Consider the following 72089-nt stretch of genomic DNA (forward strand, 5'->3'; position numbering starts at 1 on the left):
TGAGTAGGCACATGCGCTAGTTTAACCATATGGCTAGTAAGCTCAGCTATTGCCTGCCCTTCGTCATCTATTTGAAGACAGCAATTGCTCAGGTTAAACTTCCCACATACACCTCCCTCTACTGCCAAAAGGTAATCCAAGGCTAATCTATTTTGGTAGACTGCTGTCCTCATCCTGGTGTTATGCTTCGCTAGAAGATTGAGCGCTTGTGATGTTTCGTTAGTGATAATCTCAACCACCGCCTGTAATCTTATAATTCGGTTGAGCATATAAATAGGGGTTCTGTAACCAAAGGTACCGTCCTCAGCCCACGTGGCTGGCCCATAATAATCTATGATACGCTGGGGAGGCCATTCATCATCTTCCCAGGCGCCTATCTCTATGGGTCCCCTTTTCTTCCTATGATTCACATCATACACTTTAACACCTAAAGTCTCACCTGTTTCAATTGGTAACAAGAAGAAGGATGGTTTGAGCATACCCAACACACATGCCCCTTCCCAGTCCTGTGGCAACTCCGAATAGGCTTTCTTACCACAGATCCAGTACAAATTTGCTGGGGCTCTCCAGGTAGATGTGATGGATAAATCAAACCACACATCCTTTAAATTGGCGTATCTAGCAAACGGGTTAGATGGTTCTGAGACATTTGAAGCCGACCACCAAGTTGTATTCTTTGTATCATCATCATAAGCTTTTTGCCCTAGACAAGTTAATTCTCCTACAGAAGTATTATACATTATTCCTTTCCTTGCTATGCAAACATAACCTATGATGGAGGTCTTTAATCTCCACTCAGATTTACCTCTAACACTCATATGATAATCGGCTTGTGTAGATATTAGTTGGTCAACTGCCTCAGAACCGGACATTACCTCCTTTGCTTCCCAAGGCCATTGGTCTCCCATGTTAGTACCTCCACACACATAGCAGTTGGTAACATTAAGACTACCGGCAATACTTTCGGCTAAATCGATAAACAGGTTTTTAGCATTATGGGGGATCTTATTATCTATACTCATCTCTTCATAAAAGGAATGGTATACTTGATGAGTTTGGGAGGATACCGTATCAGTCTCTATCCCTATAAACAATAATGTCCCAGGATCTAAACCCGTCCCGTATATCTGAAACCCAAATAAATTGCCATATTTGTCTAAGAACTTATCGGGGTTATTTATAAGTATATGGATGGGATTACATTCCATAGACTTACAATATGGGCTAGTTGGCAACTTAGTCACTATCATGTCTTTATCTACTGTCTGTCCCCAAGTCGCCCACCCCACACAAGACCAATATGGGCAAAAGTTATAGTCTTTATTTGGGCATCTAGGACTCACATATTTATTTTTACTACTGGGACAAATATATTTATCATTAGACCCATACGTCCTCTCCCATCTAAGATCCCCACATACATTCCACGGCTTTCTACCACTCGATATCGCTTTACACGCATCAAATAACAGAACACCCGAAGAATGTACGGATTCTAACACCGTCTTATTAATTAGGGTCCCCTAAGGATCTCCATTCCTGAGAGTCAACCAAATTGTACGAGGTTGATACTCCGGACTGAAGCACCTAGGTTCTCCTACTCCTAAATGGCACACACTATAGTCTATATTTAAGTATCTACATCTCGATACATCTCCTTTACACTCGTATTGTGAATGCCAGATTAGGGTTTGGGAAATATGGTTACCTGTTCTCGTAGTCTTAATGCATACCTCACAGCTAGGAGTGTCGGTACCTCTACCTTCCTGAATATAAAAACACATATAAATAAACACTATCAAAAACACATCTTTCGCCGTCATCCTCAGTCTTCGTCCGTGCGAAGGCACCTCAGCTTCCAGGATGTAAGGGCTGCAGGGAATGGAGTCCTGCTCGTCTTCACAGGTGTCCCTTCGAGACTTTCCTGGCTTATATACTATGTGTTGGTAAGCGGACAGGCTTTATTATGGCCTTCTCACTCACGCACCAAATCCCTGTAACAATAAAATTTGTAATCCACACGATTCCTCGTTACTCCGACTGAGTAGTGCGTTTTAACCGGATCTTGCAGGGATTCTCTGGATCTGCTGTAACTTGCCAAGAATCGACTGCTGCTGGTTTAACCCTGGAGTGATGTATCCACGGAGTCACTTCGGCTACTTTTATCGCTGTAGGGGTAGACAAAAGAACAACATAAGGACCTCTCCACTTGGGCCCTAACGGTACATTATTCCACTCTTTAATCCACACTTGATCTCCTGGATGATAACTATGAACAGGGGGATAAATATTCACAGGTAATCTATCTTGTACCCATTTCTGTACCTCCTCCATAGTCTTACCCAACTCTACAACCTGCTGCCGGGTAATTCCTTCTCCCAACTGACTCAAATCCCCCCTTAAGTTACCAAGTACGGGAGGTGGTCGCCCATACATAATTTCAAAAGGAGAGAGGCCCATCCTTCTGGTAGGAGTACTGCGGATTCGCAATAGAGCTATGGGTAAGAGAACGTTCCACTTAAGTTGGGTTTCCTGACACATTTTAGCCAACTGGTTCTTTATAGTTCTATTCATTCTCTCTACCTTACCAGAACTCTGGGGTCTATATGCAGTATGAAGCCTCCACTTTATACCAAGCATATGAGTCAGTTGTTGTAGGCACTGATGAACAAAAGCTGGACCATTGTCCGATCCTATAGAACAGGGTAGTCCATATCGGGGTATTATTTCTCGTAGCAGGAATCTTACAACTTCTCCTGCTTTCTCTGTACGAGTAGGACATGCTTCTACCCAGCCTGAATAGGTGCACACAATTACCAGCAGGTAACGATGTCCACCCGATTTAGGCATCACTGTAAAGTCTATTTGTAGATCGGACATGGGGAGTCCCCCCATAAACTGGACTCCTGGTGGCTTTACTGGTCCTTGTCTTGCATTATTTTTAGCACACGTTACACATCTTCGTACAATGGCCTGAGTCAAGTTGGACAATCTTGGTATGTAGAAATGCTTTCTGAGAGATTCTTCAGTACTGTCTCTCCCAGAATGTGTCCCGTTGTGATAATTTTGGACAATTTCTACCGCTAGTGATGCTGGTATGACTATTCTTCCATCTTCTAGCTGATACCACTTGTTCTCCAAATACTTTCCTGGTTCAGTCTTTAACCACTCCTCTTCTTGAGCTGTATAAACTGGAGTCCATTGGGACAGTGGAGTTGGTATAAGAGCAGCTATATGCCCCACATACTCCTGTCTTCCTGATTCAGCAGCACGCTTAGCTGCACTATCTGCCATCCGATTTCCCTTGGTTACATCACCATCTCCTCTCAGATGCGCTCGACAATGTATGATACCGACTTCTTTCGGCTCCCACACTGCTTCCAATAGTTGTAGGATTTCAGCTGCGTATTTGATTTCTTTGCCTTCTGAATTCAGTAGTCCTCTTTCTTTATACAAAGCTCCGTGGGCATGAGTGGTTAAAAACGCATATTTGGAGTCCGTATAGATGTTCACTCTTAAACCTTCAGCCAATTGTAACGCTCGTGTTAGTGCTATTAATTCTGCCTTTTGTGCTGATGTTCCTTTCGCCAGTGGCCGAGCTTCTATCACCTTGTCTATTGTTGTTACTGCATATCCTGCATAGCGGATCCCTTCTTTCACATAACTACTGCCGTCGGTATAATATTGAACATCGGGGTTCTGGATGGGAAAATCACGAAGATCTGGTCTACTTGAGAATACTTCATCCATTACTTCCAAACAATCATGTTGACTTTCAGTAGGTTGTGGCAAAAGGGTAGCTGGATTTAAGGTGTTTACAGTCTCTAAATGCACTCTTGGGTTTTCACACAACATTGCTTGATACTTGGTCATACGGCTGTTACTAAACCAATGATTTCCTTTGTAATCCAACAACGTCTGTACTGCATGTGGGACTCGTACATAAAGTTCTTGACCCAGAGTGAGTTTATCGGCTTCAGCTACTAGCAGGGCGGCTGCAGCTACGGCTCTTAGACAAGGTGGAAGTCCGCTGGCCACTGCATCCAATTGCTTAGACATGTAGGCAACAGGTCTTTGCCATGATCCCAAGTACTGTGTCAATACTCCCACAGCCATTCTTCTTTGCTCATGTACATATAAGTAGAATGGTCGTGTGTGATCAGGTAGACCTAATGCTGGGGCACTCATCAAAGCCTTCTTCACATCTTCAAATGCCGTTTGCTGTTCTTGGGTCCATAAGAAGGGGTCGTGCTCTGTACCTTTGATAGCTGCGTACAGAGGTTTTGCCAGTATCGCATAGCTGGGGATCCATATCCTACAGAAGCCTGCTGCCCCCAAGAATTCTCGCACTTGTCTTCTATTCTTGGGTATTGGTATTTGGCAGACAGCTTCTTTTCTCTCTGGCCCCATAATTCTTTGACCTTCAGAGATATGGAATCCCAGATATTTGACAGTTGGCAAACACAACTGAGCCTTCTTTCTAGACACCTTGTATCCTGCCTTCCAGAGAATGTGTAGTAGATCGTGCGTTGCTTGCTGACAGATTTCTTTTGTAACTGCTGCTATCAACAAGTCATCTACATATTGTAACAATACACACTCTCCTGGGATGGACTCGAAATCCAATAGATCTTGACTTAGGGCTGAACCAAATAGGGTAGGTGAATTTTTAAACCCTTGGGGCAGTCTTGTCCAAGTCATTTGGCGTTTTGAGCCCGTTACAGCGTTCTCCCATTGAAAAGCGAAAATACATTGACTTTCTGCGGCAATTCGGAGGCAAAAGAAGGCATCTTTGAGGTCTAAGACTGTAAAGTAAGTAGCCCCGCCCGGAATTAAAGCAAGCAGGTTATATGGATTGGGTACAACTGGATGTATACTAACAACCGCATCATTGACTGCTCTCAAGTCCTGCACAGGTCGATACTCATCTGTACCGGGCTTTTGAACAGGCAGCAATGGGGTGTTCCAGGGGGAAGTACAGAATTTTAGGATACCATACCGTATGAACTTATCCAGATAGGATTGGATGTTCTTCTTAGCCTTCTGCGGGATGTGGTATTGTCTTAGGCTCACTGGATAAACCCCAAGTTTTAGTTCAATTTTTATAGGTGGAATATTGCGGGCCAGTCCTGGTGGGTTGTTCTCTGCCCAAACTCCTGGTATATTAAATAATGTCTCATCACTCCTAGGGTTTTGGCTAGTCAACACTGTATAAAGTCGCCACTCTTCTTCCTTTGGTACGGATAATGTCATGATACCTGAAGGTCCATTAAACTTTAAGGATGTTGTTCCATTTGGTAGGAACGTAATCTGCGCTTGTAATTTTGATAGCATATCACGTCCCAGCAATTGGACTGGACATTCAGGCATATAAAGGAATTGATGTTTTACTACGTGGCCTCCCAATGTACAGAGTCGACTTTTAAGAACCGGTTTTTCAGCACTTCTTCCAGTTGCTCCTATCACAGTAATAGTCCTTCCAGATGGAGGAGCAACTAGGTTAGTCACCACTGAATGTTCAGCACCAGTGTCGATCATGAACGCACTCCTTTTTCCCCCTATTGATACCTCGACCATAGGCTCCGCTCGACCAAGGGGGATGGAGCCCGGTCGGTATCAATAGTCCTCCATGACCGTGTCAGCCAATCCTACGAAGTCCCTACCTTCTCTATCGCGGGACCTTTGCGCTGCTGGGATATATCTATCTTCCCTAACACTTCCTCTGTTCCCATTACTCCCTCTATTACCATTACTCCCTCCGGGGCCTCCTCTACCTCTCGCTCTGCCTCTAAAGTTTCCATAACCTATCCTAGGTCTGTCTTTCTCACACTGTTCTCTTCGAGGACACTCATTTCTCCAATGCCCTTCTTCCCTACAGTATGCGCACTGATTTCTACTTAGTGGTTCCTCATTCCATCTACTATCGCCTCTATCTGGGCCCCGTCTATCTACGCCTGCGATCGCTACCGCTAGCATATCAGCCTTTTTACGCATCTTGCGCTCTTCCTCTTTCTTACTTTCTGTTTACCTATTCATATAAACCTTATTCGCTACCTCCATTAGTTGGGTGATTGACATACCTGCAAACCCTTCTAACTTTTGTAGCTTGCGCTTAATATCTCCGTAAGCTTGGCTGACAAAGGCGGAGTTCACCATTCGGGAATTATCTGCATCTTCCGGATTAAAGGGGGTATACAAGCGGTATGCCTCCAATAATCGGTCATAAAAGACACTGGGCGCTTCATCGCTTTTCTGAATCACCTCAACTGTCTTCGACATGTTAATGGCTTTCTTTCCTCCGGCTTTCATGCCAGCAATTATAGCGTCTCTATAGGCTCTGAGTTGGACCATATCAGCACCATTTACGTTCCAATCGGGATCGGTGTTGGGATAATGTGTTGCGGCCCATGCTGCTGGATTAGCTTGGTTCAAAGCACGGGCTCTATCCTCTAGTGCTTTAATGGCTGCTTGGTTAATTCTTGTCCTTTCCTCATTGTTAAACAAAGTCATTAATAACTGCTGGCAATCAGCCCATGTCGGATTATGTGTCTGTACTATTGAGGTGAACAGATCAGTCATAGCTTGTGGTTTCTCAGTATACGAGGAATTGTGGGTCTTCCAATTTAAAAGATCGGTTGTCGTGAATGGGACATATACAAAGACTGGGTCAGCATGTGCCATTTGGCCTGCGGCATCGATATAAGCTGACCCAGGATTCAGACGAAGAGGCATCTGATAGTGTCTTAATTGTTGGGCAGCGGTCAACTGTCGGGTCTGTATGGGGCTACGTGGAGGGGCGTCAGTCATAGGTTCCAGTCGGGGAGAAATAGGGTATGGGGATGTGGGAGCTTGGTTTTGGGAAAAGGTTGTAAATAAAACACTTCGAGCCGAGCTAGATGAAGCTTGACCGGAAGTCTGAAGTGGCGCCAAATCAGGATATTCGTTTTTAATGGGGGTTGGTTCTGATTCCGGAAGGGGAGATTTAGTACGAGGGGGGGTGGATCCTGTACTGGAGGAGGAAGCGGAAGTGGATGGGGGTAATGAGGGGAGGGTTGCAGGACTTCCTGCATTTGCGTCACTTCCTCTTAACGGAAAGTAAGGGGGCGGCAAAGGGATCTCGGACTCAGGGGGCGTGTCCAAAATGGGCCTAACACCAGTCCTAGTGGACGAACAAGTCCTAGCTACCATGAGGCGACATTGCTCCTCGTGGCATGTCCGGAGCCATTTTGGCGAGTCATTTACGGCCTGTCTCCAACAATCAATATAAGGAAACTGGCCGTAAAGTTCAGGCCTACCTGATACAGCCACGTGTAAGCGCTGTACCAGAGTTGGATCCAAACTGCCACGTGGCGGCCATGCCGCAACCAAAGTAGGCCACTCCCTAGTACACAAAGTGACCAAACGTACAGGAGACATTTTAACCCCAAAATCACAAGTTTACTATTCAACAGTCACACCCGTTTCCTCTGGCAACAGCACCACGTGGTACGGTTACCAAGTGAAACGTACACAATAACAATAAACACTCAGGGAATTCCCGTACACACACAGCTGTTACACCAGTCACTAGATAATCAATATTATGCCCTTTGGCGTAACTATACGAATTACCCGTCTATAACACACCCCAGTAACATCGTCTTTTACAAATAGCGGTTACAGTACGGTTAGCATAGATCAAAGCACAAGTTAAGGTCACAATACAATTATTAGTGGTTATGGTGTTAAACATGCAATGGACGACAATGATTAGTACTTATATACAGTGTCAGTAAATATACAGGGTTATGGTACCGTGCACTATAATACAGCAACACACTATTAACACTCTCGCTAGACGGCTGAGCTCGCGCTATCTAACAAGATATACACTTTACTAAACAATCTTTAACACATTTACAATTCCCAACTAAACTATTGGCCAGTACCTTGAATGGACTACCTAAAAACAATCTACATACGTTTTGGTTAGCCACACTGCCCAATCACCACATATATAGCGAGCTAGAGGACCGAATTTACACAGACGCCTCTTAGTCGCACTATCAAAAGTCTAGTGGGTTCCAAATTTACACGCCTTCCCACTTAGCCCAGATAGGATGAGAGCTAGTGAACCGAATTTACACAGACGCCGCTTAGTCTCCCGGTCCCTCCGACCTAGCGAACAAAATATACACCCTAGAACGCTAGTCTAGACAAGACACCGGTGTCCGGCTAGGGCTATTTACACCAGAGCCCCGCCTGACTAACAAAATCAAACGGTCTGACTAAAGAGCGTTCGATCGAGCGGTGCGCCTTCGCTCCTTCCCTCCGACAGAGGGGGCAGATACACAGATTCAAAACCCCTTTGGGCCTACCGCACAATCGGTATACCCCTAGAGGGTCCTGCCGTCTAAAACAGCAGTTGTCTTACCTCCTCGTTCCTGAACCTGAGTTCACACTCATCGACGGGGACACCCCAGCACTTCTCACGTAGAGGCCGATGATCTCCTGGACAAAAGACCAGTGGCGCCGAGACGAAGGGAGGTCCACGCAGAAGTTCAGGGGTGCAGCCGTAGAGAACGTGGGCAAAGATAGACCGTCTCACGCCTCTGCCTCTCAGCTACCGTTGAACGATGAGCTTCCCGGCCAATGCACCAAATGATACCGGAGAAACTGACGGAAGCCAAGCACAGAGAGATGGACACAGGTTTCTTCAGGAAGGAAGAGATTCTTTATTGGATCACCGATCGGGACTCAGAGGGACTAACGTCACCAAAATACCACAAGTTCTGAGCCCCGGACAATAGTGCAGGCTCCTTATATAGGCACATAACTCCTCCCATATTAAGCTCCACCCGCACATTCTCTTAACCAATCAACACAAATAAGAATTAACTTCCTGTTTGACCGCATGGCTTGTCCAGCACAATGGAGGAGGGGGAATACTACATCCTGTATTCTTGCACATGCTCCGTACACTACTGATCGTATCTTGCCTCGTGCAACCAACTGATCGATACGTCAGCATATGCACGTACACATGCCACGTGGTAATCTCGGCCTACTAAATTTATTTTTACCGAGATTCCACCACACTATGGTCTGTCACTCCATGTGTGTCTGCTATGGTCTGTCACTCCATGTGTGTCTGCTATGGTCTGTCTCTCCATGTGTGCCTGTTACGGCCTGTCACTCCATGTGTGTCTGGTATGGTCTGTCACTCCATGTGTGTCTGCTATGGTCTGTCACTCCATGTGTGTCTGGTATGGTCTGTCACTCCATGTGTGTCTGCTATGGTCTGTCTCTCCATGTGTGTCTGTTATGGTCTGTCACTCCATGTGTGTCTGCTATGGTCTGTCACTCCATGTGTGTCTGTTATGGTCTGTCACTCCATGTGTGTCTGCTATGGTCTGTCACTCCATGTGTGTCTGTAATGGTATGTTACTCCATGTGTGTCTGCTATGGTCTGTCACTCCATGTGTGTCTGCTATGGTCTGTCACTCCATGTGTGTCTGGTATGGTCTGTCACTCCATGTGTGTCTGGTATGGTCTGTCTCTCCATGTGTGTCTGGTATGGTCTGTCACTCCATGTGTGTCTGTTATGGTCTGTCACTCCATGTGTGTCTGCTATGGTCTGTCTCTCCATGTGTGTCTGTTATGGTCTGTCACTCCATGTGTGTCTGCTATGGTCTGTCACTCCATGTGTGTCTGTTATGGTCTGTCACTCCATGTGTGTCTGTAATGGTATGTTACTCCATGTGTGTCTGCTATGGTCTGTCACTCCATGTGTGTCTGCTATGGTCTGTCACTCCATGTGTGTCTGGTATGGTCTGTCTCTCCATGTGTGTCTGGTATGGTCTGTCTCTCCATGTGTGTCTGGTATGGTCTGTCACTCCATGTGTGTTTGTAATGGTATGTTACTCCATGTGTGTCTGCTATGGTCTGTCACTCCATGTGTGTCTGCTATGGTCTGTCACTCCATGTGTGTCTGGTATGGTCTGTCTCTCCATGTGTGTCTGGTATGGTCTGTCACTCCATGTGTGTCTGCTATGGTCTGTCTCTCCATGTGTGTCTGCTATGGTCTGTCACTCCATGTGTGTCTGCTATGGTCTGTCACTCCATGTGTGTCTGCTATGGTCTGTCACTCCATGTGTGTCTGGTATGGTCTGTCTCTCCATGTGTGTCTGGTATGGTCTGTCTCTCCATGTGTGTCTGGTATGGTCTGTCACTCCATGTGTGTCTGTTATGGTCTGTCACTCCATGTGTGTCGGCTATGGTCTGTCTCTCCATGTGTGTCTGTTATGGTCTGTCTCTCCATGTGTGTCTGGTATGGTCTGTCTCTCCATGTGTGTCTGCTATGGTCTGTCACTCCATGTGTGTCTGGTATGGTCTGTTTCTCCATGTGTGTCTGGTATGGTCTGTCACTCCATGTGTGTCTGGTATGGTATGTCTCTCCATGTGTGTCTGCTATGGTCTGTCACTCCATGTGTGTCTGCTATGGTCTGTCACTCCATGTGTGTCTGTTATGGTCTGTCACTCCATGTGTGTCTGTTATGGTCTGTCACTCCATGTGTGTCTGCTATGGTCTGTCACTCCATGTGTGTCTGCTATGGTCTGTCACTCCATGTGTGTCTGCTATGGTCTGTCACTCCATGTGTGTCTGCTATGGTCTGTCACTCCATGTGTGTCTGCTATGGTCTGTCACTCCATGTGTGTCTGCTATGGTCTGTCTCTCCATGTGTGCCTGTTACGGCCTGTCACTCCATGTGTGTCTGGTATGGTCTGTCACTCCATGTGTGTCTGCTATGGTCTGTCACTCCATGTGTGTCTGGTATGGTCTGTCACTCCATGTGTGTCTGCTATGGTCTGTCTCTCCATGTGTGTCTGTTATGGTCTGTCACTCCATGTGTGTCTGCTATGGTCTGTCACTCCATGTGTGTCTGTTATGGTCTGTCACTCCATGTGTGTCTGCTATGGTCTGTCACTCCATGTGTGTCTGTAATGGTATGTTACTCCATGTGTGTCTGCTATGGTCTGTCACTCCATGTGTGTCTGCTATGGTCTGTCACTCCATGTGTGTCTGGTATGGTCTGTCACTCCATGTGTGTCTGGTATGGTCTGTCTCTCCATGTGTGTCTGGTATGGTCTGTCACTCCATGTGTGTCTGTTATGGTCTGTCACTCCATGTGTGTCTGCTATGGTCTGTCTCTCCATGTGTGTCTGTTATGGTCTGTCACTCCATGTGTGTCTGCTATGGTCTGTCACTCCATGTGTGTCTGTTATGGTCTGTCACTCCATGTGTGTCTGTAATGGTATGTTACTCCATGTGTGTCTGCTATGGTCTGTCACTCCATGTGTGTCTGCTATGGTCTGTCACTCCATGTGTGTCTGGTATGGTCTGTCTCTCCATGTGTGTCTGGTATGGTCTGTCTCTCCATGTGTGTCTGGTATGGTCTGTCACTCCATGTGTATCTGTAATGGTATGTTACTCCATGTGTGTCTGCTATGGTCTGTCACTCCATGTGTGTCTGCTATGGTCTGTCACTCCATGTGTGTCTGGTATGGTCTGTCTCTCCATGTGTGTCTGGTATGGTCTGTCACTCCATGTGTGTCTGCTATGGTCTGTCTCTCCATGTGTGTCTGCTATGGTCTGTCACTCCATGTGTGTCTGCTATGGTCTGTCACTCCATGTGTGTCTGTTATGGTCTGTCTCTCCATGTGTGTCTGGTATGGTCTGTCTCTCCATGTGTGTCTGCTATGGTCTGTCTCTCCATGTGTGTCTGTTATGGTATGTCTCTCCATGTGTGTCTGCTATGGTCTGTCTCTCCATGTGTGTCTGGTATGGTCTGTCACTCCATGTGTGTCTGTTATGGTCTGTCTCTCCATGTGTGTCTGGTATGGTCTGTCTCTCCATGTGTGTCTGCTATGGTCTGTCACTCCATGTGTGTCTGGTATGGTCTGTCTCTCCATGTGTGTCTGGTATGGTCTGTCTCTCCATGTGTGTCTGGTATGGTCTGTCTCTCCATGTGTGTCTGGTATGGTCTGTCACTCCATGTGTGTCTGTTATGGTCTGTCACTCCATGTGTGTCTGCTATGGTCTGTCTCTCCATGTGTGTCTGTTATGGTCTGTCTCTCCATGTGTGTCTGGTATGGTCTGTCTCTCCATGTGTGTCTGCTATGGTCTGTCTCTCCATGTGTGTCTGTTATGGTCTGTCTCTCCATGTGTGTCTGGTATGGTCTGTCTCTCCATGTGTGTCTGCTATGGTCTGTCTCTCCATGTGTGTCTGTTATGGTATGTCTCTCCATGTGTGTCTGCTATGGTCTGTCTCTCCATGTGTGTCTGGTATGGTCTGTCACTCCATGTGTGTCTGCTATGGTCTGTCTCTCCATGTGTGTCTGCTATGGTCTGTCACTCCATGTGTGTCTGGTATGGTCTGTCTCTCCATGTGTGTCTGCTATGGTCTGTCATTCCATGTGTGTCTGCTATGGTCTGTCACTCCATGTGTGTCTGCTATGGTCTGTCACTCCATGTGTGTCTGCTATGGTCTGTCTCTCCATGTGTGTCTGCTATGGTCTGTCTCTCCATGTGTGTCTGCTATGGTATGTCTCTCCATGTGTGTCTGCTATGGTCTGTCTCTCCATGTGTGTCTGCTATGGTCTGTCATTCCATGTGTGTCTGCTATGGTCTGTCACTCCATGTGTGTCTGCTATGGTCTGTCACTCCATGTGTGTCTGCTATGGTCTGTCTCTCCATGTGTGTCTGCTATGGTCTGTCATTCCATGTGTGTCTGCTATGGTCTGTCTCTCCATGTGTGTCTGCTATGGTCTGTCACTCCATGTGTGTCTGCTATGGTCTGTCTCTCCATGTGTGTCTGCTATGGTCTGTCATTCCATGTGTGTCTGCTATGGTCTGTCTCTCCATGTTTGTCTGCTATGGTCTGTCACTCCATGTGTGTCTGTTATGGTCTGTCATTCCATGTGTGTCTGCTATGGTCTGTCACTCCATGTGTGTCTGTTATGGTATGTCTCTCCATGTGTGTCTGCTATGGTCTGTCACTCCATGTGTGTCTGGTATGGTCTGTCTCTCCATGTGTGTCTGCTATGGTCTGTCTCTCCATGTGTGCCTGCTATGGTCTGTCATTCCATGTGTGTCTGCTATGGTCTGTCTCTCCATGTGTGTCTGCTATGGTCTGTCTCTCCATGTGTGTCTGCTATGGTCTGTCTCTCCATGTGTGTCTGCTATGGTCTGTCTCTCCATGTGTGTCTGCTATGGTCTGTCACTCCATGTGTGTCTGCTATGGTCTGTCTCTCCATGTGTGTCTGCTATGGTCTGTCATTCCATGTGTGTCTGCTATGGTCTGTCTCTCCATGTGTGTCTGCTATGGTCTGTCTCTCCATGTGTGTCTGCTATGGTCTGTCTCTCCATGTGTGTCTGCTATGGTCTGTCTCTCCATGTGTGTCTGCTATGGTCTGTCATTCCATGTGTGTCTGCTATGGTCTGTCTCTCCATGTGTGTCTGCTATGGTCTGTCTCTCCATGTGTGTCTGCTATGGTCTGTCTCTCCATGTGTGTCTGTCTCTCCATGTGTGTCTGCTATGGTCTGTCTCTCCATGTGTGTCTGCTATGGTCTGTCACTCCATGTGTGTCTGCTATGGTCTGTCTCTCCATGTGTGTCTGCTATGGTCTGTCACTCCATGTGTGTCTGCTATGGTCTGTCTCTCCATGTGTGTCTGCTATGGTCTGTCTCTCCATGTGTGTCTGCTATGGTCTGTCTCTCCATGTGTGTCTGCTATGGTCTGTCACTCCATGTGTGTCTGCTATGGTCTGTCTCTCCATGTGTGTCTGCTATGGTCTGTCACTCCATGTGTGTCTGCTATGGTCTGTCTCTCCATGTGTGTCTGCTATGGTCTGTCACTCCATGTGTGTCTGCTATGGTCTGTCTCTCCGTGTGTGTCTGTTATGGTCTGTCTCTCCATGTGTGTCTGACACTAACATTGAAACTATTTTTGAAAGTATTTTATAATATCTTCATAGTTTTAACAGAGCTGACTTAATATTTAATTAATTAGAAATAATAATTAAATACATGTTTGGTGATTGAGCGTCTCAGATTAGCAATCAGTGCTTTACTGCACTCACTAGGAAATGTATTGAATTCATTTATTTTTCTCATATACTTTGCTCTGTATAGGATCCCATTCAGCAGTGTAGTAAATTAGTTTAGAACCTTTAGACCATTCAAGCAAATAATCTACACGTTTTTACACGTTTTCTACACGTGCTAATCTCCCCATCCAGTTATTATTACTTTTTACATTTCCCAAATGTCATTATTCAGAATAACTAGTTGTTGGTATCAGGACATGCATAGTATAATTCATGGTGCAACAGCTCCCCCTGCTGATGAAACAAGTGAAGTATTTCAGATTTATAGAGCTGTCTACCAAAGTGCTTTTATTGAAGGAATACTCCAAACACATAAAAACACATAGTAGCTTAATTTATGTTTAAAGAGTGTGTGTCTTTAAAGGTAATGCATGGGCTTATGCAAAAGTCAAAGTTCAAACATTTCAACAGTACATCGTTTGTAGATAAAGGGTTGTTGTCTGGTGGTGCAACTTTAGTTTCTTTCTATGCAGTTCTGTTCTGTCAAGTTTTTATACAATTAAACAAAGCTAAACAAGTTTGAATGCAACTGTAGGTAGCATTGGAACAGCAAAAGAAGCAGAAATTGAAGGTTTAAAATAAAATAAAATAATATAATAATACAAAATTAAATGATGAATAACCTTGTGGGTGAAGTGTGGTAGAGAGGCTCTGTCTGTTGGAGTCTTCAATAGGATTGTAGGGGGGGGTATAGGGGTGAATAGGCATCCCTGACCTTTGTGGTGTGCGGCCTTTTGGTGTTGTGCATGTTTCCACGCTTCTTTCATAATTATGATTATGATTATGGTCCCCATGGGCTATGTGTGTTTATGTGTCTTTTTTCGTGGTTGGTTACCTGTCTAATAATTCTACTGTCGATTCGATCCTTCCTTTTTATTGGGTTAATAGGGTTGGGTTCAGGTTGGGATTTTTTTGGGGGGGAGGGGGGAGGGTGGTTTCAGTTTGATTTGTGAATCGTGGTGCTCGGCCTTGACTCTCTTGGTGTCTTAGTTTCTTAAGTGGCTGTGGTGGGTTCTATGGGCCACAGGTCCCATATTTGTTACAATGTGTTGTGGTGTCGTGAATGAGTGCAGATAAACTATCCATCGACCTAGCTTTGTTCATTTTTTTCTTTATGTCGGTGATTGACGGGACTGTGGGTGAGCCCCAGTGGGTGGCTATGGCTCTTCTAGTGGCCAAGGCTAGTTTGGCTAGCAGTTTGTTGTGAGCCCGTGGTGTGCCTTCTAGCGGTTTGGATAGTAGCCATAGCCATGGATCCCTTGGGATGGAGTTGTGTAGGACTCTTGAGGCCAAGGCCACTATGTCTGTCCAAATTTGTGTTATGTGTGGGCATTCCCACCATAGGTGGTAGTATGTCCCCTTTTGACCGCACCCTTTCCAGCATCTATCCGAAGCGGAAAGTCCCATTTGCTTGAGTTTTAACGGAGTGAGGTACCAGCGCATAAGAGTTTTGTATGCCTGCTCTTTGTGGGTCACACATATCGTTACCATTGCTGTTGCTTCCCAGATTACAGTCCAGTCTGTGGGGTCGGTGGGGGGTCCGAAGTCCCGTTCCCATGCTGAGACATACCCTAACGGTTGGGTTTTTGTAGCCCTGAGCAGTTGTGTATATGTTGTAGAGATCTGGCTTTTTTGTATTGGGGCATGGATACATGATTTTTCGAAGGCAGTGATGGGTGTAAGTCCGGCTTGTTTATATGTAGGAGTTTCCAGTAGGTTTTTGATTTGCAGATAGCGGAAGAAGTCGTGTGTGGTGAGTGGTCTGGTTTGTGGTAAGTCCGTGGACGCAATGATTTTTTGGTTCTGTAAAAATTGATATGTCCTGATTAGGTCATTGTCTTCATAGTGTGTGAAGTATTTTGGGGTCATGCCTGGTGTGAAGTGTTCGTTTCTCAAGATTGGTGTCATGGGTGAGGGGTCTGACGTGAGTGCATGTTTTATGGAGAGTTTGTTCCAGAGAGTTATAGAAGTATTGAGTGCCGGTGTGGTTTGTGGGAGTTGTGGACTTGCTCGCTTTGGTACCCAGATATAAAGGGAAGGGAAATCCTGGCCACACAAGTCATGTTCGAGGTCTGCCCATCTTTTTAACCCTATGGGGGCATGTAGTGCCTGAATCTGCGCTAGTTGTGCTGCGTGGAAGTAGTGGAGGAAGTGGGGTAGGCCAAGGTCCCCTGATCTTGTCGGGAGATAGAGGATGTCCCTCCTTATCCTAGCGCGCCTGTTCGCCCATATGAAGTGGTCAATTTGTGTTTGTAGTAGTTTAAAGTCTTTGGTTTCTACTTGAACTGGCGTAGGTATAAAACTCTCGGTAAGAGATTCATCTTTATGCATGCCACCCTTCCTAGCCAGGAGATAGAGGATTCCAATATTTTAAGGTCGGCCTTCGCTCTTTGTAGTAGGGGGGAATAGTTGAGTCGTTATGTCTGGGAGACGTCTGCTGTTAGGTCGACACCCAGATAATGTATGTGCGTGGGGTTGAAGTGAAATGGGTAGTTAGTTTTTAGTGCTTCAAGGTCCTCTTGAGGGATTTGTTCTGGCAGCGCTTCTGTTTTATCCAGGTTGAGGCAGTAGCCTGAAACCTGTGAGTATTCGTTTATGGCACGCAACAGTGGCGGGAGCGAGTTAGTTAGATCTGTAATGGTGAGGAGTAGGTCATCCGCATAACCCGCTACTTTATATTCTTCCTTTCTAACGTGTACGCCCGCTATTGTTGGGTCCATACGTAGGGCTTGAAGTAGGGGTTCCAATGAGAGGGCAAACAGGAGCGGGGAGAGGGGACAGCCCTGTCTTGTCCCATTAAAGATGAGGAATGAGGGAGGTTGGGCGTTCGGGATTAAAAGATTCGCCTCTGGTGCTGAGTATAGGGTTTTGAGCGTGTTTAGGATTGGGTCGGGGAACCGGAATTTGTGCAGGGTAGCGAAGAGAAAAGGCCATAGCAGTCGGTCAAATGGCTTTCCGGCATCTAGGGATAGGAAAAGGATGGGGATCCGTCGGTGTGAGGTCACCCACAGAAGGTCGAAGGTCCGTCTGGTGTTGTCATATGCCTGTCTGGAGGGTATGAAGCCAACTTGGTCTGGGTGTATACGTTTATGTACGTGGGGTTTTATCCTGTCTGCGAGTAGCTTCGTGAGTAACTTTATGTCTATGTTCAACATTGAAATCGGTCTATAGTGGCTCGGGTCTAGGTGGGTTTTGTTTGGCTTGGGGAGAAGGCACACATTCGCTCTTAGGATGTCGGGGGTATGGGATTTCCCTGTAGTATTGAGTTAAACAGGTTGCAGAGGTGTGGGAGGAGTGTGGCTGGGAACGTTTTGTAATATAGTCCCGTGAAGCCATCTGGTCCCGGGCTCTTATTGGGTTTAGTGTTTTTGATGGCTTTGGCGATTTCTTCGATGGTGATTGGTTCGCTTATTTTGGAGATGGCTTCCGTCTTTAGGGCCGGTAGGGGTATCTTCCGTAGGTATGTGTCTATTGATTGCCTTCAGGATGTTGTCGTGAGTTGGGGCTATGGTCATATAGCGTGGAAAAGTATTTTTGGAAGACCTCGCCGATTTTTGTTGGTATGGAGTGTTTGGTGCTGTCTGGCGCTTGTATCACGTCTATTCGTTTCTGGTCAGTCCTGCGTTGTAACGTTCGGGCTAGTAAGGTGTCGGCTTTATTAGATTTTTTGTAATAGGCCTGTTTTGTCCATTGTATGGCTTTGGCCGCATCTCTAGTCATGAAGTCTTTAATTTTGTTTCGGCATTCTGTCATTTCCATGAGAATGTCTTGTGTGGGGTTTCGTTTATGGCTTGTTTCTAGGGTCCTAAGGTTTGTGAGAGATTTCGCTAAGTCGGCTAGTTGAGTTTTTTTTTGGTGTGATGCTAGGCTTATTATTTTGCCTCTTATACAGCCTTATGGGCTGCCCACAGTATGCCCGGTGAGGGTGCCGAGGGCGTGTTAATTCAGTTTGTATTGCTTCTGTCGTCAGGGGGTTGTGTAGTAGTGTGGGGTTAAGTTTCCAGGACCACGGTCTGGCTATGTCGGGGACCTTGATTGTTATTGTGATGTCTGCGTGGTCTGACCATGTGATGTTGCCTATGTTGGCCGTTTGGATCATGTGTGTAAGGGAGGGTAAAGCCAGAAAGAGGTCAGGTGGGTGGGAATAAAATGTGTAATCCCTAGTAGTCGGGTGGAGTAGTCGCCAGATGTCTACTAGTCTCTGTCGCAGCACAAAATCTTGCAAAAGTTTGTCTATTTTGGTTGTGGGGTTTGGGAGTTTTCTTGTTCTGTGTCTGTCTATTGATGGCGACATCGTGGCGTTGCAGTCTCCGCCTATGATTTTAAGGTGGCCTGGGGTTAGGGCTAGGTGGGCTTGGAACATATCCCAGAACATTTTATCCGGGGTGTTTGGGGCGTATAGTGAAGTGATGGCATATTGGTTGTGTCCTGCCTGTCCTGTGAGTGTGATAAACCTGCCTTGTGGGTCTTTTATAACTTGTCTAGTGCTAAGTGGGCTAAGTTTTCTGCATCAAAATAGCTACTCCGTTTTGTTTAGTTGTAAGGGAGTTTGCCGTGTGACATTCCCTGTAGTGTCGGCTAATTAGAGGGAAAGGTTTGGCCTGTGTAAAATGGGTTTCTTGCAACAGAATTATATCTGCGTTTGAGCGGTTTGCCCATCTCATTAGTCAGTGTCTTTTTGCTGAGTTATTAAGGCCCTTGCAATTAATGGAAATGCATGTTCATTTGGTGCTCATATTGTCCAGTCGTGTTTCTGGGTGGGTCTGCTCTGAGGGTGTCTGTAGTGTTTAGTGGCCGAGTGTCTCGTTATGTATACGGGGGTATTGGGGGGGGAGGTTTGGGTGGGTCTGGTGTGGAAGGATTGGTTGTGTGCTAGTCAGCTGGTGGCCTATCGTGCGCTAGGGAGACTGAGCCTTTGGGTGTAGGGGGTCAGGGGTTCGCCTTTCTTGTTCTGTGCCTGTCTATTGATGGTGACATCGTAGCGTTGCAGTCTCCGCCTATGATTTTAAGGTGGCCTGGGGTTAGGGCTAGGTGGTCTGCCATAATTCTGTTTCCTATGACTAGATATGACAGATGATATAAAAATTAATTATTAGATTTATCTCCTGGAGCTGGTATTTAATCACTAAATGTGCAGCTTCTAATTTAGATATTAGACACTGATTAAATTGTAATGATAGCGTGAAACTGATATAAAGGTCCCTTTAACCCCTTAAGGACACATGACATGTGTGACATGTCATGATTCCCTTTTATTCCAGAAGTTTGGTCCTTAAGGGGTTAAATGCAAAATTACATTACAATATTATTGCTCTTACTGCAGACATCTCAAGTCCTCCGCTAGTTCTGGGAGACTCCTGCACTTTTAATGCAGCTCCCTGACACCCGTAAATCATATACAATATCCCGGAAATCACCCCTCTCCCCCCCATTATTGAAGAACCCTTTAGCAGGGTGGCCTTAGATCTTAAAGGATTGTAGTGGAGCTCCCTGTACCCCGTTTGGGTACCTCCAAAAAGACTGCTGCCTCGTAGCTATCAGGTACCCTGGAGCACTTCAGACCCAGTCGCTGAGGCTTGACTGGGATCACTAAGGGCCTTTTCTATCCTGGACCAGGCTACTGGTAGCCCTTGTAGCCCTACACACCCTTTTCATCAGCAGATTCTATCCCTTTCCCCAAACAACAGACAACAAGTGAAGGTTAAAACAGCAACTAATGGAGTGTGGCCCTACAATTTCACGATTAGCCTGGTATGTAAAATGGAAACGCTGACGAGTTAACCAAACAAACGGAACTATCAAAGTTACGGTGAGTGGTTTACCACCTCTCGGAGCCATTCATGTTGACTGGGAAAAGTCAGAATTACACCAGCAGGGTATACGTGCAACCCCCCCTCACCCCCTGCCAGAGGCCTGGGATCTACCCAGTACAACTTTCTTCAACAGTTTCCTGTTAATATAAATGTATTAATAATGTCAGAAAAATAGTGCACTTGCAGGTCTGTAATTCTCAGGTCGCAAACCTTTTGAAGACAGAGGACCAAGTCTGCTCGACATATGAACACATGATTCCAGAGAAATGCAAATTCTTTAATATTAAAAATAACACTTTAGCTATTACTCAAATAAGGTTTCCAAAGATAGAATCAATCCTGTCTGTCTGATTGTCTATCTATCTATCTATCACCTTGATTGCCATGTGTATTTTCTGTCAATAATTAACTTTAATGCATGTTGGTCTCTAGGATCCAGTATTCCCCCAAGTACGACCTATTTAAATACTGCTAAACCTGTAAGCATATCATAGCTACGCTCACAGACAAATCTGAACAACAAGGAGAAGTCCAACCTGCCAGGACATATAAATAACTGGTATACATCAAACTGGTACAGGAGATATACAGCCTGAAAGACTGGAAAAGTAGATATACGGATGGGTATACCTGGACTGGCACAATAGATATTTAGATAGGTATTTAGTCTGGAATATACAGGACTGGCACAGGAGCTGGATATACAAAGAGCTGATACACTGATATCTGACCCATCACACATGTGGATAGCACAGCAGATATACAGCCTTGTATATTTAGGATATGTTATTTTCATTACAAGGAAGGCATACTATTGTTGAAATAGATGTAAAAGTTGGTAGGTAACATAATGCACACGCACATATATTATCTACTAGTTTTACATGGCCAAAGTGAGTACTGACTTACACAGCATTGTTATTCTAGCATTGGCCAATTTCTACAGAGAAGAGGACTCAAGGCACTCTATGCTCCACTAAGTACTGGTTATGGGACCCTCAGATGGGTAGGCAATGTGCTGGTCGCTAGTAGACTCTCTCAGGATGTATGCATTCAAGTTTCCACAATGAGATTTGTAGAATAATTATACATAATTATATAAAACTTGAACTTCTGAAACATCACAGAACCCATCACCTGCACGGATCTCATATATAGGACAATGCTAACTCCAGTCATTAGCCTTTTACTTCTCCTCTCCTTACCCATCCATCTGAGGCCTGCATGTGTCCTGCCTTCACAGCAGGTCAACGGCTACATACAACATGGTGATGTTCTGTTGGGGGGACTTCTTCCACTACATCTCAGCCCAGGAACTACACCAAACTCCTTCAGAGAGACACCAAGATCACCTGCCTGCCAACAGTAAGAAACTATAAACAACAAGTTTATAAAGACGTTGCCAGAATGTGGTGGGATAGAGGATAACTAAAGAGAGGAGAGTGAGGGTTAAGGTATTTAGAGAATAAAATGAAGCAAAAAGACAGATTTACAGAGAGAGAAGTGAAAGGGTAAAAAGGGCTTTGATGGTGATAATAGATAGAAATATTGAGGTTATATGTTGGAGAAAAAGAGTGCATCAAAAATCTTGAAATGGAGGAAGCCAGGACCAGATATGGTTGCACAGAGGAATAGAAAAATAGATCAGTGATATCAGGAGACTTCCTACATACCCTAAACCCAACATAATCCCAGAGATCAAACATGTAGACCCATCTTATCCTGTTTTAGAGCAGGGATACTTTTGATTTTTAAACTTTAAACAGCTTCCTCTTGTCAAAGACTCTTGTAGAGCGTGGATTGGGTATGATAGTGACTTTTGACTAAAAAGTTGCAATTTCTTTGCTAATTCCTGCTTAATAAGATAACCTATAAAGGTCTAACCTTTAAGAGTTCAGAGAAGGGCTACTAAACTGGTTCATGGCTTACAGGATAAAACTTACAAGGAAACATTAAAGGATCTTAACATGTATAGCTTGGAGGAAAGACGAGACGGGGGGGATATGATAGAAACATTTAACCCTTTAAGGATGGCGGGATTACTATGCCATACTTGTGGACCCAGTCCTAGATGCCGATGGGCAGCATAGTACGCCCACGCCGTCCTACTCACTTACCTGATCCCAGGAAGTCCGGCTGATCCGCGTCTCCCGGGCAATATGATCTCGATGACGTCGCAATCACATGAATGGAAAAGCAATCCAAAGCAGTACCTGCAGGCAGCCTTCCAGGAATGACAGGCAATCCCCCTGATGCCTGAGAAAAAGTTTAAAACTGTTTATAAGTAAAATATATATACCAAGATCATATATATATATATGTATGTATTATATATATATGATCTAAGTGTATATATACATTTACGTACATACAAATACACTGTCTTTAGGTGTGTTTTAATATTTATGTATTTATTTTATTTATTTATACCAGGAAAGATACATTGATATTTCTCTCCTTTTTAAGTATGTCCTGAGTCCACAAAACATTGCATTGATACAATAGGGTACAATACAATACAAAAACAATATTAATGCACAATATATACAAAATGTAACATAGAACAGGTAGGAAATATATAATCAACCATGACAGGTGCATTCTGTTTTGGGGTATGTAGAGAGGGATCTCTTAAAGGGCTTTAGGCCTAGGGAAGATTTGAAAGTGTGCGGGAGGAGGTTCCATAATTGCAGCACTCTGTAGGAGAAGGAGGATCGGGCTGCTTTCTTTTTGTATTGAGGTAGACTAAATATAGTGCTGGTACTGGATCGGAGGTTATAGGAGGTGGGAATAGCCGGGGAGAGCATTCTGCTCAGGTAGGGTGGGAGCTTCTTAGAAAAGCTCTTAAACACAAGGCTGGAAAGATGAAGGGTGCATCTGGATTCCAGCGACAGCCAGTTTAGTTCTGTTAGCATGTCACAATGGTGGGTCCTGTAATTACATTGTAGCACAAAGTGGCAGAACAAGTTATACAATGTATTAAGTTTATTAAGGTCGGTTTGCGGTGCAGATGCATATACTACATCCCCATAATCAATGATTGGTATCAGCATTTGCTGTACAATCTTTTCCTTTACTAAGGATTTGTTTCTGTACAGGGCACATAGTTTTGGATAAAGTTTAGATGCAAGTTTTTCTATGTGCAGGACAAAAGATAGATTGGGGTCTAACAACATACCCAAGTATTTGAAAGAGTGGACTGTGGTCAGTGTGCTATTTGAATTTGTTTTGATGGATAGGTGGGAATTGTGTAATTTGTGTAATTTAGGTACTGTTCCAAAGATCATTGTGACAGTTTTGTCAGTGTTCAGGAAGAGTTTGTTTTTTGCGATCCACTTTTCTACCTCTGTGAACTGGAGCACAGCCTCAAGCTGCAGTAGATCGGATTTGCTTGCATAGATTACTGTGTCGTCTGCGTACATGTGTACATTTGAAGATTTGCAGACATTAGGCAGATCATTTATAAATAATGTGAATAGTAGGGGGCCGAGAATGGAACCTTGGGGAACAACACACGTGACTGGGGGAGGGAGAGAGTCGCTGTCAGAAATGGATACATATTGTGATTGATCCGGTACATACGATTGAAACCAGATTAGCGGACGATCACCAATACCTGTGTTTTTGAGTTTGTGCAGTAGAATGGCGTGGTCTACAGTGTCAATGTCCTTGGCAAAATCCAAGAAAATAGCTCCAGTTAGGTCTCCTTGTCATTGCATTGGATGTCATTGCAAACTTTTAAGAGGGCAGTTGTAGTGGAGTGATTCGGGCAAAACCCTGATTGATCAGGTGTCAGATAGTTAGATTGTTGGTAATACTCACATAGTTGAGTATGGACATATTTTTCTAAGATTTTTGACAATACTGGCAGCAATGATATTGGCAATAGTTAGAAACCAAAGTAGTGTCACCACTTTTATGGATAGGCAGTAATCTTGCAGTCTTCGAAGTTTGGGTATGTATCCAGACACCAAGGATTAGTTAATTAGGGTTGTGACAGGTTTAGCAATTGCTGGCGCAATGAGCTTTAACAGTATTGCTGGGATTTGATCAGGTCCAGACTGGTTTTTCATTTTTAGATTATTAACCCCTTAAGGACTCCAACAAATGCACACATTGTGATCAAAACAAAACGTAAACAAAAACTTTCATTTGTGCTATATGTCTGTCCAACCGTAATTCGCCTCTTTCATATTATGTGCACCCACACTTATTATATATAATTTTATTCATGGGAAACAGGGCATTCATTTAACATCATATATTTAGGTATGCAACATAATTTAATCTGAACAAAATATTTAAAAAAATGGGAAGTAATAAGAATTTTAATTTTTTTTTTAGTTCTACATGACATTTTAACTGTGAATGTCATAATACTGTTTGCTTTTACTGAAATAAAATACACATATTTGTATTCAGCGATGTCTCACCTGTAAAACAGTACCCCCTATGTACAGGTTTTATGGTGTTTTGGGAAGTTACAGGGTCAAATATAGCATGTTACATTTTTAGGGGTTTTTTTTCCATTAAAATTCGCCAGATTGGTTACGTTGCCTTCCTCAGAGACCATGATACACACTGACACAGAGCAGAATAGAGACTTTTCCCCCTACATAGGGTCACTTGGCAGATATGGATTGATACCTGTCCTCAAAGCCCCTGATACACACTGACAAAGAGCAGAATAGAGACTGTTCCCTGTCCTCAGAGACCATGATACACACTGACACAGAGCAGAATAGGGACTGTTCCCCCTACATAGGGTCACTTGGCAGGTATGGATTGACACCTGTCCTCAAAGCCCCTGATACACACTGACACAGAAAAGAATAGAGACTGTTCCCCGTCCTCAGAGACCATGATACACACTGACACAGAGCAGAATAGAGACTGTTACCCCTACATAGGGTCACTTGGCAGATATGGCGTGGTCGTGGGAGGAGGAGGATGAATATCACCTCTTCCCCTGTTAGATTCCCGTTGTGCTGTGACATCACCCTTATACGCTGTGTAAAGCATACTTTTTAATTTTTTTTGCAAATGCTGCATCCTTTCCGACTTGTAATTCAATAACATTTCCGCCACTGTCTGCTTATACCGGGGGTCTAGTAGCGTGGACACCAAGCACAAGTCTTTCTCCTTCAGCCTTTTTATACGAAGGTCCCTCAACAGGCACGACAGCATGAAAGACCCCATTTGCACAAGGTTGGATGCCGAGCTACTCATTTCCCGTTCCTCCTCCTCACACAGAGCAGAATAGGGACTGTTCCCCCTACATAGGGTCACTTGGCAGATATGGATTGACACCTGTCCTCAAAGCCCCTGATACACACTGACAAATAGCAGAATAGAGACTGTTCCCCCTACATAGGGTCACTTGGCAGGTGTGGATTAACACCTGTCCTCAAAGCCCCTGATACACACTGACAAAGAGCAGAATAGAGACTGTTCCCTGTCCTCAGAGACCATGATACACACTGACACAGAGCAGAATAGGGACTGTTCCCCCTACATAGGGTCACTTGGCAGGTATGGATTGACACCTGTCACCAAAGCCCCTGATACACACTGACACAGAGCAGAATAGAGACTGTTCCACGTCATCAGAGACCATGATATACACTGACACAGAGCAGAATAGAGACTGTTCCCCGTCCTCAGAGACCATGATACACACTGACACAGAGCAGAATAGGGACTGTTCCCCCTACATAGGGTCACTTGGCAGATATGGATTGACACCTGTCCTTAAAGCCCCTGATACACACTGACAAAGAGCAGAATAGAGACTGTTCCCCATCCTCAGAGACCATGATACACACTGACACAGAGCAGAATAGAGATTGTTCCCCCTACATAGGGTCACTTGGCAGGTATGGATTGACACCTGTCCTCAAAGCCCCTGCTACACACTGACAAAGAGCAGAATAGAGACTGTTCCCCCTACATAGGGTCACTTGGCAGGTATGGATTAACACCTGTCCTCAGAGCCCATGATACACACTGACACAGAGCAGAATAGAGACTGTTCCCCGTCCTCAGAGACCATGATACACACTGACACAGAGCAGAATAGAGACTTTTCCCCCTAAATAGGGTCACTTGGCAGGTATGGATTGATACCTGTCCTCAAAGCACTTGATATACACTGACAAAGAGCAGAATAGAGACTGTTCCCCGTCCTCAGAGAACATGATACACACTGACTAAGAGCAGAATAGAGATTGTTCCCTCTACATAGGGTCACTTGGCAGATATGGCGTGGTCGTGGGAGGAGGAGGATGACTTTCACCTCTTCCCCTGTTAGATTCCCGTTGTGCTGTGACATCACTCTTATACGCTGTGTAAAGCATACTTTTAAATTTTTTTTGCAAATGCTGCATCCTTTCCGACTTGTAATTCGATAACATTTCCGCCACTGTCTGCTTATACCGGGGGTCTAGTAGCGTGGACACCAAGCACAGGTCTTTCTCCTTCAGCCTTTTTATACGAAGGTCCCTCAACAGGCACGACAGCATGAAAGACCCCATTTGCACAAGGTTGGATGCCGAGCTACTCATTTCCTGTTCCTCCTCCTCACTGATGTCAATGAAGGTATGTTCTTCCCCCCAGCCACGTACAACACCACGGGTACCAGATAGGTGACAACGAGCACCCTGGGATGCCTGTTGTGGTTGGTCTTCTTCCTCCTCCTCCTCAAAGCCACATTCCTCCTCTGACTCCTCTTCCTCACAATCCTCTTCCAGTGTTACCGCAGGTCCAGCAAGCGATGCTGATAAGGCTGTTTCTGGTGGTGATGGTGACCACAACTCTTCCTCTTCACGCTCATCTACGGCCTGATCCAGCACTCTTCGCAGGGCACGCTCCAGGAAGAAAACAAATGGTATGATGTCGCTGATGGTGCCTTCGGTGCGACTGACTAGGTTTGTCACCTCCTCAAAAGGACGCATGAGCCTACAGGCATTGCGCATGAGCGTCCAGTAACGTGGCAAAAAAATTCCCAGCTCCCCAGAGGCTGTCCTAGCACCGGGTCATACAAATATTCATTAACAGCTTTTTCTTGTTGGAGCAGGCGGTCGAACATTAGGAGTGTTAAATTCCAACGTGTTGGGCTGTCGCAAATCAAGCGCCTCACTGGCATGTTGTTTCGCCGCTGGATATCGGCAAAGTGAGGCATGGCCGTGTAGGAACGCCTGAAATGGCCACACACCTTCCTGGCCTGCTTCAGGACGTCCTGTAAGCCTGTGTACTTATGCACAAAGCGTTGTACGATCAGATTACACACATCTGCCATGCACAGCACATGTGTCAACTTGTCAATGGGACCTGATGGAATACACCCAAAGTTATTAAAATAGCTTAGTGGTGTACCAGTAAAACCATTAACAGATGTATTTAACCATTGTTAACAGGAGTAGTCTCAGAAGATTGGAAGTTAGCAAATGTTGTGCCCATTCACAAGAACGTTAGTAGGGAAGAGTCGGGCAACTATAGGCCAGTAAGCCTTACTTCAGTAGTGGGGAAGGTAATGGAAACCATGTTAAAGGATAGGATTGTTGAACATCTAAAGTCACTTGGATTTCATGATCAGAGACAACATGGGTTTACTTCAGGGAGATCATGCCAAACTAATCTTATTGATTGTTTTGATTGGGTAACTAAAATAATAGATCAGGGTGGTGTAGTAGACATTGCTTACCTAGATTTCAGTAAGGCTTTTGACACTGTTCCACATAGAAGGCTTATCAATAAACTAAAATCTTTAAGTTTGGATTCCAATATTGTTGAATGGGTAAGGCAGTGACTGAGTGACAGGCAACAGAGGGTTGTAGTCAATGGAGTATAGTCGAAGCTTGGGCTTGTCACCAGTGGGGTATCTCACGGATCTGTACTTGGACCCATTCTCTTTAATATTTTTATAAGTGATATTGCAGAAGGTCTTGATGGTAAGGTATGTCTTTTTGCTGATGATAAGATATGTAACAGGGTTGATGTTCCAGGAGGGATAAGCCAAATGGCAAATGATTTAGGTAAACTAGATAAATGGTCAGAGTTGTGGCAACTGACATTTAATGTGGATAAGTGCAAGATAATGCATCTTGGACGTAAAAACCCAAGGGCAGAGTGCAGAATATTTGATAGAGTCCTCACCTCAACATCTGAGGAAAGGGATTTAGGGGTGATTATTTCTGATGACTTAAAGGTAGGCAGACAATATAATAGAGCAGCATGAGATGCTAGCAGAATGCTTGGTTGTATAGGGAGAGGTATTAGCAGTAGATAGGGGAAGTGCTCATGCCACTGTACAGAACACTGGTGAGACCTCACTTGGAGTATTGTACGCAGTACTGGAGACCGTATCTCCAGAAGGATATTGATACTTTAGAGAGAGTTCAGAGAAGGGCTATTAAACTGGTTCATGGATTGCAGGATAAAACTTACAAGGAAAGAATAATGGAACTTAACATGTATAGCTTGGAGGAAAGACGAGACAGGGGGGATATGATAGAAAAATGTAAATACATAAAGGGAATCAACACAGTAAAGGAGTGAATATAAAGGTCACTGGTTATCTGGTGAGGCCTCCACGTACATCAAATAGCTAAGGATTTTTCATCTATTAGTTGATGAATTATAGCTGGTGTATTCTCTGGAATTGTATGGTCATTGATGGCTGGCCACTGGCACTTCAGCAGCTGGCTGAGAATTATTGGAAGCACAGGTCACAAAAACTGAGTTTAGCCAGCATTTATTATGTGTGCACAATGCTCTACAGACATGGTATTGGTGCCCTAGGTTACAATTTTTTTTTACATTTATTTGTTTTCTATTCTAAATTTTGAGTGACCCTATTTAGTAACTAAACTGGTGGAAGAAACGCAAGTAGTGGTATGGTTTAGGGGCGCAATACTTGTCTTTCTACGGGCGCTGGCAACCCACGCTACGCCACTGATGAGCAGGTTCTCAGGATAGATAGGCACATTGTTAGCAGGTGTTCAGGGTATATGGCAGATTCTAAGTGTGAATGAGCAGCTTGTTGGGGTTAAAAAGCACATTCTTTAGTGCATATGAAAACATGGAGATTTTCTTTGTTTCGCAGTGTGTGTACTATATTTGTTATAGAATTATTAAAGCCTTTATTAAATTTCTCGTTAACTCCATTATATGACAGATTTTCCTAACAGCATTTAGTATATTAGAAAGAGAATGTATTGTATGTATTTTCTAGAAGGATATGACTAACACTGGAATTGTCAAGTTCCTGTAATATGAAACAAAGTATACCATAGTTAGATCATGAGAAACTGCTCTAATGAAATGTCCATTCACTAAAAAGCCTTGAACCTGACCTCGAATATAACATCACTAACCACTCAAAATGGCGCCTAAAGCCGAGTAAAGCCTTGAGTAAAGCCTCGTGCTAAGCAAGATGGCGCCTGAACCATCGTGTCCACACCCGTGTCCAAGATGACGCCACCTCCTGGTGGGAGGACACTTAGCCAGCCACTTAGTACTTGAGCCAATTAATAATATTGATGGGTGGATATTGACATAGCCACTTAACACTTAACCCAATTAATGATGTTTATTTGTTGTTATCTTGATATTTAATGATGATGTAATATTGCTCTTATAAGGGTCTGCGAGCCCGCTTTTTAACCAGATGCCATTAAATTTTCTCGAAGTTCTTTTAACCTGAACTCCGTGTGTCAGTGTGAATTTACTTCTGCGTATACGCAATTTAATCATCTCCGATTTGGACAGGAACAGATAGACATTCAAACATATTTGTTTGCTTAAAACAATCTATATCAATTTGGCGCATCCAACGTGGGGCACCGGGTTATGGCCTTTGGCCGGTAAGCCGTCCTATGAAGACGCTGCTGGACGGAGGAATCCTGGGGGAAGGAAAGGAGACGGATCACCTCCCAGTACACGATAGAGACTGCTGCAGAGCCTAGCCAGTATGTTCCAGCCCCTTTGATTGACCCGTCCCAGTGTCTGTGACTGCTACCAGGAGGACATCAAAGACAGGTAATATCTTGCCCGGTGCCTTATTGTTACCCACCTGTTTACCTGCTTTTTGCCTATCTGTTGCCTGGGTGTGTTTGTATTGGTCTGTCTTTAGCTTAAGTGCCCGGGTAGAGTGTTTGCCTGTTTACCCCTTTTGGAATAAAGGGGGGTGGACCTGTGGGTGTTTGCCTGGGGGTCCTCTGTTGCCTGTTTACCCCTTTTAGGAGCCACGTGGCTGTGGCTGTAGGGAAAAAGGGGGGTGGACCTGTGGAAGTTTTCCTGGGGGTCTTCTTTGCCTGTTTACCTCTTTTAGGTGCTGGGTAGCTGCAGCAGGAAGGAAAAAGAGGTGGGGGGAGTCTGTGGAAGGGTGTAGACTCATTGCTTCCTGGGGATTCCCCATGGTGTCACTTTGATAGCCTAGCTAGCCTCATTGTGCACATTGCTCTGCTTGCAGAGAGGTGGTATCCTCCAGCCTCGAGCGCTGAGGCTGGTGGCATTCCAATTTTGTTTGTGGTGCGTGGATTCGGGCAGGCATTGCTGTCTCCATCACCACGTGGTAGTGAGACTTACGGGTGGGTCCGTAGGGGCGTTACCGGAGTGAGGGAAGTGGTGGTCACGTTTATCGGACCGCTGTAACGGGGGAGGCATACGGATCTCGGGCCGGTGTTAGCTGTTTTCCGTGGCCGCTGGTAGTGAGACTTGAGGAAGTCGTTCTCCGAGCGGGGACACTACGAGGTTGAGGGAGGTGGCTTTGGTCACATGAGTAAAGGAAAGGGACTACTGTTGAATTTATTTGAACTGTGATGCATGCACTGTATTTCAATTGAAATGTTGTCTTAATTGGGAGTCATTCAAACTCCTGTGTCTGTCTTTACTTTCACTTTTTACTTTTACTCTACTTCCTGTGTTATTTACACTTTCCCCTCCTATTTCTCTCGTGAGAGAAGTGATTGGTCACACACTTCTCACCTCGCTCCAATCCGTGGCTACCTCGGGTAGGCGGAATAAGTGACTAGTCTACGTTTTGGGAAGACGCACGTAGGGACCCACCCCTCACGTGGCAGTCGAGCATTGTAGACCCTCTGTTTCATTTCTTCCTCTATATCTGGGACGCCTTTTATAGGGGGAATAGGTCAGGGGTTAGATAAGCCCAGTAAGGGCTGGTTAGCGTGTGATCTAGTTGAAGACAGAGAGGGTGAAGAGATGGTTAAAGGAGTTGAAAATATTGCTAAATTGTGTAGAATTGCTGTGCCTTCATGTGGTAGATTACAGCCAGAGAGCTGGCGCAGATTACTAACAGAGAAGAAAGGCAAGCTTACAGATAATGGTTTGCTTCGTACAGCAGAAGCCTGGTACAGGGTAGCAAGAGCTATTCAGCAGGAAGGTTGGGTTGAGGAAGAAATAGATCACAAAGGTTTAAAACTGTATGTATATCATAATAATTATGTTTGCTGGGGCATTCCCTCAGCCAGCACCCCAAAATGGCGCCCAGGGGATGTCCATTCCCAAGGTTCAGTCAGCAATGAGTGACATTCAGCTGACCATGCTCCCCACCCCTAACCCTCCCATCACCCATTCCGTCATCACCCCTGTTTGCCCGGTCCTGAATTCTGATGGATCTTTATTTCCCCCCCCCATCATCCCATTCATTCCCATCACCCTCATCCATCCCTGCACTAACTTCCCTGTCTAATCCAGCTATTTCATCCGTCATTTATTAAATGACAGATTTCTTTCCTCCATCAGATTCAGTTTTCGATCATTCCGCTGGTTTCTAGCCCTGCTATTTGCTGTGAAAGAAGTGAATGAGACACCTGGGGCTTTGCCAAACCTTACATTAGGTCTCAGGGTGCTGGACACATGCAGTGATGCAAGAGAGGCCCTGCGGGGGGCATCATTTCTCATCACAGGTGGTCCAGAAGGAGCCTTCAGCCACAGATGCTGGGGATTGCATTACAGATTGGCCGCCATGCTCAGTGACGCAGGGACAGAATCTGCGCTAAGTGTGGCAAACGTGATTGGCATATACAACTACCCACAGGTAATTCGAGACATTATTGTATTTTGGTACATGGTTAAAGGAATCGGATTAATAGAAGAACAGTTTAAAGCACTAAGGAATCTGCTGGCACTATATAAATGCCAATAATAATAATAATACCAGTGGGTAGAATGTTAGTAATTTCTTTGGAATGGAGGAAGGGAATCTATGATGAGGCGATGGAGCTGGGAGAAAATAGATGGATTTCTCATGACCTGAATGAAAATAGCTTAAATGGGGTCAAAGCCAACCTTTTTTCAGTTCAGTTTTAGCCTTAAATTTGAAATTCAATTTGAATTTGCTTTTAATGCTTGACAATTCTCAGTTTAGTAAATATCCCTCTTGGTGTTTTACATTGCAGGACTAAGGGAGACAGGGACACTACACCTAGACCTCTTCAATAAGATAAAGTGGTCAAGGTGTCTATAGCGTCCCTTTAAATAAATAAATAAAAACAATTTCAAAAGCTATTAAACTTACATGTAATCCAGCACCGATACAGGCTCCTTTGTGCAGCTGCTCTTAGTGAGGTCATTAATAATGACAATCTTAGTCTAATCCACATGTGCCCCAATACTACCAGTCCGGTGGTTCTGAAAGAGGGGCACTGAATATGATACTTCTCTGTGAGAAGCATTAGCAATGTTTGGCATGATTATACTGTGTGTGATGACGCCAAATGAAAAGGCACTAGATATCTGAAGGTTTTCAATGAGGAAACACTCCTAGCTGTTGTCAGTCTGACAGCTTTCAGACACATGTTTACATTGTCTGAAAGATGGGAAATCAAGTAGAAATGGATTAGTGGCTTAGAGTGTCCATTTAAAGGGTTATTTCTGCTTTTAGAAGTGGTCATCATGGTAGGAGTCTGTACGTCCAGTGTTTCTGCTTGAACCGTTGCACATACTGAAATAATTGCACTTTTGTGCCGGGCGGCTAGTTAGAAATCCGTCTCAGGTGACTTTGGCAAGCTAGAACTCTTCTCCAGGTTGCCAAATGTCTATTATGTGCAAAATTGACATCGGTCTCCAACGTACATCGGTCTCCTCCCTTGCATGAAAGGCGCATTGTTGCCATATGGGCTGGTCGAACCCTATTATCATACCCAATAGAACACAAACACTGATATTATATGGGTTAAATAAGTCCACAGCTTTAATAAATATATAAATTATAACTTAACATGAGAACATAATTAAATAAAGTCATTACCCCCCCCCCACCCTATAACATAACATGTCCCTCTGTCATAAAAGGCAATGACCCATATTTTCAAGCAATAAACATAAATTATAACAAATAATTAACATCATAATGATAATACATAAAGTGACATTTTATTTTGATAACCATGGCAGGGGTGTACCCAGATACTACCCCATTAGGTTCTGAGCTCCCAACAAGCTCGAAACCTACCAACCTTGACATGTACAGTATTAACCCCTTCCTAACTAACAGAATAACTACCCTGTACTGAACCAAGAGCCTGTTTTTTCCCCTAAACTTTAACTCACTAACCCCGCCACAAGCTTAGACCTTGATCACTTAAGCTGTATGAGCTCCGCCATCCCGAAGAAACAAGGTCCTACTCAGCCCTTCCTGAAAACCCCAAGTTTAACATGTCCCAACCCATGTCAGATAGGTTAACCGCATCAGAACGAAAATAACCAGGCAGCATAGCGTCCAGTTCCAAGTGCTGGATCACCACCACCCCAGTTTTCTGAGCAAAACTGGCCATCATACTATTCACCTTGCCCTGTCACCACGCAATCGTACCAGGATCCCTTGCGTGTGTCACCGTAACCGGGGAACCATCTCTGACCATACCACAATTACCCCAGGGACTTCGTCCCAAAGCCGATTGATATCCCGTACCATGCATTTGACAAGATGCCGCTGAGGATTGTCAGGATATTTATATCGGCAGAAATTTTGTGCTAAAATAGAAATTAAAAGTGTATATTGCCAGAGTCACTCAGAACAGAGCAGACTCCATTTTGGATTTTAGGCTAACAAAGACACATAATTTCCTTGCTTTCAGCCACTGAGCCTGAGCTAAGGAATGCATTATATAAACAAGCCCAGTGATAAGCAATGAAGCAGGGGGATGGAAGGCTCTGTCTAAATGTTAATGGAATAGAAATAATTCTAAACACAGACATTAGTGACAGAGAAGACAAGTACTTAATTTTACTTTCTAAATTTTACAAGGTCCCATTGTAATTAAGGGGTGAAATTTAGTTTACAACTGTCAATTTTAGAAATTACAACAGGAATTGTCGACGCACTGTCTGGAGAAAATCCAAAGAAATGCTTTGTACTGACAGCAAATTTAGTTTATGGTGGTTATTTTAGATAAGCCAAATGACGTCAAAATCGCCATCAGGAAAAGTTATCTCTTTCCTGGATAGGAAGGTTTAGTGAGGCGAGACTGCCCTCTATGGACCAAATACCTAAATTGCAATCTGCAGGTTGACCACACCTTCAGTTTCCCATTGGTCTTATCAACTAATGACATACAGAGAGTCTGGCCCTTTAACCCCTTAAGGACACATGACATGTGTGACATGTCAGGATTCCCTTTTATTCCAGAAGTTTGGTCCTTAAGGGGTTAAAAGTTAGGACAAAGGGAATAGAGAGGTTAGTTGGTAGTTGGAGAAAGTGTGGACTTTCAGATTCAGACATGCAGAGAGATCCATGACAGATATTCACTCTGGGACTAACACTCAAGACACACTCCTGGACACTTAGAATTTTTTTCTAACCAACACTATTTTTTTACTATTACTTACACACCTCCATACAACCAATCGTACTCGCATTCAAGTTCCTGGGACTACCTAAGAGCATCTGATGGGAATATCTACTTAACTGGTAATTATGCTGGTTTTATTTAATTAATCTAAATTAATAAAAAAAATCTAATAGCAGGATATATGACTGGATAAATCACGGTCAGATTTCAATATTTAGAAATCTTAGTTAACTAAAGAATATATAATTATAAACATTCCATTCTGCAGGTGGAATTAAGAATAATTATATATTAATGTGATATCATCACGTGTTGGCATACCGTTGTTTTTATCCAGGTGTATTGATTTGCTCTAAATAAGATAAGATATCTTTTTAGGCAAATTAAAATTTGGCTTATAGAATCTGGTAGATTATTCTTATTGGATAGTTCCAGGAAATGATTAATAAGCTGGTTTGAATGTTATTTTATTTGAATATTTCATGAGAATGGGATATTTGGATCAACAGGAAAGGAAATGTGAGGAAGGCTGAACTTGATGGACGCAAGTCTCTTTTCAGCTATGTAACTATGTAACTATATGCCTAGGAGGATCTAGCCAGCATTGAAAGGGTTACTTAGTTGATCTAACCGTTAGCCAATGTGTTATGGCTTTTCGCTGGAAGTTTCTGTCTGTGAAGTTTCTGTCTGTGCCTCATAAATCTTGTCTTAACAGTTGATGCTGTAGCTTTGTACTGTGTATTGCCATTGTATTGCATACTTATGTTATACTAAATATTCACTGATTATTATCATGCATGCTGCCTAATATTATTATTATTTTATTTGTCACAATAAATTATATCTATTTTTATAACAAATTGTGATTTTATTTGTATGGAATACATTTCACTTACATGATAACGATCTCTAAGATCTAAGAGAATTGAAATAGTGGGCAATTCTCGACTGTTTAATATTATCATCCCATAAATATCCCCACAGGTTCCAGCCCTAGATCATTACCCACTGCATGCACTACCATCAAGTCTGGCCTCTTTCCCCCAGCTATTAAACAAAACAAAAGTCCCACGTACATCCCCCCAGCTGGCGCCTCATTAACTGAACCATTGTATTGCAATCCGGTCCACAGGAAAGCTCAGCTGCTGACTCTGAACACTAGTTGCTGCCCTCCTCTTTGTCCAGAAAATGAAAGAATGGCCCACTATCCAGGCCACATGACCAATGGAGATAAGTGGACACAATCAATTAAATGGGGGCCCCACCTTGCAACCCCTCCAAACCTTCCACCATCAGCCCCAGGCGCACATAGGATCAGAACCAAACCGATTCCGACCTCCCTATCTTTTTGAAAGCTCCTTACCCAGCCCCAATCGTGTGGCCTCTGTGGCCGCGCCAATGTGTAAAGAATAAGTCCAAAACTGGGCGGGTTACAACCCAAGCCCCCCAGCCCCACCCAAAATCCTTGAAAAACTGAAAACAAGAGAGCAACCCAATGCATCCGAAATTAACCCACCCCAGTCCATTGCGCCAGATATCGGGACACATTGGTAACTGGGCATAACGGCGACCCCGCAAGAGGGTACAGCACAACATCCTTCCCCAAAACGTCAGTCTTGATTGGGCCAAATGAACTACAAGCAGATCCCCCAGCATCCGGACGTCTTCCATCTGAGAGCCCCCACCCCTGGCCCGGGTACTGCTCATGAGCTCTCCTATCTGGATAGCACAGAAAAAAGCCAACACAAACACAGTGCAAAATAAAAATGTTTCATAGCCATCGAAGCACACATCTGGCAGAACTTGAAAAACAGCCCCTCCAGGACAACTAAGGATACACCAAGTATCCGGACCTTTGCAAACCCTGTGAAATCCCTACAGTGCATGCCTCACCACGGAATGCTTCATTAGATCCTCCCAACCATGAAGTTTAAACCAGAAAGCAAGCACAGCCATGTGCCTGTCCATTACCGCTGGGAAAACCCCACTTACCAACAGTTGAAACATAAACCACAGGGCGGTGTCCAAACGATATTCCCCAGTCAACTCCCTCTCCAAGCCAACCCACGACTCTTCCCATGACTCCCAAACCTTACATTGTGCAATCCATGTGTGGGGAGCCAAGGAAGCTCTCATAAGTCCCCCAAGCAGCTGTTCTGAGCACCCACATCTCTTCCGGGCACGCCATAGGCGATGTCACCCGACAGTGACATCGCCAAGCTCCTGTTGAAGATCCATCCCATGGGGATCACCCTGCAGGCAAAGTTGATTTTACCTAGAAGCGACTGAATTTGTCGGAGCATAACCTTACGAGCCTGATGCACCTCCGCCACCACCACCCACAAAGCAATCAGCTTGTCCTGGGGAAGACTGCATTCCCCACGCTGCATGTTGATCTCCAAACCCAAGAAACTGAGGTCTTGTCCGCCGCGAGCAACACCTAAATTCACCCAGCCACCCATTCAATGGCCCTTTAGGAGATAAAAATACAAAGCTAGGAATCTGCCGGGCTCAATCCCACAGAAAGACAGCCAGGTAATGGACAGAAGCTCGACTCCCAGCCTCCACTGTAACGACCCATTCCAGGTAGGAGCTGAATGTTTTGAAATACGCGCATGAAGCAAAACAGCCCATAGGGAGGCACAAGTCGACAAAGTATGTCCCGTCAACAAAACAACCCAACAAATGATTACAGTCGGGATGAACAGGCAGCAGCCGAAAAGCCACCTCAATATCCACCTTTGCCATAAAGGCATCATGCCCAGCCCGCTTAACCAACTCGATGGCATGGTCAAATGATGCGTAAGCAACCGAGCACAGGTCCCCATCAATGTCGTTGTTTACAGACGAGCCTTTTGGGTAAGAGAGGTGATGTACAAGGCAAAACTTACCCGGCTCCTGCTTGGGGACAACCCCTAAAGGAGACACGCGCAAGTTGGGGAAAGGCGGATCCCTAAACAGGCCGGCCATCTGTCCCAACTAACCTCCTTATCCAATTTCTCGATCACCACCTAAGGAAAATATGACACCGACTTCAAATTCCGGAAGCCCTGTGTACCCGCCCCCCCCCCCCATCCCCCCCGTTCATGAAAAGGAATAAAGAAACCCTCCCTGAAACCCAACAAAGCCGCATCATGTTTCTTAGCCATGGTGAGTGACCCACTGTGAGTGGAGTTCCTGTAGGCCGCAAGTCTGCCCTGGCTGTCAGGGCCGCCATCAGGGGGTGACAACCATGACGGTTGTCACGGGCCCGACAGGCCTGGTGACTGCTTTGGCAGTCCAGGGCCCCACAATTACTCTCTGCACATATATATAGCGATGATCGCTATATATATGTGCAGCCGCGGGCCCCCCCGGCTCCCTGTACTTGCAGAGGGGGCCCAGCAGACTGCAGCTGTATGTTACAGCATTCCCTCGCTCTAACTCCCGCGAGACGTGCGCCCGTTAGAGCGTTGCCACAGGTTACCATGGCAATGCTCCGCGCGGCGCGCACACCACGTCTCGCGGGAGTTAGAGAGAGGGAAATGCTGTAACATACAGCTGCAGTCTGCTGGGCCCCACAATGCCACCGGACCACCAGGGATCATGGAATCTCCCCCCTCCCTGGACCAGGTAAGAAGCAGCGAGGGGGGAGAAACATTTATTGCATTACATGCATACACTAGTAAACACGCACACACTCTGCATTCATTACACTGACACACACTCTGCATTCACTACACTAACACACACTCTGCATTCACTACACTAACACACACTCTGCATTCATTACACTAACACACTTTGCACTTATTATACTGACACACACTCAGCATTCATTACACTAACACACACTCAGCATTCATTATACTGACACACACTCAGCATTTATTACACTAGCACACACTCTGCATTCATTATACTGACACACACTCTGCATTCACTACACTAACACACTCTGCATTCACTGCACTAACACACACTCTGCATTGATTATACTGACACACACTCAGCATTCATTACACTAACACACACTCAGCATTCATTACACTAACACACCCTGCATTCACTACACTAACACACACTCTGCATTCACTGCACTAACACATACTCTGCATTCATTACACTAACACACACTCTGCATCCACTCCACTGACACACACTCTGCATCCACTCCACTGACACACACTCTGCATCTACTACACTGGCACACACTCTGCATTAACTATACACACAGCATCCACTACACAAACATCCTGTATTCACAGCACACACACTACATCCACCACACATTCAAACACTCTGCATTCACTATACAGAGACACTGCGTCTAATACACACACTACATCCACTACATCCACTAAACACATTGCATCCAGTATACACAAACACATAGGCGTGCGCAGCCTATTGCATTAGGGTGTGCACCCTAAAGCACAAACACACGCCGCATGTGTAATATATATATATATATATATATATATACACATACACTGCTGTGTGTGTGTGTGTGCTGCTAGTGTGCTGTGTGAGGGTGGCGTGAGGGTGGCGTGAGGGTGCTGTTAGTGTGATGTGTGTGTGAGGGTGCTGGTAGTGTGCTATGTGGGTGAGGGTGTTTGTGTGGGTGCTGTTTGTGTGTGAGGGTGCTGGTAGTGTGCTGTGTGTGAGGGTGTTTGTGTGTTTGTGAGGGTGCTGTGTGTGTGAGGGTGCTGTTTGTGTGATGTGTGTGGGTGTCGTGTATTTGTGAGGGTGCTGTTTTGTGTGTGTGGGTGTTTGTGAGGGTGCTGTTAGTGTGCTGTGTGTGAGGGTGTTGTGTGTTTGTAAAGGTGCTGTGTGTGTTTGTGAGGGTGCGGTTAGTGTACTGTGTGTGTGAGCATGCTGTATGTGTCTAGGTGCTGTGTGTGTGGGGGCTGTATGTTTGGAGGGATTGTGGAGGTGGGGGCAGATTAGTAAATATCCCCCCTCCCTACCTTATGTAGGGAGGGGGGATCCTTGCTGCCATGCGCCATCCCTTGTGGTCCAGTGGAGAGTGAACTCTAGCCTGCGGAGCTAGAGTTAACTCTCGCAAGATCTGAGTGTTGCCGTGGCAATGCTCAGATCTTGTGAGAGGAACCTGGCAGAGCTGCTGTCTAGAGCTCCCCGGGTCCTCTCCTGCCTCCCTCCATGTTGCTGTGGGTTGGTGAGGTAGATCTTTGATCTCCCCGCCAGCCCATGGAGGTTAAGAGCAGAGCCGGCACTCAGATAGTGCCGTCTCTGCGTGAGCCGACAGGGGAGATCCGGAGATCTCCGGAGAAGTCCTGGGGAATAAAGTGAGGGAACTCTTTTCCCACCCCCAAAAAAATAATATACACGTGTGTGTGTGTGTGTGTATATATATATATATATATATATATATATATATACTGACACACATACACAGACACACACATATATATACACGCGTGCACACACATACTCCCACACACTCACATACAGACACACACACATACACTCACAGACACACACACATTCACAGACACACACTCAGACAGACAGACAGACACACTTACAGACACACACACATACACTCACAGACACACACACACACTCAGACAGACACACACACACTCAGACAGACACACACACATACATTCACAGACACATACACACTCAGACAGACAGACACACTTACAGACACACACACACACACACACACTCAGACAGACACACTTACAGACACACACACATACATTCACAGACACACACACACTCAGACAGACACACTTACAGACACACACACATACATTCACACACACATACACACACTCAGACAGACAGACACACACATATACACTCACACATTCACAGACACACACACACTCAGACAGACAGACACACTTACAGACACACACACATACATTCACAGACACATACACACTCAGACAGACAGACACACACACACACTCAGACAGACAGACACACTTACAGACACACACACATACATTCACAGACACACACACACTCAGACAGACAGACACACTTACAGACACACACACACACACACATACACAGACACATACACACTCAGACAGACAGACACATACACACTCAGACAGACAGACACACTTACAGACACACACACATACATTCACAGGCACACTTACAGACACACACATACAAATTATTTTTCTTTTAATAAAAAAAATGTCCACCCAGCCTCCCTACCTGGAGTGCTGGCGTGGACTTGTCCCTGGGGTCCAGTGGGTCGGGTGCCTGTGGGTCGGGGGGGGGTGCCAGTGGGTGGGGGGGGGGCAAGAGGTGAAGGAAACCCCCCCCCCCCCGGTCGGGTGCCTGTCTTCATCTCAGCCGCGGCGAGGGAGCTGTGTGCTCTCTGCTCCCTCTCACCGCGCGGGCTGTCTGCTGTAGCTGGGAGCCGGAATATGACGTCATATTCCGGCTCCGGCATCAGCAAACGGCGCGCGGCGAGAGGAAGCAGAGAGCACACAGCTCCCTCGCCGCGGCTGAGATGAAGACAGGCACCCGACTGGGGGGGGGGGGTTCCTTCACCTCTTGCCCCCCCCCCACCCACTGGCATGACAGGGGGAACATGGGGCCGGAAGGGGGCATTTGCGGGCACCGAGTGCCCGCAGGAACAGCGTTCCTGCTCAAATAAAAGTGCAGGAACGCTGTTCCTGCAGGACTCAATACATAGTGCGTGCCATGGGGATTAGGGTGTGCCCAGGCACACCCGGCACACCCCGTGCGCACGCCTATGCACAAACACAACATCCACTACACAAACACACACTACATCCACTACTCAAACACACTCTGCGTTTACTAAACACACTGCCTCCGCTACACAAACACACACTCTGCATTCACTGCACAAACAGTATCTAATACATACATTCTAATTCACTTCCACTATACATACCACATTCAGTCGGCGGACTCATGGGCGGGCCGGGCAGGGGGAGGGCGGGCCAAGGGAAGTGGACGGGGGGGGGCAGACCTTGTGCTTTGTCAGGGGCCCCAAATTTCTGGTCTCGGTCAGATGCTTCAGTAAATCTGATACTGCGGGGTCCTGTCACCTTCAGCAGTAAGACTTCTGCAAAAAAAAATTATTTTTGAGGCGATTTAGAGCCCTTTTTTTACGGAGTTCTCAGGATGTGCGACCGGTCAGGTCGGCAGTTAGGCTCGGCCCCCCAAAATTTCAGACTTTTTATGTGTTTTTTCTTAATACAAATTTTTATGACAACTGTAAAACTTTTGTTAACATCAAATGTGCAAATAATCACAATTTTATTTACACGTACCATTAAAATGCATAGCCAATAGGGACTAAAACGGCATCATGAGCAATAACTAATTTTATTGGAAAAGGACAATGCAGATTGCTGTACCTTTCCCCCCGTCCCGCATTATTTTTTAAGCATTGCATGGGTATTTAATTAAAACACATACAAACATAATAAAAAAAAAATTACAAAATAGTTATTAAATATATATTATTGCTAGTCACTTTCTCCAGGAGAGCCGGAAGCTCTCTGAGCACATCCTGGCGATACGGGGCATGGCTCACTGACACTATTGGCCAATGGGTCGAGGGAGATACTCTGCAGTACAGGAGCTTTTTGCTCTCCTGTAGACTGTGACTGACACCCAGCAGACCACAGGCAAGTTGTCAAACTGTTTGTAAATGATCTGACTACTTACCTTGAAAGGGAACCAGGGCCCAATTATAGCACATTGTACTGGTTATGTTGCTTTAAGTGTTACTTTAAGTGTAGGATTTTGTGTGTTTTCATGCTGATTATGTAACTATTTGTAACTATACAAAGATAAAGAAAACAAGTCTTAAGGATTTTTGTTTAATGTTTTAAAAAAATCTGCCCACACCTGCTTTCAATAACACCTTTCCTTTTTCAAATTATATTCTTAGATCAGCTACTTCACTCCCCCACTTCAGTTCAGCAATCGTGTCTTGTTTCCTTCATCACTCAGTGTGGCCCCAGCCCTTTCTTCTCATGCCAAGGGCCTTGTCCAACTGATTCAAACTTTTGGTTGGACCTGGGTGGGAGTTCTTTCAGAAGTTGGGGGAGTTTCTACTGTGGCTCAAACCTTCATTGAGGAGCTGAAGACCACCAGGGTCTGCTTGGCCTTCTGGGAAAATGTTCCTTCTGCTCTAATAGATATAAGCAATGTGGCATCAGTTATCAAACGGTCCACAGCTAATGTAGTAGTTGTCTTTTCACTTGAATCTTACCTGAACCCTGTACTGATGGATCTTGCTTTGTCTGTGGACACCAAGGCAAAAATTTGGATATTCACTGAGGGTTGGTCTACATCTCCAAGACTGGTAAATCCAAAGCTCTCACACTTTCTCCATGGAGCACTGGGAGTTGCTCCTAGAAATGGGGCAGCTCCCGGATTGAAAGAGTTTGTACTGGGGCTTCAACCAAATCAGATACCTGAGAACCAATTCCTTATGGAGTTTTGGCAACTGGCATTTAGCTGTAGGTGGGGTATCACTAATAATGAGTCTTTGTACTGGACTATATCTACTAACACTTCATCAGTCTTCTCTGATTATCACTTTTCCTCCACAACTTCCTTGCAATTCACTGTCTCCACTTCTGCACTTAACAGCTCTGACACTTTGCCTATTTGCACTGGACTGGAGGATCCTGCCTCTTTGCAGATATTTTCAGATATCAATAGCCTTCGGGTAACTTATAATGTCTATAAAGCTGTGAGGATGGTGGCCCAAGCTTTGAAGGACATGGCAACCTGCAAAGATAGGGAAGATGGATCGATTGATCGAGGAAGTTGTGTAGACATGCAACATTTTCAGCCCTGGCAGGTGAGAATTACGCAGAATAAAATAATATAAACTAACATTTTATAGAAGAAAATGGTTTGAAAGCGAAGTTGTCGTAAAGACAGACCATTAGAATTTTAAATAAAGGGTCAGTGCTTATTGGAGTTCTTGTAGCGTTTGCATAAGTTGCAACAATTTCAGGAAAAATTATTTTGACGAGCAAAATATAAATATTTGATATGAATATCAAATATTTTTGGGCCATTTGGTTTGCTAAGAAGTAACCAATAAAGGGAAATAGAAAAATACCAGTAAAAAAATAAATAAAAACAGCTATATTTTTATATATCTATAAATATAGATTTTTTTTATTTTTGCTGTGCCTCCTTTTTTTTCCCTTTATCAGTCAACATTTAGTGGCTGTCTTCTAACCTTCACTCAACTTTTTTTTCCATCAATCATGTTTTCTTTATGCCATGAACAGAATGCTGAATAATAAAACAAATAAAATGGTTCTGCCAATTGTCCATTTCATTTGTTACGTGATTCGTCCATGCATAATTTCCAAGTCCAGGATTTTGGACGAACAGCCCAAAATTTGGACGAATCACAATTTATTTGAAACCGAATACGCAAATCTAATGACAAATAAAAAAATGTAAAAAAAAGACAGAAGGATAACTGGGACAAATTATTTTCCTGAGACCAAGATATGTATAACGAAGGAGAAGTAGAGACGTAACCTTTTGTGTCTTGCTTCTCTTATTCTAATTGTCCTAAATTCCTCTTCTTCCATCCATTCCCCAGTTCCTCTATCACCTTCGCAGGGTTCACTTGAAAGGAAATGTTGACGATGACTTATATTTTGATTCTCTTGGAAATGCACCAGCAGTGTATGACATCATCAATTGGCAGGAAGAACCATCGGGTCTCGCCAGTTTGGTAATTGTGGGAATGTATGAAAGTGGTGTCCTTCAACGTCAAAACATTATCATTGACTACGCTTCTATCAAATGGGCAAAGGGCATTAAGCAGGTAAAGTTTGTCAGACCTACTTTAAAATACTTTGCATGAGCATATGTTAAAAGTGAATGAGTCTCATATTTTGTTTCTTCAGCCACCTGTTTCAAAGTGTTCAGAAAATTGCCCACCTGGCTTCTGGAAATCCCCACAGCAGGGGCAGCCTCCTTGTTGCTTTAATTGCATTACCTGCGCTGCGGGTGAAATCTCTAACCAGACTGGTGAGTAACTTGAAGCCAAGAGTTTATATAAAGTAAGTAAAAGGAGCAGAAAAAAAAATCTATATTTACATATTATTTATTCATAAAATGTATATATATATTATTTTTTATTTTTTTTTACTGCTTTTCATGTTTCTCTTCATGTAGCGGAGTGTATGCTTGCCAGACATTTTTTTATTCCCCTTTCTGGGCTGTCCGTATCCTCTGTAGCTGAATTACCACTTTTTGTGTCTTTTTTTCAGTATATTTTGTGTGGTTCCTCTATTGCAGTTCGGGAAATATGAACTACCGAACATTCATACCCTGAAAGCTAGAGATTCCCTTGTATGGCGTTCGCACAGGAACCTCATGAACGAAGACCGGCCAGGACACCTATTTACCTGGAACTATATTGGGCTAGTGCCTCATGTCTGGCCGGTCAAAACCTTACCACGATGGCATTCCCGTTCTGCCGAACCGATCTGAGTGATTCTTGGATATGTTGGACACTCAGATCAGGGCTATCGGGGAATGTGCTTTTTGTGGAGTTCCTATGTATGGTTGAGGTACTTTTGGGGTACCGGATATTTTGTGGATTTTATGTACCTGAGAGATAATTAAATTAGATGAGTTTGGGGGCGTGGCTAACCGCCGAGAGGAATGGACGTGTGATCCCTTCGCTCCGGCATCACGGGTCGCAATCCGACTCCATCCACCGCAATCAGACGGTAAAAGCAGCCAAATTTAACAGATGGCACAGCAGAGAGGGAAGAAGGCTGCCTCCAAGGCAGAAAAACTTAATTTTTTCGGCACTAAGACGCACCATGAGACGGAGGAGGCTCAGGCCTTGTCTCAAAATGGCGGCCGCATCACGGAGAGCCCAGAGGAAGGGGAGACAAATGCTGCAGGGGATTCTGATAAGCTCACAAAGAGCTACCTACAACAAGCCCTGGACACCCTGTCAAGCAAACTCCTATCATCCTGGCAACACACAGCGGATTCACTGAGGAAAGACATGCAGGAACTTGGTAAACGCACCTCTCACATGGAGAACAAAATGGCGGAATTTGCTACAGCACATAATGATATAGCCTCACATGTGGAACAACTGGAGCAAAAACTGCTAATTACAGAAAACAAAATCACAGATCTGGAGGATCGCGCTCGCAGGAACAACCTGCGCATAAGAGGGATTCCTGAAGACGTTGTCCCGGAGAATCTGCAAGCGTATGTAAGAGGTGTGTTTCACGCATATGCCCCAGACATACCTGCTGACATGCTTCTTCTAGACAGGATACACCGTTTGCCCAGACCCAGGTTCCTGCCAGAAACTGCCCCACGCGACGTGCTACTGAGAATGCACTATTTTCACATTAAAGAGCATATCCTGAGAGCGAGCAGGAATAAAGCGACACCGCTGGAAAATTACCCCAATCTGCAGATTTTTGCTGACCTCTCTGCATCGACCTTACGACGAAGAAAAGAGTTTGCACAAGTGGCTAATTCCTTAAGAGCGCATGGCCTCAGATTTAGATGGGGTTTCCCCACTAAAATGTTGGTGACAAAGGACAGCACCACTCAAATCATAACTTCACCTGAAGACGGACTGCGTAAACTGCAAGCATGGGGACTCATGGACCGCGGACCAGACTGTGGCTCCTCACCTTCCAAACGACTTCAGCTGGACTGGCAAAAGGTATAGGCTACTAGACACTCGCAAGTATATTGATTGTCACACGTACGCACTTGCACAGTCACCAAAGACTGACATTAGGTCTCCAATTGATCACACGTGTTTGGTTTCCTTTAACACGTTAAGTTAAACAGTTTTGCATACAGTATCTAAGTGAATGTGTTAAATATGCTCCTGTAAGTGCCTGACATCCCCAGACATTGCCTGGCCTGTCTATTCAGGGACACATCAATCTTAAGGGGCCCTATAGTTTAATAATGGTTACAGGGGGCCCTCTGGCACCTAGAGAACAAGACAATAATTATACAAAATATTGTCATGTATAACAAGGCGAGAACTTGTGATAGTGCACTCATAAGTGTTTGTAATTATGTGTGGTAGTACTTAGCATGTTTAGTTACACAGTCTTGCATATAGTACCTAAGTACATGTGTTAAATAGGCTCCTGTGACTGCCTGATGTTCCCAGATATTACCTAGCTTGTCTATCCAAGTACACACCAATCTTGAGGGGCCATATGGTTTAATATTGTTCACAGAAGGGCCTTCTGGCACCTGAAAAACTCTTGCACAGGGTATTATCATGTATCATATGGCATGGAAATGTGACAGAACACGCATAGATGTTGTAATTGTGAGCGCTTTCTTAAGTACATTACGTCACACAGTCTTATAACTAATACCTAGGTAAAAGTGTTACGTAGGATTTTGCAATCGCCTGATAACCCCAGATATTACCTGCCTAACCAGGTAAACATCACTCTTAAGGGGCTATATAATTTAACACTGTTTAAAGGAGGGCCTCTGGTACCCAAAAACAAACAAACAAACAAAAAAAACAGGACAACACTTACACAAGGGTTTATCCTACATAATGGGGCGTGACATTGTGACAGTACAATCATAGATGCTTGTAATTGTGTGTAACCTTGTCTAATCTCGTCTAACCAGATGATAGTTCCCTTCACATTGGTATTGATCGACACTAACTAGACACACTGCAGAACTGTTGTTTATTGATGTATGCCTTACTCAAGTATGTCTTACCGTCTATACGTTTAAGAGATAGGGAAAGACCCATAGCCACGATACGGAAACATGGCAGTTTCCAATTCCACCCCCATGGTACTCCCCTCCAGTACCAAGCTTTATCTTTGTATATATTTGGTTTTGTTTACCCCCCAGTTTAGGTTACCCTATACCCCCACTCCTAGTCCCGAATGGGCGCGACAGCCCAAGCTACTGCTTATATCAGTTTGGAATACCGTCATTGCTGCAGAAGTGGTCCTCCGTCATTTCAGGGTCGCTAGCAAGTACGACTGCGAGAAAATGGGGAAAAGAAATCAGCCCAGTATCAATCAAACATGTTACACATTAGCTCATTATGAAAATATATTCTCATAACGTAAGGGGCTTGAATACCCCTCATAAGCGTAGGGTCCTTCTAGAGGAAGTCAAGAAAGCTAAAGTGGATATAGTGTGCCTTCAGGAGACTCATTTTGTACGTGGGAGAGTGCCAGAGTTTGGGAAACAGGACTATCCAATACAATATCACACTACTTACTCATCCAAAACAAGAGGAGTGTCACTCTTATTTCACAAATCGCTCACCTTTGAGTTACTAAGTGTAAAAACAGATGCCCAAGGTCGTTACTTAATAATACATTGTCACATCAATAATGCCACATACATCTTAGTGGGCATATACAGCCCTAACTCCAACCAACGCAATTTCCTATATAGGGTGTTGAGCAAACTACCCCAACAAGCTACAGCTGCTACCATAATACGTTGGGATATGAATCACATCCTCCAGCCGACTATGGACACAACAGTATCCCCTAACACCCCTAGGTATAGATCTCTAGTAACACAATGTAAAGCCATTACTAAGCTGCTATCAGAACATAATCTCTACGACATATGGCGAACGACACACCCAAATGAAAAAAACTACACTTTCCACTCCAAAGTACACGGAACGTACTCTCGAATAGATCTAATCTTAGTATCTAGGGATCTGTTGTCCTCCTCAGTACACAGTAGCATAGGTGACATAGTGTGGTCGGACCACGCCCCAATGACTCTCACGACCCGGGACACTTACAAACACAGGGGGAAAGCCCCATGGCGATTAAACGATACACTCCTATACACAATTTCCTTTAAGAAAGAACTGGAAGCCGAAATAGAAGAATATTTCAAACTAAATAACCAACCCGAAATCTCACCCACCACATCTTGGCCAGCCCATAAAGCAGTCCTTAGAGGCCACCTTATAAGTAAAGCGTCCTATCTTAACCGAACTTCCCAGAAGTTACATCTCACATTACTGACTAAACTACGTGACCTAAACTCCGCACAGCTCTTGAAACCTAGTGAAGCAATAAACGCGGAAATTGTACAAGTTACCAAATCATTAAATGACCTCCTGCTCCATAAAACAGCACGTATTCTGCAAGCACTTAAGCTAAAACACTATACTCAAGGAAATAAAGCGGGGAAAAAACTAGCATCGCTATTAAGGCAGCAAGTAGCACACTCAAAAATCCCATACATAATTACTAATGCGGGAGGGAGAGTATATAATCCCCTAGACATAAACGCTGAAACAGCGTCCTATTACCAAAATCTATATAATCTGGCAGAGGATCCGCATACACATCAACCGACGCAAAACGAAATCGATAATTTCCTCTCACAGATACAGCTGTCGAAGCTAACACAACAACAGAAAGACTCCCTGATAGCACCGATTACACTGCAAGAGCTACAACAAACTATCCGTTCACTCCCTACTGGGAAATCACCCGGACCGGACGGCTTCACGAACCAATACTATAAAGTCTTCTCGCACGCCCTTTGCCCCCACCTACTACGCACACTGAACCATATTATAGACACAGGTGTGATGCCGCCAGAGATGCTCTTAGCCCATATTGCCACGCTACCAAAACCGGGAAAACCACCCACCCAACCCAAAAATCTCAGACCCATGTCGTTGTTAAATACGGATACGAAAATTTTAGCCAAAATTTACGCTAATCGAGTAGCGAACCTTATCCCCTTCATCACAAATCCAGATCAAGTGGGGTTTGTGCGTGGGCGGCAAGGATCAGATGGCACCAGGAAACTTCACAGCCTTCTCTACAGTCGGGCGCCTCCCGGCGAACCCAGAGTCTTTATGTCTCTGGACGCCGAGAAGGCGTTCGACAGGCTGCACTGGAATTTTCTGAGAACAGTCCTCCAAAAATTTGAATTTCCACATCAATTCCTATCCCTAATCTCGGCATTATACTCCAACCCATCAGCGCAGGTAGCGAATGGAGGCTTTGTATCTAAGTCGTTCCATATCACGAATGGAACGAGGCAAGGATGCCCGTTATCCCCCGCCCTCTATATTTTAGCACTAGAACCACTAGCCCAGGCCATAAGGGACAACAGTCATATCTGTGGGGTGTCACTTGGACGTCGGACACACAAAATTACGATGTTTGCGGATGATGTTATGCTCTCCTTAACGGACCCAATCACATCCATCCCTGCATTACAGACCACCTTACAGCAATACAGCAAGTGCTCTTATTATAAATTAAATGAAGCCAAAACACAAGCAATGTGCTTGCACGCATCCACGGCACTACACACAACTTTAAAACAGAAATATACATATGAATGGAGACAGGATTATTTGACCTTTTTAGGCATAAAATTCACCAAGTTAGAGAGGAATTTACATCGGGAAAACTATGGCAAACTTCTCACATCCATCAAACAACAATTAATGAGCTGGAAAGGAAAATACATATCATGGATAGGTAGAATAGCTGTAGTGAAAATGAAAACGCTCCCGAGGCTGCAATATTTATTTCGCACTTTACAAATAAGTTTATCTAAGAAATTCCTTCAAGACGCACAGAGATTAATTAATGCCTTTGTCTGGTCCAATAAGAAACCCAGAATAGCAGCCAAAACTATGCACCTAGCAAATAAACATGGGGGAATGAGCCTACCAAACATACTTACCTATTATAGATCAGCCATTCTGGCCCCACTGTTAACTGAGATGCAACAACATGACCACCCAACTCCCTGGGTAACAGTGGAAGCAGAATTCACTGGAGGCCAACACATTACGCATTTAGCCTGGACACCACCATACCTTCGAAAAAAGTTCAAAGATATGTCACCACTTACGAAAACAACATTACGGGAATGGGATAGATTTCACAGAGAACAGGGACTCAGCGAGACTCTCTCCCCCGCTTTACCTCTAGACACCTTTTATGGACTAATACCTTCATTAAACATATCATCCTGGAACGGTAGGGGACTAAAACACTTACACCAATTGTTTGACCAGGGAGAAGTAATCCCATTCCAACGACTGCAAAATGTCTTTAACTTACCCAATGCAGCAGGGTTTGCACACAGACAGGTCTGCTCCTGGTTACAAAAACATAAAACCATCTTACCGACGGGCGACAGATGGGTGAATCTAACAACACTGGAACGCCTTAGCACACAGACAAACAGACCAACTAAGCTTATATCCACACTGTATAGTTACCACCACCAGAAGCAGGATCCACGCACACTACACTTTGTGAAGGCATGGGAATTGGACTTAGGTAAACAGCTAACCAGCGAGCAGTGGTCTTACATTATGAATGCAAACAAGAAACTTACACTCAACACAGCCCATCTAGAACTGACCAAGAAACTTCTATACCGTTGGTACCTAGTACCGTCCCGTCTACAACGTATAAAACCCCAACACACGGGGATGTGTTGGAGGTGCAATTCAACTAGGGGTACTATGTTACATGTATGGTGGGAGTGCGGTGCCCTGAGCTCATTGTGGATAGCCACGAAGAATCTAATAAAAGACACGACAGGAGTGACTCTGACAAACGCCCCGGAGCATTACCTCCTACAGTATATGCCACCCGGTCTTGAGAAATCCGTAAGATATCTAATATATCACATAATAATAGCAGTTCTGATGCACATCAGCAGACATTGGCAAAAACAAACTGTCCCCCATATCCAGAGCTGCATAACACAAATTGAAGACACAAAAAAATTTGAGAAGATGGCCAGATCCAATAACCTTCCGCAAAAATTTTGGGTAGAGGCATGGGGAACCTGGGATAGGTTCCAACAGCGACAACAAATAGCTCATCTCCCCCCCTGATCGCACCATACCACAATCCATTGCACAAAGCAATGTAAGACTGAATCTTCTGGTAGTTACAACTAATTTTGTAATTGAACTTGTATATATGATAACGTGCACACTCATTCCCTAAAAAATTAGGAGAACATTCAAGAGGGTTCCTCAAAGGCCGTGGAGCAGGCCTACAAAAAGAAGTATATTAAGGGACTATCCCCCCCCCCCCTCCATCCTCCCCCCTTTTCTCCTCCTCTGGAGATCCCCTCTTTATCTTACCCAAGTTGTCACACCCCCCAAGTTAAAGGTTATTAAGCATCAGGGCAATGGGAACTACTTAAGGGCCAAAATTTCTCCTGATCAATTTAACAATAGCACATTTATAAGAAACGTTCGCACAAACATAATGTCTGACAAAGCTTGTAAGAACTATGTTAATCTGTATTGTAACACGTGAATATGAGAGTAATAATCTGTTTAGATTTGTCATGTGTCATGCAATGTGTCATGCAATGTGAACATGTTCATTGGCATTGCAATATGCAGATTATGTTATAACCAAGAAATGAAAAAAATGGCTGTACCTGTTTGCCCTGTATTACTAAGAATGTAAATTCTTTTGTTTTTATAAATTGTCAATAAAAAAAAAAAAAAAATTAGATGAGTTTACTCAAGCAATTATCTCTCAGGCACAGGGAATTCTGGGGTTGAAACCCATGCATTTCTTGTGTATGAAACCCCTTGCATGGTACTGGACATAAAAGCCGTGTATGTGAGACTAAAGTTCAGTTGTACCCTCAGAAACGTGTGTTGTTCATTTACTGCGGAGGAGCTGGATTATTCTTCGACTGTTTTCTCTTGTTTCTGATAGCTTCTTGGTAAACCTGGGGAGGAGGTGGATTATTCTTCGGCTGTTTTCTCTTGTTTCTGATAGCTTCTTGGTATACCTGGGAGGAGGTGGATTATTCTTCGGCTGTTTTCTCTTGTTCCTGATAGCTTCTTGGTATACCTGGGAAGGAGGTGGATTATTCTTTGGCTGTTTTCTCTTGTTCCTGATAGCTTCTTGGTAAACCTGGGGAGGAGGTGGATTATTCTTCGGCTGTTTTCTCTTGTTCCTGATAGCTTCTTGGTATACCTGGGAGGAGGTGGATTATTCTTCGGCTGTTTTCTCTTGTTCCTGATAGCTTCTTGGTAAACCTGGGGAGCAGGTGTATTATTCTTCGGCTGTTTTCTCTTGTTCCTGATAGCTTCTTGGTATACCTGGGAAGGAGGTGGATTATTCTTTGGCTGTTTTCTCTTGTTCCTGATAGCTTCTTGGTATACCTGGGGAGGAGGTGGATTATTCTTCGGCTGTTTTCTCTTGTTCCTGATAGCTTCTTGGTATACCTGGGGAGAAGGTGGATTATTCTTTGGCTGTTTTCTCTTGTTCCTGATAGCTTCTTGGTATACCTGGGGAGGAGGTGGATTATTCTTCGGCTGTTTTCTCTTGTTCCTGATAGCTTCTTGGTATACCTGGGGAGGAGGTGGATTATGTTTTGGCTGTTCTTGGTATACCAGCGGAGAAGAATGCCTGCTAGGACTAGGGCTCTGCTACAGCTATTTTGCACTTAATCTGTGAAAAGAAAAAAGCACTTTGTAATTTGAGAGTAAAGCAACAATAAATCTATTCCCATATTGTTACATATTAAAACTACCAATAGAATGTTGAGATTTAACAAGTTCAGTCTTATCTTTAAGGAAAAAAAAGATATTTCATTTTGGTGTGATTCACATAGTTACTAAATGTCCATACATGTATCTATAGTCAGTGCTGCTACCAGAATTCTAAAACTATTGGCTGGGCTCCCCTAATGCACAGAATCAGAAATAACTGCACACCTCATACACACATATACATATTCACAAATACACACAGATATACATGTCCAGTCCCACACCTTTCCACACTCACACACACACACACACACTTCACATAGAGAAAAAAAAATACTGCCACAAACACAGATATACTACCACATATACATACAGATACACATACCTACACAGCACACACACTGCCACACGTATACACAAAGTGAAACATGCTGTTAGACAAAGACACACTACCACACACACATACACATTCATATACTGCTACACATACACAGAAACACACACTGCCATACATTTATACAGGTTGTCACACACAGCCACTGACAAAATATTTTGCCAGTTGAGTTCTCTCTTAGTCATCCTCCTCCATGCCTACCATTGCTCTGGGTCTGGGAGAAAAACAAATAGGCCCAGGCATTTCCTGGCATAGCAGCCCAATTTTAAATATTGCAAAATTGTAATTTCAATTTGTAATTCAAATTTCTTTCAGATCCAAAAAAAACAAATATGAAGACCTTGAAAACTTACACAGGTACACACATACAGAAATACAAATACACACATACAGGCACACATAGACAAAAAAATACACACCCAAAGATATGCACATACAGAAATACAAATATGCACATACAGAGACACACACACACAAATAATACACACTCAAAGATACACACATACAGAAATACAAATACACACAGACAGGCACACACACATAAAAAATACACACTCATAGATACACACATAGAGAAATACAAACACACATACAGGCACACACACAAACAAATATACACTCAAAGATACACACATACAGGCACACAGATACAAAAAAAAATACACACCCAAAGATATGCACATACAGAAATACAAATATGCACATACAGAGACACACACACACAAATAATACACACTCAAAGATACACACATACAGAAATACAAATACACACAGACAGGCACACACATAAAAAAATACACACTCAAAGATACGCACATACATACATAAAGGCACACACACAAAAATACACACTCATAGATACACACATACATAAATACAAACACACATACAGGCGCACACACACAAACATACACACATACAGGCACACAGATTCACCGATACATATTTACTGAGACGCAGTCACAGAAAATTATTCCCAGTCAGACCTGCAGACACACTCATAGATACACACATACATAAATACAAACACACATACAGGCACACACACAAACAAATATACACTCAAACATACACACATACAGGCACACAGATTCACCGATACATATTTACTGAGACGCAGTCACAGAAAATTATTCCCAGTCAGACCTGCAGACACACTCATAGATGAATATGTAGGATAAGGTAAGGTAACGTATCTTATTTTCTGACATAAAACAGAAAAGTGCTGGTGCGCATACATATGTACAGAACCCCTCAAGTGTTGAGAAGTATTTACAAACAGATGAGAGAGTGCAAGCAAATGTGATCCCTTATAGGGTGTCTACTTATCGGGTGCCCAGGTGTATATGTGTATATACTTATAGCCTGTTACACTGTACAGTTGATATCTGTAGTTTAAGGAGACAAAAGTAGGGGGGAGGGAACAGAGAAAGCACTCCTAGTGCAATACAATTATTAAAATTTAAACTAAAATAAACTGTCTCTTTAAGAATGCAACTCACAAATGTCTAAGCTATCTCGCCCAGGGAGGATCAGCCCCTTGGGTACGTGGGATCTGATAAATGCTCCTGTGACTCCAGTGTCAGGCAAAAAACATTTATTAAAAATAAAAACAACTGATAGTCAAATAGTAAAAAGCACAGTCCAGCTGCAGCTCACCACACCATGGGGAGTTTGATAACAGTTTAAGTGTAATCTCTCTCCTTCTGGGGCCGGTCCTGCTGGCTGGTGTGTGTATTCAGTTCACTTCCTTGTATCCTGATACCAGGTCACGTGACGCATTTCGTCTCGCCTCTTGGGACTATCTCAAACGAGCAATATCTCCTCCCACTGGAGATCCTCTTTTATTTAGGAGTCCCAAAGCCATGATCCAATCGGCTTGTAGCTCTCCAAAGTTGCACACATTGTCCATAATTACTTCAAATCCAAATAAAACATTTATTCACAATCTGTGCGTTTGTTTGTTTGTTTGTTTTTTGTTTATTTTTTAAAACAAACACGCGTTTAAAAATTTCAATATCCAATATAAAAGGATCATCATGTATACAGATTTAGATATAACTTGTGTGTACACATAATTTTCCAAGCACAGAAACTTGTAAACATTTGTTGGATACCCAGATAATCACATTAAACATATCCAGGGAAAAGGGGAAGATCATCTAACTTAAATCTTAATATGATATTAACCTTACAATGGCAAGAATATCCATTTAATGGTCTCTACAAGCATATAAATTAGAAAAAGGTGCCTAAACAGATAATAACACAGTCTTAAAAAATCTATACATTGTTTACCAAAAATATGAATATACAGAAACCTCGATTGGGATCCCACAGGTGAATTAGGGGTGGATACGAGGTTTTCTGACATACCCGCAGGCTGCTAACAATCATACAAACAGCTTAAAATAAATACACAATAAAGAAAACAGCAAATAGCGCACAATAAAATATAGTAATGGTGGGTTATATCTTACTTAATCTGTAAGTGCAATTGTAGCGGAACGCAGTAAGCCTGTCCTGCAAAATGCCTGTGTGACTATATTCGTTATAATCTTGCCTGTGTTGAATTGCTATTCGTCTATTTAAAATGTGAATTGTATGTTATTCGGTAGTTTCCAGCCGTACTATATGCTTATGGAAACTACCGAATGGAGGGACCACCCCGGAGAGAAGTGTGCCAGCAATTAAGGTTCACATTCTTTCCAAACCGCAAGTTAACCGGCTCATTAACATTGTATCTGGGTGGCCGCCATTCGGCATGCGTACACGTGGCAGCGGCCATCTTACGCATGAAAATCTCAGCGGTGTTTGGTCGTCGAGTGTCTGGAACTCAAATCGGACACTCAAACAACCGAACACCGCTGAGACCTCCAGAGCTCCGTAACTACCGAACGGAGAGACTTAACGAATCCCCATTCGGTAGTAACAAAGTACCGAATGAGGGAATCACTATCTAGGTGAATTAAAGTATGGATGGCAATTATAAATGTCTGTTTTAACTGCCGAACGGAGACCGACCGCAGGGCCCATTCTCATGGAACCCTTTTCGGATACCAACTCGTGTGCGGTCGGTCAAACTTCACCTTCCTGTAACTACCGAACCACTGGTCCGATCTGGGTGAATTTTGGATATTATATTCACCCAGATCAGGGCTACCTAGCGGTACCCTAATATTAAGGATATGTGATGGTTTAGGGGTACATCCAAGTTTGGGGTAAAGTACTGTACAAGTTAAGGGGATTATGACTCACTCTGAGGGGAGGAGATGTGTGGGAGGTAACAAGCACTGTATTGGCTACTGTCATAATTACTGTAGTTCCCTCCCGTGCATGGGAGCAGGCTTTATAAGAAACCTTGGAATAAACGATTGTCAGTTCTACTCCTGAAACTGTGTGTCGTCCAGTTATTGGGAGTGCTGTGGGGATATTGCTGTACCTTTTTTTACCTGCTGGAAACTCTGCTGTGGATTTACTAATGACTTGTTCCTGAGCCTTCCTTGGATCTAAAGTGGAGAATAGCTGTGAGAAATCAGCTCTCCGCTACAGCAATGACATGCAACCCTCTTAAAATGTCTCTACATATGTATTATAAAATATAATAAAAGCACACATATACGCCAAAGTTTGGTATAATTATCCCTGCAGAAAATAATAAAACAATATCATAGGGTAGTATAGTAATCACAGGTAATACATGGATAATATTATTCTCTTAAAGTATCACACTCACATTTTTCTGAGCCTGTTCGAATAACTGGCTCAGGTAGTGCAGCATATGTGTGATAGTTGTAGTTCCAGACAGGGTAAGTGGCTAACTATCACATCCTGCCCCATGTAATTCCCCCGTAGCCTCAATGATAAATTGTCGCAGTTCCCACCTGCCTTTTAAGTCTTACTACAAATGCTAATTATCACATCCTACCCCATGTAATTCCCCCATAGGATGTGATAATTAGCATTACAGGTACTGCTGTTATGTCCCTAGCAGGGCTTGAGTCCTGCAGGAATGCGTGGGAACGGCGTTCCTGCACTTTTTTCACAGCAGGAACACCGTTCCCCCTGCGGGCACTAAAAAAATGCCGCCCAAATGCCCTATGTTCCCCCTGTCATGGGGGGGCCACCTGATGGACCCCCCGGCAGGCGGCGGTCTCCCTGTCACACGCGACGAGGGAGCTGTGTTCTCTCCGCTCCCTTGTGCGCTGTTTGCTGATGCCGCGAGCATCAGTAGACAGCCAGCGCGAGGGAGCAGAGCGGAGAGAACACAGCTCCCTCGCCGCGTATTACAAGGAGACAGCCGCCTGACTCACTGCAGCCCCACTGGACCCCAGGGACCCATCGATGCCAGCTTTCCCAGAAGGTAGGGAGGCTGGGTGGGTGGGAAATGTTAACATTTTATTTTACTATAGGGAATTATAGTGCCAGGAAAACAGCTTTGTTTTCCTGGCACTATAGTATTTCTTTAAAAGGAGCAGGAAAAGGTGAAGTCTAAAGAGGAAGGGATGGGTTCTTAATCAGGAAGCGGTGCGCCCTTGACAGGAAGGGGTGGTAAATTTAGATTAGGGGGGTGCTCAGGTATAGTCATGCCGAGGGCATCACAAAATTAAAATACACCACTGTGTGAGTGTCTGAATATGTGTGTGCGTCTGTTAGTGTCTGAGTGTATGTGTATGTCTGTGAGTGTATGTGTGTGTCTGAGTGTGTGTGTGTGTGTGCACACGCGTTTATATATGCATACTAGTGTTTGGGGGGGTTTTGGAGGGGGGATCTTGGGTTAGTTCCCGCACTTTTTTCCCCAGGACTTGACCCCTGGTCCCTAGTCAATACAACAGTAGCATGGAGTGACCTACTTAACTTCAAGTTCATAGCACAGTTGCAGAAATATCTAAATACATGCTTGGCGCCCTTTTTCATGGTTGAGGCCTGGGCCCCTTATGTGCCTAATGGTTTCTACTACCTGATGGTGGCCCTGCCTACAGTACTAATATTAAAATTTAATTTTCTCTTCAGACTCCTTAGATTGTTTCCTGTGCTCAGATGACAAATGGCCCAATTTGGCACGTGACCAATGTCTTCCACGGGAGGTTGAGTTACTGTCCTTCACTGATCCTCTAGGAATCTCACTGGGAACGACATCCATCCTTGGCTCCGCTCTGCCAGGATTTGTTTTGTTTCTCTTCATCAAGAATCGAGATACCCCACTAGTCCGAGCCAATAACCAGGCCCTCAGCTTCCTACTACTTGCCGGTCTTACTTTCTGTTTCCTCTGCCCTGTCCTCCTACTCCTCCCACCAGGCAATCAAATGTGCCTCATACGTCAGGCACCATTTGGAGTGCTCTTCACCTTATGTGTATCTTGCCTTTTGGCCAAAACCTTCATTGTTGTCCTAGCGTTCCGAGCTAACCAACCTGGGGGATGTATCAGAGTGCTAATGGGACCTCGCTGGCCCATTTTGATTGCCCTAAGTTGCACTTTCCTTCAGTTCATTTTTTGTCTCTTTTGGATCAGTGTAGATCCTCCATTTCTAGAGCATGATGTTAAAAGCCAGCTGGGAAAAGTAATAATCCAATGTAATGATGGTCTTGGCTTCTGGCTCATGCTGTGTTACCTAGGTCTTCTGTCTGCTATATGTTTTTTAGTTGCCTTTTTGGCAAGAAAACTACCTGGAGCCTTCAATGAAGCAACTCATATCACCTTCAGCATGTTGCTGTTCTTGATTGTCTGGGTGTCTTTCGTCCCACCATACCTCAGCACACAAGGCAAACTGTCCGTGGCAACAGAAATCTTTGCCATCCTCTCCTCTAGTGCAGGACTTCTGTTTTGTATCTTCTTTCCAAAATGCTATATTATTCTTCTGCAGCCCCAGCTCAACACAAGGGAATTGGTTTCTGGTCACCAAAGAAAACATTCAAGGAAGAATTTCAGATCCTCAAGAAATGAAATGGAAAGCAAATACTCAGCTAGGACATAGTTCTTTGAAAGCACACTTCCATTACCATAACCACTACATCACATTCTAGTGGTTATGGTGAGAACGGTCTGTAGGTGCAATCTGTTTACGAACAATCTGATAAACAAAATGTGTCTCTCTCATTGATTAAAGCTATGTCTGACTCCTGCAGGTCAGATAATGCAGAAGCAAAGTTTGGACAGTGATGATAGACTGAGAAGGCTGGGTTAGCACAGTGCTTTTGGCTTATCATAATGTTTCGAGTATCTCTTTGAATTCAGAACCAACAAAAGAAGTAATAAAGCTGAGTTTTGGTGATTTGTAGTAACTCCTAACCTCATGTATGTTGAAAAGGATCCTGAGAGTACCTTTGTTATTTGTTCTAGAATATTAAAATATTTTAATGTATATAAAGCACTAATCATTGTTCACTTAATTGTAAAATAATTTACATTGATTCCAAGCCTCAAGCTTATAGGTGTCATGTTAGATATCCTATATTAAAATTGGTTAATATATGCTTAAAGCGGCACTGTCATGCCGAACTTACCTTTCCTCAATCTCTTCCTCTTCTCCCCCTCTCTCAGGATCTGTTCATTTCTTCCTGTCTTCTTTAGTTTTCTTTAAAATCATAAGACAAAGTAGGGACTCTTTGCCTTATGGAGGTTTCCTCCGCTTGACCAGCTTTGACCAGCGGAGGAGCAAAGTGTGCTTCATTTCCGCTGGTCAGAGCAATTTTCCCACAATTCTCACCTTTCCTCCCTGTTCCCACGATGCATCCTGTAATTTTAGCCGAAACTGCCGAATTGCGTTCTAACTGAATGAGAACAGTATGTTCGTTTGTTTTAGAACGCAATTCGGCACTTTGTTCGTGTCAGAATTTCATTAGAATGAATGAAACTCTGATTCAATTTGTGCTGTTGCTGCATCTTGCAGCCGCTAAGTAGATAACTCCCTAATTCCCACGGTATTAGGGAGCTATCTACTATAAGGCTGAAAGACCTGAATTGGTCTTTCAGCCAAATTTACTAATACTATGTAAAGATTACTTAGTATTAGTAAATTATGCCCCTACTTGCTATACCGCGAGTAGGGGCATGTCTAGTAAACAATGAGCAGCCTGTGGCTGCTCACTGTAAAAAACAACAAAAAACCTATTGGCCCCCACCCCTAAACGACGGGTGGGGTCCTAAAGTAAAATAAGGGGGGAGACCTATTTCAAGCCATCCAATCACAGTGCTAAACGACGGGTGGGGTCCTAAAGTAAAATAAGGGGGGAGACCTATTTCAAGCCATCCAATCACAGTGCTAAATGATGGGTGGGGTCCTAAAGTAAAATAAGGGGGAAGACCTATTTCAAGCCATCCAATCAGTATACATATTATACTTATTTTGATAACCAACACAAGTCTGGTGTCTAATTAAAGCTTCTCCAAGTGCACTTGATACAATTTGGGTTCCTCTGAATATAACAAAGATCAATATTTGGATCTATATCAATTGGTGCCGAAACCCGGGAAGGGACAATGAGTTCAGTTACAGCATTAATGGGGAGGTGGTCTGAACAATTACCCCTGCCTGCAGTAATTCTTGCACAGATTGGGAAATAGCATCTTCCTGTGCAGGGCTTAGGGGGTATTGTTTTTAACAGGGAGGGGTGGCTCCGGGCAAGAGATTCACTTTGACTGGAGGCACAGAGAGTCTGCCTGTATCTGTCTTCCCTATAGCCCACAAAGAATCAGGGACCGAGGACAAGTCAATGGCAGGTTCTGGCACATGGCTGGGCATAGTCAGAGTTGCCAGAACATTTGAGAGGCATATCATTTGTTTGTCCTCTAAGGGCACAGACAATGTTACTTGTCTAGTGGGGCTATACTGGATATTTGCATTAAGGGCAGACAGTATATCACTGCCTAGTAGATTAGCAGGGGCATGAGGGCTGACAAGTAGTCTTGTTACAAGGGCAGTAGAGTTGTGTAGTTGTGATACAGGCAGACTCTCTCTCTACTTTCCCCAGACCCTCCAGATGCAGCATGGTAGTATGGCTGCCTATATACATGCCCTACACCAAAGATTAGGCAGGGTGCATAAACAAGTATTTGATTCCATTCCAGATCCAGACTCTGATTCTGCAACTCACAAACTGCAGCCTGGGGATTGGGTGGTGATAAAGAGGCATGTGAGGAAAGAACTTGAACCACGCTTTGATGGTGCTTTTCAAGTGCTCCTGACTGCGGCTACCTCAGTGAAACTAGAAGGAAAAGCCACGGGGATACACGCCAGTCACTGTAAACAAGTCACTCCGACTGATCCACCGACATGAAGCTGTTCTTATCCTTTACCATTGTATGCTCTGTTCAGATATGCTACTCTGACTTGAAACCAGAAGATAATAATGCATGGCAGGGAAATATATGGATGCAGATAGTAAACTTATAGTAACAGATAGTAACTTAATTTTGTCTCAACCCTTTCCTCAGTACTGAAAATGCCATACACTCTTGCCTTATACTTATCCCTACCCCCATCACACTCTTGAGGAAGTACCTACATACCCATAGACCCCATAAATCTCTTTATTCTTTCAACCCACTGGTAGGCAAGCCCCCCTAGCCCTGAAGACAATTAATGTGACAGCCGCTTACCTATGTTGGTCTTTTTCATGTAATTGCTCAAGAGACCTTAATACTATACCCTGTTTTGCCCCACATGGTGGAAAAATACCACGAATTGTAGAGCCCTAAGCACCACTATGAACTGTACCAAAACTCACCAAGTTATGAGTTACCACCACCATGGCTATCTCCCTAAAGGATGGACTTTCTCCTGTGGAAATATTACTTATGCTTATGTCCCAGGTAACATTACAGGAGGTCCCTGTGCAATCTTACGCCTAACCATGACCATGTTTTCCAAATCTGACCTGATCTCTGAAACCACCCAGTTACACAACCCGCAGAGAGACAGGACAGATGTAAAAAATACCCTTACTTCAGATTGTAAGCCTGAAATCACTCTCTTTTCTAAATCCGAATACTCTGCCTTTGCGTACTCTATGGTAGAGGTCCCAAGCTTAGCACTGTATAATACCTGAGTAATTAATGCTGTACCCTATTCCCTTGCAAAGGGTTTAAATGCCACTTCTCAGGCCCTTATGGACACCCAGGCAAATAAGAAGGCAATCCTTGAGTAAAGAGCAGCAATTGACTACTTACTAATGAAACATGACTTAGGCTGTGAAACTATTGAAGGCATGTGCTGTTTTTGACCATGGCACTATGACCCATAAACATATAAAAGATTTACAGGACATAGTACAGGATATCAAACAGGATACTGGCTTCTTCGGGGATTGGGATTGGACATTTGGGCTAGGAACATGGTTGACTTTGCTTATTAAAGTTTTTTTTTACTTTTTGCTATTAGCTGTATTTGTTATTATGGCCATTTTTCTAACCTTCAAGTTCTTCTCATGTCTACTAACCTCTCTATGTAAAACCAAATCTACTGTTGGACGTATCTTAACTTACCTTCCAGTTCCGACTATGGGAGGCTTTCACGATGTTACCTTGCTTAACAAATGAACTCTCCTCAGCTGATTCTGGTGGTCTCTCAGTCCAAAGGAAACGTGGTGAAGAAATAATGAAAGTCCCACAGGCTTTATCTAGCAGGTCTGGAAATACTTTGGACATTTGGGTGACCCTTGGATCAAAAGAGGAGATTGTGAAAGAATTTACCTTGATTCCAAGGCTCAAGCTTATAGTTGTCATATTAGATATCGTATATTAAAATTGGCTAACTTGGACCCAGAAAATGCTTAATGCTTAAAACGACACTAAAAACCATATATGTCTAGTTCCCACCTGAGCTGTCTCTCCTAAATCAGAGTGTTCCTTTGATACCGGAGAAACTGACGGAAGCCAAGCACAGAGAGATGGACACAGGTTTCTTCAGGAAGGAAGAGATTCTTTATTGGATCACCGATCGGGACTCAGAGGGACTAGCGTCACCAAAATACAGCAAAGTCTGAGTACTGAATACATAGAGTACATTCCTTATATAGCACTGTAGCTCCTCCCACAATTAACTACACCCACACATACCCTTAACCTATTTAATAAATAGAGTCTAAACTCATCCATCCGGTCTAACCACGTGGCTCATCTGATACAAAGGAGAGGGACGCGTAATTCCAGTTCTTACATTCCTGCACCTGGTCAGTACAGTGATAACAGTATCTTAGCTACGTGTAATTAACTAACTGATACTACAAACACATATACATACATATGCCTTGTGGCAATCTTAGCCTGCTAAACTTGTATTTTACTGGAATTACATCACATTCCCCCCTTTGATGCCTCTGATATTTCACAATTACTTGAGGCATCACTTAACCTTGGTTTGCATATACCTCAGGTTACCATGAACCAGACCAGACTTATCTTATGATGTGAATCTTTTAACACTCATCTTCCTGCATTGGTTCTCCTTGATCTAGAGCCTTATACTTATATATCGCCATTATCTGTGCAGCAGCCTTCCTCTCTGCTATACTTCCTATCAGGCTTTGCACAGACCTAACTACTAAGGGTATAAGACACGGTAGGAGTAGACACAACAGTAAAATCAGTAGGACTCCACCTACCACTACCTTAAGCCCTCCAAACCACTCATACCAGCTACCAAACCAACTACTTGGATTGTACCCTTTCCATACCTGAGTAGGCACATGCACTAGTTTAACCATATGGCTAGTAAGCTCAGCTATTGCTTGCCCTTCGTCATCTATTTGAAGACAGCAATTGCTCAGGTTAAACTTCCCACATACACCTCCCTCTACTGCCAAAAGGTAATCCAAGGCTAATCTATTTTGGTACACTGCTGTCCTCATCCTGGTATTATGCTTCGCTAGAAGATTGAGTGCTTGTGAGGTCTCATTAGTAATAATCTCAACCACCGCCTGTAATCTTATAATACGGTTGAGCATATAAATTGGGGTTCTATAACCAAAGGTACCATCTTCTGCCCACGTGGCTGGCCCATAATAATCTATGATACGCTGGGGAGGCCATTCATTATCTTCCCAGGTGCCTATCTCTAAGGGTCCCCTTTTCTTCCTATGATTCACATCATACACTTTAACACCTAAAGTCTCACCTGTTTCAATCGGTAACAAGAAGAAGGATGGTTTGAGCATACCCAACACACATGCCCCTTCCCAGTCCTGTGGCAACTCCGAATAGGCTTTCTTACCACAGATCCAGTACAAATTTGCTGGGGCTCTCCAGGTAGATGTGATGGATAAATCAAACCACACATCCTTTAAACTGGCATATCTAGCAAACGGGTTAGATGGTTCTGAGACATTTGAAGCCGACCACCAAGTTGTATTTTTAGTATCATCATCATAAGCTTTTTGCCCTAGACAAGTTAATTCTCCTACAGAAGTATTATACATTATTCCTTTCCTTGCTATGCAAACATAACCTATGATGGAGGTCTTTAATCTCCACTCAGATTTACCTCTAACACTCAAATGATAATCGGCTTGTGTAGATATTAGTTGGTCAACTGCCTCAGAACCGGACATTACCTCCTTTGCTTCCCAAGGCCATTGGTCTCCCATGTTAGTACCTCCACACACATAGCAGTTGGTAACATTAAGACTACCGGCAATACTTTCAGCTAGGTCAATGAACAGGTTTTTAGCGTTATGGGGGATCTTATTATCTATACTCATCTCTTCATAAAAGGAATGGTATACTTGATGAGTCTGGGAGGATACCGTATCAGTCTCTATTCCTATAAACAATAATGTCCCAGGATCTAAACCCGTCCCGTATATCTGAAACCCAAATAAATTTCCATACTTATCTAGGAACTTGTCGGGGTTATTAATAAGTATATGGACTGGGTTGCATTCCATAGACTTACAATAAGGGCTAGTCGGCAACTTAGTCACTATCATGTCTTTATCTACTGTCTGTCCCCAAGTCGCCCACCCCACACAAGACCAATATGGACAAAAGTTATAGTCTTTATTTGGGCATCTAGGACTCACATATTTATTTTTACTACTGGGACAAATATATTTATCATTAGACCCATACGTCCTCTCCCATCTAAGATCCCCACATACATTCCACGGTTTTCTACCACTTGATATCGCCTTACATGCATCAAATAGCAGAACACCCGAAGAATGTACGGATTCTAACACCGTCTTATTAATTAGGGTCCCCTGAGGATCTCCATTCCTGAGAGTCAACCAAATTGTACGAGGTTGATACTCTGGACTGAAGCACTTAGGTTCTCCTACTCCTAAATGGCACACACTATAGTCTATATTTAGGTATCTACATCTTGATACCTCTCCTTTACATTCGTATTGTGAATGCCAAATTAGGGTTTGGGAAATATGGTTACCTGTTCTCGTAGTCTTAATGCATACCTCACAGCTAGGAGTGTCGGTACCTCTACCTTCCTGAATATAAAAACACATATAAATAAACACAATCAAAAGCACATCTTTCGCCGTCATCCTCAGTCTTCGTCCGTGCGATGGAACCTCAGCTTCCAGGATGTGAGGGCTGCAGGGAATGGAGTTCTGCTCGTCTTCACAGGTGTCCCTTCGAGACTTTCCTGGCTTATACACTATGTGTTGGTAAGCGGACAGGCTTTATTATGGCCTTCTCACTCACACCTGTAACAATAAAATTTGTAATCCACAATAATTCCTCGTTACTCCGACTGAGTAGTGCGTTTCAACCGGATCTTGCAGGGATTCTCTGGATCTGCTGTAATTTGCCAAGAATCGACTGCTGCTGGTTTAACCCTGGAGTGATGTATCCACGGAGTTACTTCGGCTACTTTTATCGCTGTAGGGGTAGACAAAAGAACAACATAAGGACCTCTCCACTTGGGCCCTAACGGTACATTATTCCACTCTTTAATCCACACTTGGTCTCCTGGATGATAACTATGAACAGGGGGATAAATATTCACAGGTAATCTATCTTGTACCCATTTCTGTACCTCCTCCATAGTCTTACCCAACTCTACAACCTGCTGCCGGGTAATTCCTTCTCCCAACTGACTCAAGTCCCCCCTTAAGTTACCAAGTACGGGAGGTGGTCGCCCATACATGATTTCAAAAGGAGAGAGGCCCATCCTTCTGGTAGGGGTACTGCGGATTCGCAATAAAGCTATGGGTAAGAGAACGTTCCACTTAAGTTGGGTTTCCTGACACATTTTAGCCAACTGGTTCTTTATAGTTCTATTCATTCTCTCTACCTTACCAGAACTCTGGGGTCTATATGCAGTATGAAGCCTCCACTTTATACCAAGCATATGAGTCAGTTGTTGTAGGCACTGATGAACAAAAGCTGGACCATTGTCCGATCCTATAGAACAGGGTAGTCCATATCGGGGTATTATTTCTCGTAGCAGGAATCTTACAACTTCTCCTGCTTTCTCTGTACGAGTAGGACATGCTTCTACCCAGCCTGAATAGGTGCACACAATTACCAACAGGTAACGATGTCCACCCGATTTAGGCATTACTGTAAAGTCTATTTGTAGATCGGACATGGGGAGTCCCCCCATAAACTGGACTCCTGGTGGCTTTACTGGTCCTTGTCTTGCATTATTCTTAGCACACGTTACACATCTGCGTACAATGGCCTGAGTCAAGTTGGACAATCTTGGTATGTAGAAATGTTTCCTGAGAGATTCTTCAGTACTGTCTCTCCCAGAATGTGTCCCGTTGTGATAATTTTGGACAATTTCTACCGCTAGTGATGCTGGTATGACTATTCTTCCATCTTCTAGCTGATACCACTTGTTCTCCAAATACTTTCCCGGTTCAGTCTTTAACCACTCCTCTTCTTGAGCTGTATAAACTGGAGTCCATTGGGACAGTGGAGTTGGTATAAGAGCAGCTATATGCCCCACATACTCCTGTCTTCCTGATTCAGCAGCACGCTTAGCTGCACTATCTGCCATCCGATTTCCCTTGGTTACATCACCATCTCCTCTCAGATGCGCTCGACAATGTATGATACCGACTTCTTTCGGCTCCCACACTGCTTCCAATAGTTGTAGGATTTCAGCTGCGTACTTGATTTCTTTGCCTTCTGAATTCAGTAGTCCTCTTTCTTTATACAAAGCTCCGTGGGCATGAGTGGTTAAAAACGCATACTTAGAGTCCGTATAGATATTTACTCTTAAACCTTCAGCCAATTGTAACGCTCGTGTTAGTGCTATTAATTCTGCCTTTTGTGCTGATGTTCCTTTCGCCAGTGGCCGAGCTTCTATCACCTTGTCTATTGTTGTCACTGCATATCCTGCATAGCGGATCCCTTCTTTCACATAACTACTGCCGTCGGTGTAATATTGAACATCGGGGTTCTGGATGGGAAAATCACGAAGATCTGGTCTACTTGAAAATACTTCATCCATTACTTCCAAACAATCATGTTGACTTTCAGTAGGTTGCGGCAAAAGGGTAGCTGGATTTAAGGTGTTTACAGTCTCTAAATGCACTCTTGGGTTTTCACACAACATTGCTTGATACTTGGTCATACGGCTGTTACTAAACCAATGATTTCCTTTGTAATCCAACAACGTCTGTACTGCATGTGGGACTCGTACATAAAGTTCTTGACCCAGAGTGAGTTTATCGGCTTCAGCTACTAGCAGGGCGGCTGCAGCTACGGCTCTTAGACAAGGTGGAAGTCCGCTGGCCACTGCATCCAGTTGCTTAGACATGTAGGCAACAGGTCTTTGCCATGATCCCAAGTACTGTGTCAATACTCCCACAGCCATTCTTCTTTGCTCGTGTACATATAAGTAGAATGGTCGTGTGTGATCAGGTAGACCTAATGCTGGGGCACTCATCAAAGCCTTCTTCACATCTTCAAATGCCGTTTGCTGTTCTTGGGTCCATAAGAAGGGGTCGTGCTCTGTACCTTTGATGGCTGCGTACAGAGGTTTTGCCAGTATCGCATAGCTGGGAATCCATATCCTACAGAAGCCTGCTGCCCCCAAGAATTCTCGCACTTGTCTTCTATTCTTGGGTATTGGTATTTGGCAGACAGCTTCTTTTCTCTCTGGCCCCATAATCCTTTGACCTTCAGAGATATGGAATCCCAGATACTTGACAGTTGGCAAACACAACTGAGCCTTCTTCCTGGACACCTTGTATCCTGCCTTCCAGAGAATATGTAGTAGATCGTGCGTTGCTTGCTGACATTTTTCTTTTGTAACTGCTGCTATCAACAAGTCATCTACATATTGTAACAATACACATTCTCCTGGGATAGACTCGAAATCCAGTAGATCTTGACTTAGAGCTGAACCAAATAGGGTAGGTGAATTTTTAAACCCTTGGGGCAGTCTTGTCCAAGTCATTTGGCGTTTTGAGCCCGTTACAGCGTTCTCCCATTGGAAAGCGAAAATACATTGGCTTTCTGCGGCAATTCGGAGGCAAAAGAAGGCATCTTTGAGATCTAAGACTGTGAAGTAAGTAGCCCCGCCCGGAATTAAAGCAAGCAGGTTATATGGATTGGGTACAACTGGATGTATGCTAACAACCGCATCATTGACTGCTCTTAAGTCCTGTACAGGTCGATACTCATCTGTACCGGGCTTTTGAACAGGCAGCAATGGGGTGTTCCAGGGGGAAGTACAGAATTTTAGGATACCATACCGTATGAACTTATCCAGATAGGATTGGATGTTCTTCTTAGCCTTCTGCGGAATGTGATATTGTCTTAGGCTCACTGGATAAACCCCATGTTTCAGTTCAATTTTTATTGGTGGAATATTGCGGGCCAGTCCTGGTGGGTTGTTCTCTGCCCAAACTCCTGGTATGTTAAACAATGTCTCATCACTCCTAGGGTTTTGGCTAGTCAACACTGTATAAAGTCGCCACTCTTCTTCCTTTGGTACGGATAAAGTCATAATACCTGAAGGTCCATTAAACTTTAAGGATGTTGTTCCATTTGGTAGGAACGTAATCTGCGCTTGTAATTTTGATAGCATATCACGTCCCAGCAATTGGACTGGACATTCAGGCATATAAAGGAATTGGTGTTTTACTACGTGGCCTCCCAATGTACAGAGTCGACTTTTAAGAACCGGTTTTTCAGCACTTCTTCCAGTTGCTCCTATCACAGTAATAGTCCTTCCAGATGGAGGAGCAACTAGATTAGTCACCACTGAATGTTCAGCACCAGTGTCGATCATGAACGCACTCCTTTTCCCCCCTATTGATACATCGACCATAGGCTCCGCTCGACCAAGGGGGATGGAGCCCGGTCGGTATCAATAGTCCTCCATGACAGTGTCAGCCAATCCTACAAAGTCCCTACCTTCTCTATCGCGGGACCTTTGCGCTGCTGGAATATACCTGTCTTCCCTAACACTTCCTCTGTTCCCATTACTCCCTCTATAACCATTACTCCCTCCGGGGCCTCCTCTACCTCTCGCTCTACCTCTAAAGTTTCCGTAGCCTGCCCTGGGTTGGTCTCTCTCGTACTGCTCTCTTTGCGGACATTCGTTCCTCCAATGCCCTTCTTCCTTGCAATACGCGCATTGATCCCTACTCAAAGGCTCCCTACTCCATCTATTATTGCCTCTATCTGGGCCCCGTTTATCTACGCCTGCGATCGCTACCGCTAGCATATCAGCCTTTTTACGCATCTTGCGCTCTTCCTCTTTCTTACTTTCTGTATCCCTGTTCATATAGACCTTATTTGCTACCTCCATTAGTTGGGTGATGGACATACCTGCAAACCCTTCTAACTTTTGTAGCTTGCGCTTAATATCTCCGTATGCTTGGCTGACAAAGGCGGAGTTAACCATTCGGGAATTGTCTGCGTCTTCCGGATTAAAGGGGGTATACAAGCGGTATGCCTCCAATAATCGGTCATAAAAGACACTGGGCGCTTCATCGCTTTTCTGGATCACCTCAACTGTCTTCGACATGTTAATGGCTTTCTTTCCTCCGGCTTTCATGCCAGCAATTATAGCGTCTCTATAGGCTCTGAGTTGAACCATATCAGCACCATTTACGTTCCAATCGGGATCGGTGTTGGGATAGTGTGTCGCGGCCCATGCTGCTGGATTGGCTTGGTTCAAAGCACGGGCTCTATCCTCTAATGCTTTAATGGCTGCTTGATTTATTCTTGTCCTTTCCTCATTGTTAAATAAAGTCATTAGTAACTGCTGGCAATCAGCCCATGTCGGATTATGCGTCTGTACTATTGAGGTGAACAGATCAGTCATAGCTTGTGGTTTCTCAGTATACGAGGAATTATGGGTCTTCCAGTTTAAAAGATCGGTTGTGGTAAATGGGACATATACGAAGACTGGGTCAGCGTGTGCCATTTGACCTGCGGCATCGATATAAGCTGACCCGGGATTCAGACGAAGAGGCATCTGATAGTGCTTTAATTGTTGGGCACCAGTCAACTGTCGGGTTTGGATGGGGCTACGTAGAGAGGCGTCAGTCATGGGTTCCGGTCGGGGAGAGATAGGGTATGGGGATGTGGGAGGTCGGTTTTGGGAAAAGGTCGTAAATAAAACACTTCGAGCCGAGCTAGATGAAGCTTGACCGGAAGTCTGAAGTGGCGCCAAATCAGGATATTCGTTTCTAATGGGGGTGGATTCTGGTTCCGGAAGGGGAGATTTAGTACGAGGGGGGGTGGATCCTGTACTGGAGGAGGAAGCGGAAGTGGATGAGGGTAATGAGGGGAGGGGTGCAGGACTTCCTGCGTTTGCGTCACTTCTTCTTAACGGAAAGTAAGGGGGCGGCAAAGGGATCTCGGACTCAGGGGGCGTGTCCAAAATGGGCCTAACACCAGTCCTAGTGGACGAGCAAGTCCTAGCTACCATGAGGCGACACTGCTCCTCGTGGCATGTCTGGAGCCATTTTGGCGAGTCATTTACGGCCTGTCTCCAACAGTCAATATAAGGAAACTGGCCGTAAAGTTCAGGCCTACCCGATACAGCCACGTGTAAGCGCTGTACCAGAGTTGGATCCAAACTGCCACGTGGCGGCCATGCCGCAACCAAAGTAGGCCACTCCCTAGTACACAAAGTGACCAAACGTACAGGAGACATCTTTACCCCAAAATCACAAACTTTGAATCCCTTTTTAAAATTCTTAACCATACATCCTAAGGGATCCGGAATCGTTGACTGCGACGCACCCATACTTAACAATGGAACGTCGTCGACAACGAATACTATACACGCGTACTATTCAACAGTCACACCCGTTTCCTCTGGCAACAGCACCACGTGGTACGGTTACCAAGTGAAACGTACACAATAACAATAAACACTCAGGGAATTCCCGTACACACACAGCTGTTACACCAGTCACTATATAATCAATATTATGCCCTTTGGCGTAACTATACAGTCACCCACGCTATA

The 72089-nt window shown here is 44.2% G+C and overlaps 1 protein-coding gene across 1 annotated transcript; it reads left to right on the forward strand.

Moving 5' to 3' along the window:
• The first annotated feature begins 29343 nt into the window (after window positions 1-29343).
• LOC134601931 (extracellular calcium-sensing receptor-like) lies at window positions 29344-60006 on the forward strand. The gene is made up of 6 exons (XM_063446438.1): window positions 29344-29360; window positions 31725-32019; window positions 42678-43598; window positions 44364-44591; window positions 44674-44797; window positions 58702-60006. The coding sequence occupies exons 1-6, from the start codon at window positions 29344-29346 to the stop codon at window positions 59661-59663; spliced, it is 2547 nt and encodes an 848-aa protein (XP_063302508.1). The 3' UTR covers window positions 59664-60006.
• The last annotated feature ends 12083 nt before the right edge of the window (window positions 60007-72089 follow it).

The sequence above is a fragment of the Pelobates fuscus genome, chromosome 3, assembly GCF_036172605.1.
Source record: "Pelobates fuscus isolate aPelFus1 chromosome 3, aPelFus1.pri, whole genome shotgun sequence".
Lineage (NCBI taxonomy): Eukaryota > Metazoa > Chordata > Amphibia > Anura > Pelobatidae > Pelobates > Pelobates fuscus.

Coding starts and splice junctions, on each gene's coding strand:
- LOC134601931 (XM_063446438.1), top strand. Junction 44,592..44,673: donor GGGCAAAGGGCATTAAGCAG/GTAAAGTTTGTC, acceptor TTGTTTCTTCAG/CCACCTGTTTCAAAGTGTTC. Junction 44,798..58,701: donor TGAAATCTCTAACCAGACTG/GTGAGTAACTTG, acceptor TTTTCTCTTCAG/ACTCCTTAGATTGTTTCCTG.